The following is a 72,089-nucleotide window of genomic DNA, read 5'->3' as shown; positions in this document are numbered from 1 at the left end:
AACATAAACTGTTGCGTTCACACAAAATTCATTCTCTCAAGAAATAGTAATTTAGTTTGGCTGATTCTCTCAAAAAAAAAAAAAAATTAAAAATAGTTGAACTGTAAAGTAAATAATGGCTCATTTGTTTCAAGCAAATGAAATAAGCTTGATTTATTTGACATAGATGTCTTATATTGTTTGGTTAGATGTATTATATTACTTGTCTTATAAATAAATTATGATATGAGAGTGGAATTTTAGTAGTTTATATTAATTTATAATAGAAAACTAAATTAGTAATTTAATCTATTATTAAATAAATAATATAATTAATATTTTTATTATGTATCTCAATTAAAAGAGTCTCGTATTGTAAAACAAATATGATACTAGAATACCATAGGCATATTATACATCCCACTGTCAGACAAGCCTAAAAGTATTAACTTCATTATTAAACAATCTTCTATAACTTATATTTCATTTCCTTTTTGAGTAAAATATAACCAATTAAGCCAAGCATATTTGAACTTTATTTTGAGATTGAATCCATATTTAGTAAACTCATTTACTTCACTTATTTATAACTACAAAATTTATGATGACAAGTACAATACCAAACTCTTTTTAATGGAAATAATTGCATAAGTTATACATTACTTATATATTATTATAGTTTAAATGCATGAATTAAATCTATAATTTTCTATATATGGATGTGGGATCCTGGGATCCCTACAAGTATTTTACTATAGCTTTTTATGCTAAGATGTATAATCATATTTTTATATTTAATACTACTTCCAGAGTTTTTACAAATATAAAATCCATCTTAATGGAAATTAACATGACATATTGGACCAAATGTTTCGACGGAGAGTTTATTGTTCATTAATGCACACAATATATACTATTTTTTTAGAGGAAAATGAACAATATATTCAAGAAATGTCAAGTTTTACAATGTTCCTAAGCCAACGTTGATCAAGATTAAAAGCAAACTGAGCTAAAGCGTGCGCAGCCAAATTCGTCAATGTTAGAGCATGAGAAATCCCAATTAGCACATGTCATCTCGCCACTTGGATAATATCACGCACGTCGTCCGACAAGAATTAACAGTCATCCTTCGGACTGACTATGACTCGAGCAACCAACATGGAGTCTAAAACACTTTTCACCGGGGCGACACCATGTTCAATACACGTGACAATACCATGGACCATAACCATAACCTCTGGAAGCATAACGTTTGATGTCAGTCCTGTGGATTTTGCAATCGCCACCTTAATATCCCTCAGATGGTCCATGATAACAATACCCACTCCAAAGGCCAAAGCATTCACATGAGCCAAAAGCATCCACATCCATACTCCATCAGCCAGGTTTTGGTCTTTCCCAAGTCTTGTTTCCCACTCTAACACCCATCAACGTCTCCGGTAAGAAGGTAAGCTTAGCAGACTGGTAGGTCTCCCAGAGAATAGTCTTGTTCGCTTTATCTTCGTAACCCCATCATCATGTTGCAATTAACAATTAAAAATCAAACTTGCCACACCAACACAACCCAAAACTTATAATCCTTCAACTACATTTCAGCCATAATTGCTTCTGCAATATCAGTCAGCCCCAGCCCCTTGGCCTTTGTCAGCACGAGCCAAAATCAAGAATTTTTTCATATGTGTTTAATAGTTAGACAATAGATAAGGCGATGCTCCGTCGTTTCCATTTATCTTTACACCTGCGGCAAATACCATCAGTCGGGATATGGAGACTTTGAAGATTCACCTACGTCGGAATAAGATTAGAAAGAGCTCTCCATAAAAGACCATGGCTTTAAAAGGTATAGATAGATTCCAAACAAGTTTGCTCCATCTATTTCTATTTTTCGTGCTCTGTGCGGGTTAGCTTCGTAAAAAACTCATAGCTAATAGCCAACATAGCTCGTCCACATGCCCATGTTCTCCAATCGGAGTCCGGCGGACTGCTTCAATCTCATGAGACCAAAGAACCTTATGCACTATCTGCTCATTCCATCTACCAGCAGGGTAATGATCGATGCCACATTCATCGGGAATGAAGTTTCATTATTATTACCCACAACACAGTTGTGTGTTCTGTAGCCCTCGATTCTCCTGCCGTCACCCATTTTCCATCTCATCCCTCTCCGTAATAGTGGTCGACTCCAAAGTAAAGAACACCATTTGTACGATGTGTTAGATCTAACACTCGTCTGCATGAAGTCACCATTGCAGAAATTCCTGGTTTGGAGCAGCTTCGTGATAAGAGATTCAGGGTTTTTAACAATCCTTTAAGCTTCGTTGAACAACTTTAAATCTCCGAATTCCATACCACCCCAAGCATTTTGCTTGCACATCGCCTCCCATATCTGCAAATGCAATCTCCTCTTATCTTCTTTATCGCCCCACTAAAAGTCGATACAAAGCTTATGGAGGACGTTACAAATGGAACCTGGGAGCATTACATTGCATACGTAGGCATCGCTTGGATTTCCACTTTGATGAGGACCTCTTTACCACCAGATGAGCGTTTCACAATCTCCTCTGTGTCTATGGCTCATAGCAGTGATAAAAAAACTACACTCCTGGCATGGAGGAAGACACATTTTCGAGAAAAAGAACGTTGCTTTCCCAAAAATCATAGGTAGAGCGGCTAGGGCCTATGGAGAGAAAAAAATCATATGATATTGCACACAATATATTTTGATTATAGGATACATCGCATGAATTTAGGCTCATCACATTTCAATTATAAGATAATTAAATTTAACCAATCAAGGGTGTAGCTTAAGCATCCTTGTCTAATTTTTTCTATTTTATCTTATAACTTATTTTTAAAAAAAATTAATTCAATACCATAGTCGAAAACTAAATCTCTTGAACTATAGTTTTGCATTTGGTGCTAACATCTGCAATCAGATATCTTAGGGTGCGTTTGATTACTAAAATTATATTGATCGTATATTACTCAAGATTAAGTAGGTCCAAGATTATCAAAAATAAATTTTATTATAGGAGGAAGCCAAGACTCACATGGCTCCATAATTAATCCTATGTGCCATTGTTTCGAAATTTAGTCACGAACTGAGGCCATCCAAACACCATATCATAACATATTACTCCCTCGGTCTCACTTTAAATGTCTTAAAACTATAGGTTCAAAACTATTCTATAGTTTTGAGACATTTGAAGTGAGACGAAATGAGTATAAAATTTAAATTATCCTATAATTTTGAGACATTTAAAGTGAGACAGAGTGTCAACTTACCCCATGAATAAAGATGAAATTAAATAATTTTTTTTAAATCAATAATTTGACTAATCTTGCCATCGGAACACCCACCTAATTTATTGCCAAACATGCGAAGTTTCATTTCCAAAGTCCAAAGTCTAAACCGGCGTCAACATTTCTTTCAAATAAAAAAATTAAATAAAACAACAATTCGAATATACAAAATTGTAGTACTATTATACTACTACTACTAATTATTACTCCCTCCGTCCGCCAAAAGTATACCATTTTTACTAAATCGGGCGTCCGCAAAGAGTATACCACTTTCCTTTTATGGAAATGGTCCCACCATCCACTTTAATATTTTATCCTTACAAACACTCTTTATTTACAAAAAAACCACCTCAAATTCAATCTCAACCACACATCTCATAAAGTGGTGGGACCCTTTCTCCACTACATCAAAATTATCACCAATTTTATTAAATACCGTGCCCAGCCAAAGTGGTACACTTTTGGCGGACGGAGGGAGTATTATTATTATTATTATTATTATCTTGCGGTTTTATTCCCGAATTTCCATCGACATTCCTCCTCCATTTTTCTCCCAGCTCCATCGCCGCACGTCGTTCCGACAATCTCCAAGTTTATTTATCCCAGATTTCGGACAAAGAATTCAGCTCCAATTCTGGGTTCTCTCTCTTCTTCTTCTTCTTCTTCTTCTTCTTCTTCTTCGTGAATTTGCGTAGAAATCGAAGAAGGGGACGAGAAGAAGCGATGAAGAGTAAAAATGCGAAGGTTTCAGTGAAATGGATTCCCGTTTTCTCCATTTGTTTCTTCATGATTGGCATGGTTTTCACCAACAAGTACGTGTTTGTAGCGAGAATGATTGATTTTTCTCTTAAAACTTTGGGGGATTTAGCTGTAATTTATACCGTGTGTTTTGATCTTTGGTCTGGGTTTTAATTTGCAGATTTTGGGGTTCGTTGGAATCGAATAATCAGCTCATAACTCAGCAAAGAAGGGATCAAGAGCTGCAGATCGTCTCCGAGGATTGCAATACTAAGAAGAAGGTTGGATTTATATTCATGATTTATTTTTTTTTGGAATTTTATGTTTGGAGATTCCGTTTTTAGGGTTAGATGTAGCTAAAGTTTTCTTACTTTGCTCAATCTGATTGCTATTATCTCAGTTTTTTCAAGATTCTAAAGCACTTTTGAACAATTGATGAATTTGTGCATTCAATTATTTAGTATTTAATTAATTATATGTATAATCTGTAGAAGGCAGAAGATAAGGACAATGATGTAATGAAGGAGGTTTATAAAACACATGAAGCAATCCAGTGAGTTTTCTTTCCCTGATAATATGTAATTAGCAAAGCTAAATAAATGATGGTAAAATCTCATTTTTGAGGTTGTTTCAGGGGGTTAGATAAGTCGATTTCGATGCTCCAGATGGAGCTATCTGCATCTAGAAGTGCTCAAGAGAGGCGCAAAGGTGATGAGCCAACACCAACTGCTAATCAAGAGCCTGTCAGGAAGAAGGCATTCATGGTGATTGGTATAAACACGGCTTTCAGTAGTCGAAAGAGGCGTGATTCTGTCCGAGAGACTTGGATGCCTCAAGGTAACGCGTAGTTTTGGTTTGAATGGAAGTATATTCTTGTATTGCTTATGAGAAACTGGTCTGAGATTGTTTGTATTTTCAGGTGATCAGCTTCGCAGATTGGAGGAGGAGAAGGGGATCGTCGTGAGGTTTATGATTGGACATAGGTATGCTGCTGCCATTCGTAAAATTGGAAGTTTTGCCATTGAATTTCATTCTATATATGCTTGCTTAAAATCATTATATAATGTTTATAGAATTTCCTATTGATTTCATTGGCTCGAGCTATTTCCTCTTCATCTTAATTCTTACCTTAGTCCTTAACCTTATAGAGGGAATAAATTTTGGAGTTACTCATGCTAGGTTATAATCTGAGATCACGAGATTCAAAACATTAAGTACTCTTTAAGGGAATATGTTGATGTGAATTGGCGACTTCATTAAAAAAAAAGTCACAGATTTGGCATTATGTTGCGAGAGGTATTGTTGGTAGTTGCCAAATAGTTCTCACGATTAGATGGATGAAGTCAAATTTTTAATATTCGAGCATCTTGAATTTTGATTTTCTGAATAGGATGTTTTTTCAAATGTTGGAATTTCCAAAAGTTGGATTCTGTCTATGTTACTGCATGAAGTGAAATGAACTAACGGGGAAGCTCTGTGTTTTTTATCAATACAGTGCAACCTCTAACAGCATATTGGATAGAGCTCTCGACTCTGAAGAAGCTCAGCATAAGGACTTTCTGAGGCTGGTAAAAACATTTCTGCCAAATACCTTGGCTTTTCTTCTCCCTCATTGAACACCTTCTCAACACCATAAAGTATTGCAGGAGCACGTTGAAGGATATCATGAATTGTCGGCAAAAACAAAGATTTTCTTTGCCACTGCAGTTGCGAAGTGGGATGCTGATTTTTATGTGAAGGTGGACGATGATGTTCATGTTAATTTGGGTAATTGCTGCCTGCCGTTCCTCACCTTCATATAGTTTCGTCAAAATCTTTATCTCATAATTGAACTGTGCTCATTAAGCTTTTGATCCTACAGGTACATTCGCTGCAACTCTTGCTCGTCATCGATCAAAACCCAGAGTCTACATCGGTTGTATGAAATCCGGACCCGTTCTTTCTCAGAAGTAATCTTGAAGACTCAACGAACTGCTACCTTTTCATGTATCTTAATTTTGGATTTTAATAGCTAGATATGTTCTCTCTTCAGGTCCGTTAAGTACCACGAGCCAGAGTACTGGAAATTCGGAGAAGAAGGAAATAAATATTTCCGGCATGCAACGGGGCAGATTTATGCCATTTCAAAGGATTTGGCGACTTACATCTCGATTAACCAGTAAGAATCTCATGCTTTTGGTTTTACCCAACTCGTCTTTCTATCGTTTCATATGAGTTATCAACGAGTGTATGTTGCAAAATTGGAAAGACAACCTATATATTTTGAAACAAAACTGTTTTTGTGAGAACATGAAAGCTATTGATGAAGCTAAATAAACCTAAATATTTTGTTTGTCTTCTAAAGTTGAAGTTTTCATTTTTCCTATATTTGGTTTATAGGTGCCGCGATAAGTATATGAAGATGTGTAGTTGTAACTTGTATCATCAAATTTTAATTTTGCTTTCAATCTATGCAATATATATAACATGAGATAACGAAAATTGCAATTGGTAGGCCCATACTGCACAAGTATGCCAACGAAGATGTGTCGCTTGGTTCTTGGTTTATTGGTCTTGAAGTCGAGCACATTGATGAGCGTAACATGTGTTGTGGTACTCCGCCAGGTATAATTTTCTATACATGTCGTCTATGTCAGAGCTTAATTCAGTTCGGATCTTTTGTCCCAACATCTTGCAGTTCATTATTTTAATAGTATTATTTATTATAAAAATCTAAATTTTATAATATGATGGACCTAACTAATATTTATTACTCCCTCCGTCCCGGCTTTTGGTATCCAGTTGAGAACGGCACGAATTTTAATAAAGTGATTGATGTGTTGTGAGTGGAATAAGGGTCCCACATTTTATGTGAGAGTTAAAATAATTAAAGTGGAGTAAGGGTCCCACCTACTTTTACCAAAAATAGAAATGGATACTAAAATATGGGACGGCCAAAAAAGGAAAGTTGGATACTAAAAGCTGGGACGGAGGGAGTACAAAAAAATAAAGCTTCAAAAATTTACATACATTAATTGGATATAGTCAACCCTCATTGTAAAATTAAACAAAACTACAAGAAACGATAAAAACTAATATTGGGACGCCAAAAAGTGTGATAGAGGATCCCGTGTGTAATTGCAGATGCTAACCCTGAAAGATAGCTTCTCGACTAATAATGCCACAAGACTTATATTCTGTAGTTCAAACTTGAGTCTCAATCTTTCGTGTTGCCAATTTGCAGATTGTGAATGGAAGGCACAGGCAGGCAATGTGTGCATCGCCTCATTCGATTGGAGCTGCAGCGGAATCTGCAAATCAGTAGAAAAGATCAAGTTCGTACACGAACAATGTGGTGAAGGAGAAGAGGCCCTTTGGCATGCTTTATTGTAGGATCTCTCACACAAGAAAAAGAAAAGAAAAAAAGAAAAAGGACTTAAGCTGACTAAAGAAATACATGTAGAATGTAGCAAGGTGCGAAGCAATGCTGCTGAGGCGGGCGAAGAATCATCAACACCATCACCATGCTGCAAGACTTGTACGCGTATATAACAGGTTCTATTCTTACTGAAGATTTTTCTTTGAATACGAATAGACGAGGAGCTGAGTTGAGTAGACGACATTTCTCCTAGCCGGATTTTTCTTAGTAATGGGAGGTCGGATACATGTATACATTGTTTAGAGACTCGAGAGGAACGTGATCTTGTCGTTGATTTGGATGTAGAACGCGCGTTTTAGTAGGGGTAGTACCGGTCATTTTCACCATTCGAGATTGTTGAACTGGTGGTGATGGTGTCTTTGCTTTGTTTGTGGAAGCACCATTGTTGGAATTTCTTGCTTGTATGGCTATAGTTTTGTTCAATGCAGTTGTGGGTGCTCTATTCATGTCTTCCATCTGTCTCTTTCACTACTTCTTTTCCTTTTTTTCTTTTGAGAAATTTATCTTTGACCTATCAGAGTCTCCTCATTTGAATTCGGATATTTGACCCGGTCTGCTCATTTGTAGCAGAGGATCTCGTTGTCAAGTGGGCTGGGCCCCAATGGCCCACTAAGCACGAGACTCGACTCAACCCAGGCCCAAGAACTGAATGGGTGGGCTGGCCCATATCACACGAAATTGAGCCCAGTCCATCCCCATTTGGTAACTCGGTCATTGCTGGGCTGGGCTTCAACTGGGTCGAAATGGGCTTCGAGTGAATTGAACTACTTACATTGATTTTTGAGCAATTTACTTTACGTTTTGAATTTCTTTGAGCATTTTCAATCTTTTACTAAGAAGATTAAAATTGTGAATTTATTTTAGAAAAATGACATTATTTTTGCAATATATTTAGTCATATTTTATTAATATTTAAGTGTTATATATACATTAATTAAATATAGCTTTATTGAAAAAGAGAAAAAAGAAAAACCTAAAAAAATCCTAGAAAGCACAACAAGCAGACTAAGGGCCGAGCCTCGTTAAAACCTTAGTAGAGAAAACCCAAAAGGGAAAATTAAGTGTTATATATACATAAATTACATTTTCTCAACATAATTTAAATAACAAATAAGTAGATAATTATATGTGAGAATTGTGAACTCATATGTAGAGTTGTATACAAACCAAGTTGAGATTGAAAACCTACTGACTCGAGCCTGGCTCGATAGATTAATATTGAGCTCGAGTCCGATTTGATAATAATTTGATTAGAGCAAGCTCGAGCTTGAGATCGAGCTCGGCTTGTGTTTGGCTCGACATTTTTTATTGAACTCAAATTCGAGATTAGCTTGCTTATAATTATTTTTATGTCGCAGTTAATATAAGTTAATGTATCTTATTTCAAAATTATAATGATACATTGTTAACTTTTACAATATTCGTCCACGAAAAAGAATCTTACTTACCTTTTTTTTTATTATATTTTTTCCACGAAAGATAGTTCGATTTTACTTTTTAAACTATCAAATCATACTTTCTCTCCTATATTTGACTATAAATTGTATTTTTATTTCATTTTTTTTAACTAATAGTGTACCTTTATTCAACTTTTTTGTACTATCATTGCCCCTATAAATTGTACATTTATTCTACTTACTACTACTTTATTAAAACTCGTTTTCACCCTCAAACGTGACTCTTTTCGTGGACGAATGGAGTATATATTTTTATTTTAATATACATGAAAATATATATATTAATGATTGATTATAAGAAAAATACATAAATAGTTATAAAAATTTAGAGTATAAGTCTTGATAATTAAGAACTCCTCCGTCCCATTATTGTTGGCCTATTTTTTTGGGCACGAGTATTTAGAAAAATAAAATTATACTGTAAAAGAGTATAAATGTGTGTGGAGCCACATCATTAACAAAAACAAAAACAAACCAATATTAATGGGACACCCCAAAAAGGAAAACAACCAACAATAATGGAAAGGAGGGAGTATGATATAATACTATATAATATACAAAATACTAAATACTCTATTTGGGGAGTATTATTCAATTATAGTTTTACTCCATCAATTTATTTATGACATAATTAATTATTTACATTTTAAGGTTTCATTAGAAGAAAAAAATGTATATAGTACTTCGTATATTTACTTTTCTAAATTTATATATGAGTCATAAGTTATAATTATTTTTATCTCATAGATCATTTTTTTTTATAGAAGTTAGATGTAACTTACTCTCTCTGTTCCATTGATAATGACCCACTTTCCTTTTTTATCTTTCCTATTGATAATTGTCTGTTCCAAAAAAAAAAGAAACCACATTCTCTTACAAAAAATTATGGGTTACATCACTTTCAATTATTTGTATCGTTTAATCATTCTTTTTCTTAATAGTCGTGCCGAACAAAAATGATCCATTATCAATGAGACGTATAGAGTATAATAATAATAATAATAATAATAATAATAATAATAATAATAATAATAATAATAATAATAATAATAATAATAATAATAATAATAATAATAATAAGGGGTCCAAGATTTTAAATACAATAATTTAAAAGAGATATGTTTTGTAGCCCCAACTTAAAAACAACTCTTTTGTATACCAAAATGAGTTAAATGACTAAAACACCCTCATATTATATCATTAAAAAAAAAGGGAATCAAGATTTTCGTCCAAGTTAATCGCCCTCCCCCCACCCTCAAATTCAATTTTCGTCTCTCTCTCTCTCACGACACACTCACGATCGGAGAAATCTCACGACCGATCACCAACTCACGACGACATCGAGATGGGCGATCGCAACCGGAACGATGAGGAGTCGGCGTCGGTGTCGGCAAAAAGCTCCGATGAGGAGTGTGCGACGCATCCTATTCCTCCGGTGAACCCTAATTTTCGCCCCTTTCAAATTTTTAAAATATTGTAGCTTAAATTCATTGTTAAATGCATGTATGTGTGTTATAATACTTTGAGAATCATGTTTAGTTGGTAAATAACTTGAGTTTCTTGAGATTTATTGAAAATTTATTGAGAATGAAGTTTTTTTTTTTCGAAAATTTCGGCGGTTTCCGATGAGATTTGTTGTTTGGGGACGATGGGGGCAACGGGGGCGACCATCGTGGCCACGATCGTGGCCCACGATGGCTGCCATCGTGTCCACGATGGGAGCCCCCATCGTGATCACGACAGCCCTCTTCCCCCCCTCCCCTCCCCCACCTTTTTTTCAATTGTTGTATCATTTCTTTCAAATTCATGATTTTCTTTCTAATTGCTTTTAATACATTGATTTTGTAGGTTAATTGTGATTGAAAAAGACCTACATTGATCTATGTGACCCATGGGTTAATCTTTATTTGAGGGCCCAAATATTCAAGGATGTGAAGAAGATTTTACTTGATATTGAAGGTCCTATCAAGAAGTATAGGTGGCTTGTAGGATCTAGAATATTTTGTTTTACCCAACTTTGAAACATATTGAGACTTATTTTGAGACTTATTCCATGTTATTTATTTTTAGTTTGGTATGTTGTTCATTCTATTTGTTATGTTGATTTTTGTATATTATTGTCTTGAGAAACAAAAGAAAAACACAAAAAATGTTGGTGGTTGTCGTGATCACGATGGGGGCTTCCCATCGTGGACACAATGGCAGCCATCGTGGTCACGATAGCGCCATCGTGGGCCACGGTCGTGCCCTCGCCCCCGTCGTGCCCCGCCCTCGCCCACGCCCGCCATTCGCTCCGTCGTGTCCACCATCGTGTCCTACCATCGTGGACACGACGGTAGGACACGATCGTGCAAGATCGTGTCCTACGGTCGTGTCCACGATGGTAGGACACGATGGTGGACACAATGGCTCTCACGAGTCATCGTGTGGTTATTAATATCATTTAATTTTAAACTTAAATATGATTATTGACTTGTTTAATGTATTATATTATGTTTAAAATTATAATTTAGCAATCAAGCTTGATTTGTAATCAAAATTAAACGAGTTGGAGTTATATACATCGAGATCTATGAATATCTACTTGAAAAATACTTATAACATTTCATGGAATGTTATATAGTTGTCATGACTCATTTCACAAAAACACTTAAATTATGTGTTTTAAGACAAAATGGTTTGATTAACTATGTATTAAAATGTTGTTTAGAAGATATATAACATGTTCAAACTTAAATTAGTCGAATATAACATCAAAAATTTCAAACAATAATAACACACGATCGTGTACCCGATCGTGGACGCGATGGTGTGATTGTGGTCACGATCATGGCCATCGTGAACCACGATCGTGCCCTCCGTTTCTCCCGCCCAGGGCCGGCCCTGAGGGTGGGCGGGCATGGGCGACGGCCCAGGGCCCCAAAAAATTGAGGGCCCAATTTTTTAATATATCCCATTAATTATAATATTTATGTATACTAAAAAATATTTATTGTCAAAAATTCAAAGTTCAATTTAAAATCAATTTCAAATTAATTTGATGATAATTTTGTAACATAATTTTGAGGTCCCAAAATTTTAAATATATCTCATTAATTATAGACTTTATATATACTAAAAAATATTAGGCAATATAACTTATTGTTAAATTTATATTATATTAAAACTTCAAAGTTCAAATCGAAATATAAAATTATGCTGACAATGTCAGTCACTGACTTACTGTTCTAAAAGGAGCTTCTCAAATTTAAAATTGTTGAAAACGTATTTGAAATCGTCAATGTCCCTAGAGAGATTGAATGATTTGACAATATCTATATACATATATAAAAGCTCAATCACTTTAAAAAATAGTAAATTATGTTTTCCTGCCAAAAATCACCTTACTATTTTTGAAAATAATTTTTTCTTTCTAATTTTTTTTTATCAATTTCGTCTACTCTAGATAATAATAATAATAATAATAATAATAATAATAATAATAATAATAATAATAATAATAAAAATTCATACAAAAATGCACTAAAAATTTAATAAATGTAAATCATATTAGAAATTCTATTTTTAAGAGATATATATATATATATATATATATATATATATACAATTACTATCTACAAATTTATATTTTAAGCTAAAGAGTTCTAAAATGAAAAAAATATAAGTTTAATCTTTGTAACTGCATTAAATTGTTATAATAAAAAATATAAATATAAAAATAATACTATACAGAAAAAATATAAAAAATAAAATAAAATAAACAAATTTTAAAATGTTATGATTCTTGATCATGACAAATTTTAAATTTCATCTTTGCTAGGTTATATTTGTTAATTTTATCAAAATAAAAATTTTAAAATTAAACTATATATTCATTAAATATAAATATTAGTACTATGTATATTTCAGTAGAAATTTTGTATAATTTATTTTAATATAATGTGTATATATTATATCATCTTTAATTTTGTCATGTATGAACGAAATTAAAATTCAGGGCAAATTCCAGAATGAGCTAAAGTTTATGTATTTATATTGCAACTTTATATAGTTGAAAAAAATAGCAAAATTCACTAATAGTTTGTGGATTTACAGTCAATTAACGCCTCAAAAAAATATATTATGAAATGCAAATCAGTAAAAAGTAATTAAAAGTTCCAAAAACCCTTTCGAAACTAATAGAAAATTTGAAAGAAAAATATCTAGATATTTTGGTGGAAATTTTTTAAATAGATAATAATAATCGTTAGTTAAAAAGGTTTTGTCAAGATCTTGGTCATTCATTTTTACATCCTCCAATTATAAGATGATTTTATCTTCATTTTAATGCTATTATCTTTATTAGAGTATAATAATATGACTAACTTATAGAATTTCATTTTCTAAATATAATATTCTAAAAAATATAATTTTTTTTACCGTGCATCGCACGGGAGTAATACTAGATGAAGTCATTTTTTATAAGTAAGGGAAATTTTAATTTTTCAAGATATTGATGCGCTAATATATTGAGGGTCCATTTTTATAATTTCGCTCCGGGCCTCATTTTTCTGACCAAGTTAATCAAATTTAAAGCAGTAAACATAACAATTAATATGTTAAGATTTAATAAAAGAAAAAAATTAATTAATTAAGATGAGGGCCCATTTTTATAATTTCGCTCGGGGCCTCATTTTTCTCAGGACCGGCCCTGCTCCCGCCCGAACCCATCGCGGGCACGATGGGTGCCTCCCATCGTGATCATGATGGGAGGTTTCCATCGTGATCTCGGCAAATAACATGGAATAAATCTCAATAAGTTTCAAAGTTGGGTAACGACGGGGAAGACACGACGCGAGGGCACGATCGTGCCCACGGTTGTGCCCACGGTGAGCTCCATCGTGAGGTGTCATTGTGGGCACGATCGTGTCCACGATGGTAGACTCACGACCATAGGCACGATGGCTCTCACGAGTCATCGTGTGGTTATTAAAATCATTTAATTTTGAATTTAAATATGATTATTGACTTGTTTAATGTATTATATTATGTTTAAAATCATAATTTAGCAATCAAGCTTGATTTGTAATCAAAATTAAACGAGTTGAGTTATATACATCGAGATCTATGAATATCTACTTGGAAAATACTTATAACATTTCATGGAATGTTATATAGTTGTCATGACTCATTTCACAAAAACACTTAAATTATGTGTTTTAAGACTAAATGGTTTCATTAACTATGTATTAAAATGTTGTTTAGAAGATATATAACATGTTCAAACTTAAATTAGTCGAATATAACATCATAAATTTCAAAAATTTCAAACAATAATAACATACGATCGTGTACCCGGTGGACACGATGGTGTGATCGTGGTCACGATCGTGTCCATCGTGCCCTCCCATCGTTGTGTCCTCCGTCCCCTTCCCCCCATCGTGTCCTCCTGTCCCCCCGGCCCCGTCGTGTCCTCCATCCCCCGTTCCCCCCGTCATGTCCCCCGTCCTTCCCGGCCCGTCGTGCCTTCAGCCCATCGATAGCCGTGATCGTGCAACGACCGTGCCCATTGACGAAGCTGTCGTTTGAGCTTTGTGCAAATAAAATAATCCTGTGCCCACAACTAGACTAGCTAGCGGTAAGTCCAGAGTCGAATCCACAGGGAACTGAGCAGTAACTTCTCCTACAAGGGTGTCACTAAAAAGGTTTTGTTTTCTGCAGTGTTCTGACCAAAACGTGGTTATGGGCAGAACGGGTATCCAACCTAAACTGAAATAACAAAAGTAGATAAATCAAATAACAAAACAATTCTGACTTGGGTTCGAATCACTAAACATGAATTAACACTCGATCATTGGTGCAAAGATTAATCACTATATTCACATACCAGTGGTTATAGGCATAAGAATTGTTGTGCCCCTATTGTCACTTGTCACGCACACAACGAATCCCCTGCCCAATCTATCCTTTCAGTTTATGATTCCTTAGAAGGGTCAGCTAATGAAAATCAACTACCCCGGACAACATCCACGCTCTCTGCGATGGCCTATCGCTAGTTGTGCTTTGCCCAGAATGCTTTAAGAACTAAATAGACCCACTTGACTCTTACGCCGATATTTCACAGCAGTCACGGCTCCAACACTAGTTGTACTATTTTGGAGGTCGATGGCAACTCGCCTTTTACCCAAAGTATTACTTGTGACCAAAACTCCCTAATTAACTAGTGATCAATTAATTAACCAAGTTGTTAAAGTCTTATTGGAATCAAACCTAGTGTATCGGGAATATATTCATATAGTTGTTATGCTCAAATTAGACCTCTCGAGTTTATTCATTCATGCTTAGATCATCTTACCCCAAATCAGAATATAAACTTAGGCGAACATAAAGTAAATAACAAGCAAAAGATCTAAAAGAAAACATAACTGAAATTGAAATGACTTAAATGCAAAAGAAAGTACCTACGGCCGAAAGTGCCGTGCAAAACATAAAATGGTAAAGTACGAGGAAATTGCCCACAGCCTGGGTTAGCTCTAACTCTCAAACAATGCACAACAGAACGGTAATTCAGCACCCTTGGCTTGTGAAGCTCTTCGGGTATTTATAGGAGTCATTAGGGTTCGAAGGCCCAGCCCATGACTTGCGGCCGGATCCATGCAAGCATGGAGATGCGTATCCTTTTTCAAACCTAATCTTCGTGAAGATATGTTTCCTTTTGGATAAGGTTGTGGTTTGGCCTTATCGGTCTCTTTTGGATAGCTACCGCCTTCCGCCTTTCTCGGACTCCCACTTGCAATCCTTCCTCGCCCGTTTGTTGTGCCTCCGTCTTCTCTTGCCCTTCTTCCTTTTCTTGCCTGCCAGCTCTCGTGCGGTACTTATGGGCATAAGGGAAAATCTTACTTCCACAATCCCTTTGCTTCTGGCACATACCTCTTTCACGAGAGGTGACAGCGCTTTCAACCCCTGAAATGCTTCAGAGAATTCTTCTGGTCGGATGATCTCGCCGCTCGGATGATTTCTCTGGTCGGATGATCCCTCTGGTCGGAAGATTCCGTTGCTCGGATGATCCCTCTGGTCATGCTGACTTCTCCCCGCTGGCGTCAGAGGAATTGCTTCAGCTCTGGCTTCCAGAGGAATGACTTCCTCGCTGACGTCAGAGGAATCGCTTCCCCGCTGGCTTCCAGAGGAATGACCTCCGCTCCGGCTCTTTTCTTCTCTGGACCCCTTGAATTCTCTGGCCTTCTCTTCTCCGGCATTTTGGCTCCTCTGGCAGCCTGATTCCTCTGGCTTTTTGAATCCGCTGGCGGCTTTGATTTCTCTGGCCTTTGTGAATTCTCTGGTACTCCATTTCTCTGGCATTTTGACCTTTTCCCCTCAAGCTGGTCCTGCCTTTGAACTACGCCCTCCCAGGCGACCAAACGACACAAACACAAGGAAAAAGACTCGATCTAGACTTAAAACAAACACAAAAACAGAGCACAAACCTGGGCTCATCACCCACGATGGACATCGACGGTCGTGCCCCCTGCCCACAATGGACACGATGGTCGGGGGACGGTCTTATCGGCTGAGACATTGCCATCGTGGGCACGACCGAGGGCACGATCGTGCCCTCGCGTCGTGGCCTTCGCCCCCTTCCCCGTCGTCCCCTCGCTCCTCGCCCCCCATCATGGCCTTCGCCCCCTTCCCACCCCCATCGCCCCTCGCCGGTCGCACCCCCCTCGTTCGTGCCATCGCCCATCGCCCTCTTCTCCATCGTGCGATTGTGGGCACGACGTGGGCGACGATCGTGCCGTCGTCGTGCCTCGTTGCCGCAGCCCCCTTCACCTCGGTCGTGCCATCGTCGTCGCCCGTTGTGGACGCGATGGGGGCTCCCATCGTGGACACGATGGTGCCGTCGTGGCCACGACCGAGGTGAAGGGGGCTGCGGCAACGAGGCACGACGACGGCACAGAAAGAAGAAGACGCAGGAAGGCATAAGGAAGAACAAAGTTCAACGTCATCTTCATTTAGTTTATCTTGGGATTTGACGATATTTTGCTTTTTAAGATGCATAATTTAAATGGGAGTTATGAACACGAAAAAAGTCATATATTGGAGGTATGAATAAATTTTTTTTTCCCAATCAATTTAGTATATCATCATCAGAGACGTGATCATGATTTGATTTTCTACTTAATAAGATCAAAAATATAAAAATGGTGTGTGATTTGTGTTATAGCAGAGGAAGTTTTTTCCTTTAACTTTATGGTGCTTGTTAATGGTTTTCTTTACTTTTAATTTATGGAGGAGTTCTGGAAATTTTATTCTCACTATAAACATCCTTCGTATCCAAATAAAGTCTACAGGGCTAAGTTCTTCGTATCTAAATTCTTCACGTACAAGTTGTAATAATAGAGTCTCTTATGTATTTCAAAAGGCAAGATGCCAATTGGCAGATTAAATATTTTTTGCGTTTTTGGATGTTATATATTGAAGACACTAAAAAAGTTCAACTATTTGTTTTATGGTAATGCAAGGTTTGTTCTTAGCTCTCTTAGCCTCGAACTGATCAGACAACACGTTTATTCTTGAAAACTACACTTGAGCTTTTGAGTTTGTGTGAAAAAAAGCAGTAAAGAGAAATGAGCTTAGTCTGCTGCTGCTGCTTACCAGAATTTGGTATATTCTTCCTGCTCTGCTCTGCTGTCTTCAAAACTCTTTATAAATTTTTAGATTTTGCTTCTTTATAACATCTCAGCTCTTCCAAAAGCATTTCATCATTCAAATTGTTACCATGTTTTAGTCCAAACACTTGCATTTTCGGTAAATATATATCCATCCAATCAAAAGCAAGATTTCATCACATAAACGTGAGTAAGATTGCTTAATGGGTCGAGATTCATCATACAAGTTAGATTCCCTAAAAACACATTGTTTTTATTGTCTATAATCTATATATGTCCAATCATTTTATTTGTGAATTCACTGAATGAAATTGTACAAATATAAGTACAGATGTTACAACATAGCCTGTGTCAGCATCTATTACTACAATATGAATTGAAGCACCCTGCTCCCCTTCTACTTTTCCCCCGGTGAAAAGTGGAAGAGAAAGCCTAGACTTGAAGTGAAGCTGCAAATTTCTCCCATCTGGACCTTGAATTTGTTTAGGTGATGACCTAAAAGCTAGAAGTTTCAGATATACTAAACAAAAAACCAACTGAAAATAGATGCTGGAGACACTACTAATAGATAAACAAGAGCCTACTTATAAGATAAGGGCACCAAAGTGGGCTAAATTAATCATATGTTGTATGCTCAATGTTGTGAAAAGCTTAAGCTACATCTGCGATACGCATCTCCAATGAATCAGCTTCATCTCCGTCAGCAACAGGGGACTTATAACCTTAAAAAAATTCCTGCAACAACATAACAGTTTCTGTGAGAGATTGAACTAGCTATTTGTCGAGAGAAATTGGAGGGGAAGGAAGATGCTCGATATCATCGATGATATGCATAAGAGAAACTAAGGCTGCATAGGCCGCCATGATTGGAGGGAAAACAGTGTATATTTTTCTGAGAATTTCGGACAAGAATTTGATAGAATCTTAGTTCACTTCAGCAAAAACTATGTATAAGTTCCAGTGGCTATATCTCACATTATTGCCAACAGCTAAGATAAAATATATAAGTTGGCCCTACAGTTTACTAGTCGTTGACGTCGCCTAGTTACTCTTTTTGATAGAACAGTTAAATAATAACGGTGCTAAAGACTTTAATTTCATTCTTTTTAATGATTTCAAGTTTTGAATTTTCACAAGAACCGACTTTATGTTATCCAACTTGAGGCAGATTATGTGCACCAAACATGTATATTACTGGGCTAGCTGTGGTAAAATATTGGTTATACCAAGATAATCATAAGTGTTATAGACCTATACAGAATAAAAACTAATATCTGAATCTAAATATGTGGACTAGTGAATATGACCTATAACAATCAATGCATGTGAATACTATCATATATAATTTGATATTATGCTGCTTATTCTAAACAAGTTGCCAACGGTAAAAGTTCCTACAGACATTATAGAAGTCATGCACAAAAGATTGAGATGAAGAAATAACTTGATTCACCAAAACACACATTCAATGTATTAAAAACAAGATGGAAAACATCTTAAACGAATTTGTCACCGATGAAATGACAACTTCTCATACTTCACTATCCCATATGGTAAAGTTCACTACTAACGTGCGTATCAAATCATCTCATGTAACGATATCACTTATTAAGTCTAAATAATAACACCAAACTCACATTCTCTTGTAGCAGAATTCCATGAAACAATGAAAATAGGATATCTGTTACACATCAAGTACCTGGAAATCTGATAAATCCCGGCAGAATGCATGTCGAAAAGATCTTGTCGAAATCCAAGTCCCTGCAAATGGGAGTTAGGAACAAGTACAACTCAGTCACAACAAATTATACTATTTCCTTCAATTAAAAGTTAGAGAAAGAAATGTGAAATCACACACACATTGTGAGTGTCCAAAGGTAGTGCTGAGACTTGATCAAGCCATATTGTAGACCTTTTGGATGTTGTCCAGCTGCAATTTAGAATTAGCATCTGATCCATATGCTTCCAAGTTCCAACACCATCTCCACCTTCTTCCACTTTGCAACGTCGTCATCCCTGCACGAGCAGCTCAGAGCTCGAGATACTAATGCTGATGAATGTACTGAAAGAGAAATAGTACAATAGAAAGAGGAAGAAGACCGAGAGGGCAGCACGCCCAAAATAATGTCCAAAACCCAACACTCCACAAACCAAGAGCAATAGAAAGAACCGACCCATCACACCGCCAACCAGGAGCAAAAGCAAGAACCGGTAGCATCACGTCAAGACCGGGGCGCATGCTGAAAATGCCCCAAAGGCTGATCTCAACCGAAGAAGCAGCGGCTGCCAAACAAGCCCACCAGAAAGTGCACACCAACTGTTTGATAAAATAAAAGATGATTACTTTGGATACGAACACTTGGTTTCTTCATCTGTTCTTCTGCTTGTCATCTTCCAAAATCAGTCCAATTAGCCTAACAGACCATGAAGGTGGCTCAGAATTTCTCATCTCTGTACTTATATCTGTTTGGTTAGCAAAAGTATTGAAGACATATATCCAAAGAAACTTTCAACCCGGACAGGATTTTTCACTACCACATTGGCAGATTATAACTACACCACTAGCAAAAAAGATAAAACAGAACCAACTATCAAAGCCACATAGCAACAATCAACTAAAAATACAATCTTTACCCATATTTGCTCTTTGAGCGCCTGAATTTCCTCCTTAGTCAATGGCTCCCCACGAATCTCCTCTCTGGAGCTCACATGCTTGGGCCTAGAACCGGGAAGATATGGTCCGGCGCCTGGACCGGCTTCACGCCCTTTTATGAGTCGGCGACAGCTTAAGCGAATCGAACTCCGGCAGCTTCTTCTTGCTAAGCGGCAGCGGCCTCCGCCCCAGACACGGCTTCGCCATCGTTTCGGGCCCAAATAGGGACACCAACGGCTCCCGCAATTCACCGGATTCACCTTCGGCGTCTCTGTGTAACTATACTCACACAGAATTGGCAGTGAGTTACCACATCGGAGAAACAAGCATATTTGAGACTCGATATTATGTCTACACTTTTACATGTGATAACAAGCCATGAGATGAAGTGATTGGGTTGTTGTCCATGCCTAAAGTAGGCTTAACCCAGGAAAGTCCCCGGGCCTCAATCCGCAGAGATGCGGGCTTGGAAACAAGTAAAGCCCATGAGCCGGTGGGTCTGCTCCTTCGGGCGGAGGGGCTGAGACGCGTGTGGAGCCCTCGTGCCGCCGCCATGGGTGAAGTTTGGCCGATGCTACACAGTTATTCACTTGGTCCTCAATTCTAATTGGGCTAACTGAACGGGGCTTATACTCTCATGGCTTTCTTTTTTGAAGTTTTTCGATTGGCCGATGCTACACAGTTATTCACTTGGTCCTCTATTCTAATTGGGCTAACTGAACGGGGCTTATACTCTCATGGCTTTCTTTTTTGAAGTTTTTCGATTTTCCTGTCGGCTTGGAATTTTCCTGATAAATAACCTCTAAAATATCGAATTATATATATATATATATATTATTTATTTTTAGTCTTTTTTGAAGTTTTTCGATTTTCCTGTCGGCTTGGAATTTTCCTGATAAATAACCTCTACAATATCGAATTATATATATGTATATTATTTATTTTTAGTTATAACTTTTAACGATTATTTATAATAATAACTTTTAACGATTATTTATTGAATTTTTGGAAGATGTTGACTATTTATTTTTAAATACCATTGAGGATTTCATATATTGTGAAGATTGTAATATTTGTCTCTTATTGGTGATAAATTATTTGGTATTTTGTAATGTCTTTTCTGAATATTGCAAATTAGTTTCCCTCTGTCCCATAAATCATGACACACTTCTTTTCGGCACGAGAATTAAGAAATTAATATTTTGTGTGTTAAGTGTGGTAGGTGAAAATGTTAATAAAGAGTAATTTTTTTGACATTTTTAGAAACGTGTCATGCTTCGTGGGACAGATAAAAAAAAAACTTTGTCATGCTTCGTGGGACGGAGGGAGTATTTGTCGGCGATGACGCGTGTGGAGCCCTCGTGCCGCCGCCATGGGTGAAGTTTGGCCGATGCTACACAGTTATTCACTTGGTCCTCTATTCTAATTGGGCTAACTGAACGGGGCTTATACTCTCATGGCTTTCTTTTTTGAAGTTTTTCGATTTTCCTGTCGGCTTGGAATTTTCCTGATAAATAACCTCTACAATATCGAATTATATATATATATTATTTATTTTTAGTCTTTTTTGAAGTTTTTCGATTTTCCTGTCGGCTTGGAATTTTCCTGATAAATAACCTCTACAATATCGAATTATATATATGTATATTATTTATTTTTAGTTATAACTTTTAACGATTATTTATAATAATAACTTTTAACGATTATTTATTGAATTTTTGGAAGATGTTGACTATTTATTTTTAAATACCATTGAGGATTTCATATATTGTGAAGATTGTAATATTTGTCTCTTATTGGTGATAAATTATTTGGTATTTTGTAATGTCTTTTCTGAATATTGCAAATTAGTTTCCCTCTGTCCCATAAATCATGACACACTTCTTTTCGGCACGAGAATTAAGAAATTAATATTTTGTGTGTTAAGTGTGGTAGGTGAAAATGTTAATAAAGAGTAATTTTTTTGACATTTTTAGAAACGTGTCATGCTTCGTGGGACAGATAAAAAAAAAACTTTGTCATGCTTCGTGGGACGGAGGGAGTATTTGTCGGCGATGATTACAAATGATATATCCATATGCTTCCGGGCGTGCTTGCTTTGGATGAAGCCACACCAGTTGCTGTGTAAGCTTATGAAACAGCAGCAGCATTCTTCTAGATTCTTTTTAAACCTTTGTAAAATGAGAAGTGTAATAGAATGCGAGTTGGTGCTATAGATGTTTCTCTTTATCTCTGAACCAACAACCCTCTTCTTGCCATGTTCAGATCACAATAAGGAATCAGGAATCAATCTGTCTCGGAATATCCTCTGTGTTTTCTTGTTATAATTATTGCGATTGGCTTATTTGATGCTAGTTTTGGAACAGTTTCTACTATAATTTAATTATCTTCCCAAAATTTATACTTATTATCCCTTTCCTTATACCTCGCTTGAGGCAAACGTTCTTTGGATTGCTGAGCAATAATTTTAGTGTAGCTTTATTGCATTTGAATGTATGATATGTAATGCCATGATTGTTAATATGCTCAATTTATTTGGTCATAATTATTTAATTGGTTGTGAACATAACGAAATTGGAAGGGCTAGCTTGGAGTTATTATGATTTTATTTTATTTAATACTCTCTCCGTTTCATTAGTGATGTCTCGATATATTTTTGCATATAGATTAAGAAAGTATAATTAGGTATATAAATTGAGTTGGTGGAAAATATATAAAGATTATTTTAACGAGTTGTTTTAACTCGACTAGTATTATTCCCGTGCGATGCACGGTGATACCTATTTAATTAAAATAGTAAAAAAATTACTCCCTCCGTCCATGAAAGAACTTCCTAGGAGGGAGTGGCACGAGTTTTAAGAAAAAATATTGTTGAGTGTATTGAGAGTAGATAAAAGGTAGTTGAGTGTATTGGGAGTGGTGAAAATGTGTTATAATTAATATTGGTAGTTGTGAAAAATGAAAAGTAAGAGGATTATAAGTGGTGGAGTATAGTCCAAAAATAGGTAGGAAGTTCTTTCGTGGACGTCCCAAAAAGGAAAGATAGAAAGTTCTTTCGTGGACGGATGGAGTATATTTTTAGAATATTATATTTAGAAAATAAAATTCTATAAATTGAAATAACTTAAATTGAAATAAAGTACCTACGGCCGAAAGTGCCGTGCAAAACATAAAATGGTAAAGTACGAGGAAATTGCCCACAGCCTGGGTTAGCTCTAACTCTCAAACAATGCACAACAGAACGGTAATTCAGCACCCTTGGCTTGTGAAGCTCTTCGGGTATTTATAGGAGTCATTAGGGTTCGAAGGCCCAGCCCATGACTTGCGGCCGGATCCATGCAAGCATGGAGATGCGTATCCTTTTTCAAACCTAATCTTCGTGAAGATATGTTTCCTTTTGGATAAGGTTGTGGTTTGGCCTTATCGGTCTCTTTTGGATAGCTACCGCCTTCCGCCTTTCTCGGACTCCCACTTGCAATCCTTCCTCGCCCGTTTGTTGTGCCTCCGTCTTCTCTTGCCTTCTTCCTTTTCTTGCCTGCCAGCTCTCGTGCGGTACTTATGGGCATAAGGGAAAATCTTACTTCCACAATCCCTTTGCTTCTGGCACATACCTCTTTCACGAGAGGTGACATCGCTTTCAACCCCTGGAATGCTTCAGAGAATTCTTCTGCTCGGATGATCTCGCCGCTCGGATGATTTCTCTAGTCAGATGATCCCTCTGGTCGAAAGATTCCGCTGCTCGGATGATCCCTCTGGTCATGCTGACTTCTCCCCGCTGGCGTCAGAGGAATTGCTTCAGCTCTGGCTTCCAGAGGAATGACTTCCTCGCTGACGTCAGAGGAATCGCTTCCCCGCTGGCTTCCAGAGGAATGACCTCCGCTCGGGCTCTTTTCTTCCCTGGACCCCTTAAATTCTCTGGCCTTCTCTTCTCCGGCATTTTGGCTCCTCTGGCAGCCTAATTCCTCTGGCTTTTTGAATCCGCTGGCGGCTTTGATTTCTCTGGCCTTTGTGAATTCTCTGGTACTCCATTTCTCTGGCATTTTGACCTTTTCCCCTCAAGCTGGTCCTGCCTTTGAACTACGCCCTCCCAGGCGACCAAACGACACAAACACGAGGAAAAAGACTCGATCTAGACTTAAAACAAACACAAAAACAGAGCACAAACCTGGGCTCATCACCCACGATGGACATCGACGGTCGTGCCCCCTGCCCACAATGGACACGATGATCGGGGGACGGTCTTATCGGCTGAGACATTGCCATCGTGGGCACGACCGAGGGCACGATCGTGCCCTCGTGTCGTGGCCTTCGCCCCCTTCCCCGTCGTCCCCTCGCTCCTCGCCCCCCCATCATGGCCTTCGCCCCCTTCCCACCCCCATCGCCCCTCGCCGGTCGCACCCCTCTCGTTCGTGCCATCGCCCATTGCCCTCTTCTCCATCGTGCGATTGTGGGCACGACATGGGCGACGGTCGTGCCGTCGTCGTGCCTCGTTGCCGCAGCCCCCTTCACCTCGGTCGTGCCATCGTCGTCGCCCATTGTGGACACGATGGTGCCGTCGTGGCCATGACCGTGGCCCACGATGGCTGCCATCGTGTCCACGATGGGAGCCCCCATCGTGATCACGATGGTGCCGTCGTGTCCACGACCGTGACCCACGATGGCTGCCATCGTGTCCACGATGGGAGCCCCCATCGTGATCACGATGGTGCCGTCGTGTCCACGACCGTGGCCCACGATGGCTGCCATCGTGTCCACGATGGGAGCCCCCATCATGATCACGGCAGCCCCCATGGCCACGATCGTGGCCATCGTGTCCGCGATCGTGGATACGGGTTTGACTTTGTCTTCAAGTGGTGGGGACCGTAAGGGTTGTTTTAGTCTTTTCACAGATTTTGGTATACAAAAGAGTTAGTTTTAAAGAGGGGCTAAAAAATTTATCTTTTTTAAATTTTGGTATTTGTTTATTAGTTTCCTCTAATAATAATAGCCAAAAATTACACGATTTTTTCATTTTCTGGTTAACATTTTAAATTGACCACAAAATACATCAATTTATAATTTATAATTTATTCGTAATTGTCCCACAGCGAGGGTCTCCGGCGAAATCAAAACTGACGTGTCATTTACGTGGTTGTGCATGTATTATAGGGAATGTTGGATAGTATCTGTTTGCTTAGACATCCCCGAAAGGTGCGAAATGACATTTCATTTCATTTGTGTTACCCATATGTGCCATATATCTATGAACATACAAGATGAATGGTGATAACGGGTTTATTTGAAAAATATAGTTTATAAAAACTATGCAAAATGAGTTTTATCAGTAACACGACAGATCTTGGAATGGATGATACGAGTTTGTACCATTTCGTTCCATAGCTTCTTAAATTTGCATTTGAATGAACTCTGGTCCATTTGTGTTGCATTTCATAATTCTCGTAGATTTAGAACTCATGTAACTCATAGTTGACCGAATTTCGTAGAAGATGTAGTTGGATATAGAGAGAAGCTCGTAGGAATAAAGGAAAAAAGAAAAGAAAAAAAAGAGCAATTCAGCAGCGCAGCAGGAGGATTAGAGATTCAACCTCGAGAAGATGCTGACGGTTTCAGAGTGATGGCCGCGCGACAGGAGAATTAAAGTTTGAGAAATAAAGTAAGAACAAATAAAAGTGAGAGAGCTAGTATTTTTTATACATTCCAAAACAGTTAAAATTGATTATGATTTATTAAAATAATGTTGGATGAATAATTATTGATTTTCTCTATCCTAATGAATATTTCGCACCATCAACATATAAATGAATGTGTAATCAAAATACCTTTAGAATGTATTCTCTTTAGTTGATAAATTTATCATGTAAAAATAAAGGATAACAAAAAATTATCGTTTTAAATCATTTCTTTTCTTTTTTCCTTTATTTTTTACAAAAGAGAATTTTACTATTTCTCGTTCCTTATTTTCACTTTGATGTGGGATAATATTATCACACCAAAAATTGAGGGATAATATTATCCAATTTTGAAGTGAAAATAATGAATAAGAAATGGTGAAATGATCTTTTTTAGAAAATAAGAAAGAAGAAAATATATATTTAGAAAATAATTTTTTATTATTTTTTATTTTTTCATAATAAATTTATCAATCACATAAAATAACGTTAAAATATAAAAATGATAATCTTTTTATAAATGGTTAGTCAATCAATTCATTATTTTTCACAAATTTTGTTACCGGTGATATTTAACTTTAGGTTCATGTTACCATTATCTTTTATATTGATACTCCCTACTCGCACAGTATCATTTTTATTTTTGTCATTTTAATCTGTTTATAATATTAGTAGGGCTGTAAACAAACTAAGCCGCTCGCGAACTATTCGGAACTCGGCTCGAAAAAAGTTCGTTCAAGTTCGTTTAGAGAAGCTCGACAAATAAACAAACCAAACTTGAGCTCAGTAGTATTCGGCTCGTTAGCTCGTGAACATGTTCGTCAAGTGATTCAACTTGAAAAATATAAATTATTAGTAGATACAACTTATATTTATCCACTAAAATTAATAATAATTATATTAAATCTCTAATTAATTTTATTTGTTATAAGAAAATAATTAATATATTTATTATTTTGAATAAAATATTTTATTTTTGAAATAAAATAATCAATATTTTGAATATAAATATAAATTTAGAAAGTTCATATAGGCTCGATTAGGCTCGTGAGCCTCAAAGTATTCGGTATGTAGAGTTCGGGATTCGATTTGATACTAAACAAACCAAACTTGAGCACACCACTATTCGGTTCGGCTCGATTCGATTACACCTCTAAATATTAGGATCCATAAATTTCACTCACAATAATAATGGAATTCAAGTTTCATTTATAATAATACTCATTATTATTAATTATTATTTTTTTTAAATTCGTCTCATCCATCAAGTGAAAGTAATATCGTGGATCGAAAGAGTATTTTGATTTCATCTCATAAATTGTTTTTGGCGCAGGTGAGCACTAGTTTGCGATAATAAGAAACAATCACTGACTTGCACTCACTGATTGTTTCAAAAGAGAAAGAAGGAAAAAAAAAAGGGTTAATTGCCGCTAAATTCAAAAGCTTTCTAAAATTTCGCGATTTTCTCATCAACTTCAAAATCGGCGTATAAATACACGAATTGAGAATTCGTTCTTAATGTTCCCAAAATTAAAAAATCCGGCGAGTTGACATGGCAAACACATGTGACATGTCAATTAAATGCCAAATAGATATGACATGTCATTTTTTAATTTTTTTAATTAATCTTATTTTAATAAAATGTTAATAAATTAATTTATAAAAAAAAAAATAGAAAATACCTACCCCCAACCCCAAACACCCCCTTCCCCAACCCCCCCGACCACCACCTCCCAAATCCAAACCCTCGGCGCCACCCCGTCCACCACCTCCCAAACCCCCGGCGCCACCCCGACCAACACCGCGAGAAGAAGAAGGCCGCCCAAATCAGTACACATATTTTCTCACCCTTCGACTCCTCCATCTACCCCATCCCCAAACACCCAGAGCTGCGATTTGCAGAGGGATTTGGGGTGACGATTTGAAGGAGGGAGGCCGCGATTTGGTGAGGCGATTTGCAGAGCGGCGGTGAAAGGCGAGAGAGAGATTGACCGGCGGCAGTTGTAGGTGAGTGTGTGTGTTGTTGTTGACAGTTGAGAGCAGGCGAAGATGAGCGGTGGTGGTGGTCTGGTGGAAGTCCAGAACTCTGGCAGAGATGAGTAAGGGAGACGGTGGGAGTCCAGAGATCGGCGGCGGTGGTGGTCTGGTGGTTGGAAGTTCAGATCTCGGCGATGGTGGTGGCTGGAAGTCCAGAACTCGGCGGCGACGATGGCTGGAAGTTCAGATCTCGGCGGCGGTGGTGGTGTTCGAAATAGAGAGAGAGAATTCTGCATTTTTTTTTCTTTTTTTTTTAATGTTGTTGGAAATCAAAACGACGTCGTTTTGATTTTTAAAAACGACGTCGTTTCCTTACGCTGCCGACTATGCCACGCTGTAACTACGATCATCCATGTCAGCTTCAAATTTTGGGGATTTTTTAATTTTGGGAACATTAAGAACGGATTCTCAATTCGTGTATTCATACGCCGATTTTGAAGTTGGTGAGAATATCGAGAAATTTTAGAAAGCTTTTGAATTTAGCGGCAATTAACCCAAAAAAAAACACTCACTGACTTACACAAATGGGTTTCAGATTTGAGTTTTATTAAAGAGAAAAGAGTTGGGCCCTGTTAGTTAATGGGCTTATAACTGTTTTTCGTATAAATGGCAGATTTTTTTAGGCGATTTTGCAGAATTGTTTCGTGCATTTGTTTATTGTTTTCTATAAATATTATTTTACCACATTATTTTATTGATAATAATAACGTCTCGCTAACCATTTTAATTTTGGTTTTTGGGGATTAAAATTTATCCCTAAAATTAATACTATGGGTGTATGGGTGCGCTCTCTTTGATTGTAAATTTATCACGAGAAAATGAAGGATAAACAAAATTTCAATATTTAAATCCTTCATTTCTTTTTCCACATTTCCTACTTACCTTACTCATTCCTCATTTACACTACAAAGAAGGGATAATATTATCACGCTATTTTTGAAGGGATAATATTATCCCTCCTTTGTAGTATAAATGAGTAATGAGTAAGCAGGACCGTTTCTGATCGAAAATGGGTTTAGGGCGAAACGATAAATTTGAGCTTCTATCCACCATCATAAAGACACACAATAACGCGTCCGAATTCACATCTTTTTCAACATTATTTACATTTGCTTTTAACAAAAAAATTATCTATATCACATTTTTGCGATTTAATGAGTTCTTCTAGTCTTTTTCTTTTTTTCAATTTCTCACTTCCATGCATGTGATTCTTAGGAATCATGCTTAGTACTCAAACCGCAATAATAATAATAATAATAATAATAATAATAATAATAATAATAATAATAATAATAATAATAATAATAATAATAATAATAATAATAATAATTGATATAGCTCAAATCAAACAATCAATAAGACAATAATAGAATAATAAAAGAAATCTTACAATTTAGGACCAATGAATTTCAGAATTTGGGCAAGGAATTAAAGATTGAAATTTCAAGAACAAGATACAACTGTAGGATAATAAAATCTGTAATTTCTCATATTTATTTTTGTGATTCTAATGGTTGAAAAATTATTAGAAAAAGATTTTTTTGAAACAACACTACAAAAAAAAGGAAATTAGTGGCGGCAATTCCCGCCGGTAAAAACGAGGAGGCCGTCGGGGGTGACATTACCGGCGGCCCGTTGCCGCTGGCAATTATCTCGTCGAAGATGTAATTGCCGGCAGCGAAATGAAGCCGGCTGAGATTACCGGCGGCAGTGCCGCCGATAGCTGTTGTCGGCCATGTCAGGTGGTTGGCCGGACATTTACCGGCGGCGGCGACACTTAACGCCGCCGGCGACCATCGCCGATGCCGGACCTTGTCCAGACATTTACCGGCGGGCGTGCCGCCGATAATTATATAATTATTTTAATTATTTATTTTATTTATTTATCTCCACCAGTATTTTCGTATTTATACAATATTTCAAACCTTAGACGATCTTCCCAGTGGGTCACCCATCTTAGTTGTGCTCTAAAGTCAAGCACGCTTAACTTTGAAGTTCCTTTTGAATTGTCCCCGGTAGAGAACACTCATATAATTGATATATCTATTACCTATTAAATCATTTAAAGACTATTTCAATATACTCCCTCCGTCCCGGCTTTTGGTATCCAGTTGAGAACGGCACGAGTTTTAATAAAGTGATTGATGTGTTGTGAGTGGAATAAGGGTCCCACATTTTATGTGAGAGTTAAAATAATTAAAGTGGAGTAAGGGTCCCACTTACTTTTACCAAAAATAGAAATGGATATTAAAATGTGGGACGACCAAAAAAGGAAAGTTGGATAATAAAAGCTGGGACGGAGGGAGTACAATATATATCATATATTCATAACATTAGAATATGACGAGATGATATCTAAGTGATGTTGTTATTATGGACCAGTCTCGTTTCCTCCCTTATTTTTATGGCGAATAAATATTTATTTTTTAATTTATTTTTAATTTTTAACTTTTTTTTAATTTTTTTAATCAGTATAGTTTATAAATCATAAGTATTTTAATTTGATAATTTTCATGTATTTTTGAATTCATTTGCATATATATGATATATCCTTATTTTTATGTCGAAATAATATATCTATTTATTAATTAATTAATATGTTATTAATTTTTTTTATCAATCTACGTTATAGAGCATAAGTATTTTCATTTTGTAATTATAATGTATTTTGAATTCATTTGCATACCTTGAATTCACTCACAATAAATAGGGGATGGAGAACGATTTGAAAACATAAAATAATTAAATTGTTCAACAAAACACAAATGTTAAACAAAGTGCAAGTGTAATTTTGTTTGTTAAAAAACATAACATAAATAAAATAGTTCAACATGATATAGATACATAGAAGTGTTGCTCAAGGTAGTTGACCCGAACGCTTCAATATCTCCTCGAACTGACTCATCCGCTGCTCAAGGGCCTCACGTGCTGCTTTTGGGGCCACCCTATCCTCCTCAGCCCTTTGGAGGCGCTCCTCCAGTGTGGAGATCCGAGTCTCATACATCCGCTGAGACATCTGGGAAGAGCCTGTATTGCTAGTAGACCCCCTACTAAACTGGCTCACACTGGCACTTCCAGTGCCGTAGAGTCGTGACCTACCGGGATGTACGAGCTCCAAGTAGACCTCATCGAGTCGGTCCTCTCGTCCTGTCTTAGCAGCAAGTAGATCTCATCGACCCGGCGGCCTTAATATTTGCCGGCGCCGTGGCCACTGGTGATCGCCGGCGGCGATGTTAAATACCGTAAATTTAAAATTAATGGGTCGGCTGCTCCGCCGTCGGAAAGCTGCCGGTAATCTCCGGCGGCGAAGCTGCCGCCAGTAAATCTCGCCAGTAAACCGGAGCTTTTTTGTAGTGCAATGAATTGAGAAGTGAGAAGTGAGAAGTGAGAACGGTTCTTTGGAGAAGGAGATGAAGAGTCGGCTGCTCGAGAGGTGAAGAGTCGCAGCAAAAAAAGAATTAATGATTTTTACGCAGTCACGCTATGTCGCTAGTATCCAAAAATATTTAGTTATGCAATTTTCTTTGGGCTCCAAAATTCTTTTGGAGATATAATTTTTTGGGTCCCAATTTTTTTTAATGCTACTAAAATATATAAAAAAAATGGGCCAATAATAATAATAGTATATATAAAAGGATATACTATAATTTTTTGGGTCCTCGAAAATGATGGGCCTGTGCGATCGCCCATGCTCGCCCGCCCTCAAAGACAGGCCCTGTGAGTAAGAATCAAGTAGAAAATATGAGAAAAAAAAATAATTTAAAGAATGAAATTTTGTTTATCTTTCATTTTTTTTATGATAAATTTGCAATTAAAGAGAACGCACCAATTAACAAAAAAATTTGTATAAAGAAGGAGTATTTTGTTTTGCTGCCTGCACAATTTTGACTGTTTCACGTTCACTTGTCTGCTAATTAATTGGATCACAGACTCACGGTACCATAATTTTTTTTCTTTATTGAAAAAATAAAGAAAAGTGACAAAATAATTCATGTTCCTACGATTTGATTAATCCATTGGGATCTGCAAGCAGAATTGAAAATATTACTAGACAACACTATGACAACCTGCAAACACAAGAAACTATTGCTTAATTTTCGTGTCAGTTTTGGCCTCTCCAAAACCAGGCATCACATATTTTTCTTTTATTTTTTCTTACCTAAGGAATGGAACTTTTTTTAAGTTTTTCTATATACTCCGGTGCTAATAGAGGGTAAATTCGATCTATGTTATTTACCGCGAACAACCTCTCCCAAATTTATTTATTTATTTAGGGTTATTAGCATGTAAATACACAATTTTTTTATATTTTTTGAAATTTAACATGACTTTTACTTTTAGCCCACAGATACATAAACTTAGCATTTTTTCTGATTTTTGACATCAGACATGAAAAAACTTTATTTATTGTTGAGGTGGAGGCTGGAATACATGACGTGGACTACGAAATATGCACTTGAATAGAGTAATTTGATTCATTATTTTGATTAGAGAGTGAATGACATGGTAATATATATCGGCCTTCACGTTAGTAAATTAGAACTTTTTTTTTTGTCGATGTCAAAAATCAGAAAAAATGCTAAGTTTGTGTATTTGTGGGCTAAAAATAAAAGTCATGTTAAATTTTAGAAAATATAAAAAGTTCGTGTATTTACAGGCTAATAACCCATTTATTTATTATGTAGATATGTGTATATAAATAAGAAATACACGAAAAAATATAATACATTAGTTTATATGTGTATATTTTATCCTATTTTTCTTTCTTATTAATTTTTAATGTTGAATTTGAGTCAATTCTTAAATTAAAAGTAAAGTTAAAAATTATTAATAATGAAAATTAGTTTATTTGTTTAGAAGATGAAATATTTTTTTAAAAAAAGATGCATGAAAATGAAGTGTACGTAATGCTAAAAAAAATTTGCTTCGAGAACACCCATGTAAAATATTTTCAGACGCCGTACTTCAACAAATTCAACCCCCCTAACATTAAATCCCGGATCCGCCCCTGTCTATATATAACTTTAATTTAAACCATTCAAATATATTCAAAATCTATTAAAATTAAATACTTAAATTGAACGATCATGAATTTTGTTTCAAATTTTAAAAGTCATGATAAAAACTCGATTTTGGTTAAAAGACGTTAATTTTATGATGATTAACCCTACCCTTCAAATAGTTATAATATAAATATACTCATTGATTATTAATTCAGATTGGCCTATAAGTATCGTTTAATAAATCAAGTTCCGTTAGGCATAATCTTTGTGGGAAGTTCAATTATTTAAGTTATTCGTAACCTTTCCTCAAAAAACAAAATGTTCATGACCTAGGCTTTGCTTCAAGTGTTAATAGATAAAAATGCTCACATTTGTTAAGTGCATATGAAAAATAGTAGTATCAATTTTTATAAACACAAATATTTTATGCCTAAATTAAATAAACATACTTAAATACTCTTAGATATTGATGACTTTATTTACTTTTTTGTGAAAAATCTTATATAAATACGATTATGTCAAAATTGTGTAAAAAATATGTAAAAAGGAGAACGGTTTAATAGCTATTGGTAAGAAATTCATCTAATTGCTGTTTAAACCATCTAATTGCTCGATGGTCAAATCATTTGGCCGGATGATTAAATAATCTAGTTATCGTTTTCATTTTAGAATATATCAGAAATATGTAAAGTATTATCTTTTAAATATAATAATAATAATTAACATATTATAAATACTTTAGTTAAATTTAAACATAAAATATACTATATATTTATAAAAGTGAATATTTTTCATATAAGCTCAATGGATCTGAGCCTTTTAAAATTTCACACCTATTTCAAACTAAGCAATGATATTTTAAATAATTTTAGAAAAACAATGGAAAGGTTAAAACTTGGTGACGTGTAGTTAATCATGCACGTGTTGTCCACATGCAAAAACAATGATGTCGGCTGTTAAGACGCGTGTCCACCGCCACCATGTGCCCGACTCACACACACCCTATAAATATGTAACTTCAATTCCAACTAGGGATGACAATCGGGTACGACGGGTACGGATAATGACTATTCATACTCATACTCACGAACTAAATGGATAGTGGTTGCTATCCACGAAACTATCCATAAATATCAAATGGTATCCAAACCCGCTACCCGCGAATACCCGCTACCCGTCGGGTATTCGCGAAACCCGCTATCCGACGGGTATCCGTCACCCACTATCCGACGGATACCTGCTATCCGCCGGATACCCACTATCCGCTGGATACCCACAAAATAGAATTTAAATATAAATTTACAACAAATTTAATAGAAAAAAAAAAATCAACACAAATAACATAGTTCAAATCCACAAAGAACAATGTTTAAATTCAAATTCACAAAGAACAATGTTTAAATTCATCACTAAAATATAAAATCCAACAAAGAACAGTGTCTATAATTATTCGACAGTAGAAATAGAACCCTCTTCATTAAACTCTTCTTCTTCATCTTCAAGACAAGTCCAAAAGCTTCCATTCTTTCCTTGACCTATGAAATAAGCAATTATTTACATTAGATATATGAAATAAAAGATTAATTATAATTATAAATTTACATACCTTCGAGTTGATTTCGTAGCCAATTTTGAGTACACATTAATGCTTCTAATAGCTTTGGTTTGAGACGACTGCGGTGCTCAATATTAGACTTTGGGCCTTATTGTTTGGGCCTATTTTAAAATATAAAATACTAGCCCATAATCTCAAAATATGTATTTAAAGCCCATATTTTATAGAATTTTTTATGGATATTTGACGGGTAATTGGCGGGTATTTTTCGCGGGTAAACGAGTTTCGCGGGTATGGATAATAATTATCCAAACCCATACCCACGAACTAAATGGATAGTGAATTGTACCCACGAAACTATCCGTAGATATCAAATGATATCCAAACCACCCTAATGGGTTCGGGTTTTCACGGATATCCACTACCCGCGGGTAGATTGCCATCCCTAATTCCAACGCTATATACAAGTCTAATTTCTAACTTGGCCTAAATTACAGGTTTCTATTAAATTCTGCTCTTGTATATAAATTAAAAATTTCTGATTTTAAATACCCAAATTTTTAATTACTAGTATGATTTTTAACATGATTATCTAACTTTCAATTCTGATTTATTTAAAATTAAATCAATTTATTCGGTTGAATTAAATTTTCAATTATGTAATCATTAAGGGGACATTAAATTACTAAGATTGAATTGTTATGAGATTATTCAAAATTGAATTGATATGAGATTATCTAAAATTATTTTTGTCATAAAGGTAACCACAACTCATAACTAATTGTTCTCAGATTATCCAAAATTGAATTGATATGAAATTATCCAAAATTACTTTTGTCACAAAGGTAAATCACGACTTATAGCTATAACTCCTATGTGATATTATCTGGTGTATCAGGCCCTATTTACCCGATCGAACAAAATATTTCATTACTAATCCTATCCAAATTTAGGAACTGAACACCCCAAAGTCGAAATCCCGAATAAGGGGAAGATTGGCCTCTCGAAAGGGGTGATTAAATTAGGGATGAGCATCGGGTCCAACCCGGACCGACCCGGTGGAACCGAAGAATTGATTTTTTTAAAAAAATAGGACCGATCCGGACCGAACAAATGCTTAAAACCGAACCTGGATCGGCCCGAAACCGAACAACGAGTTTGGTTCGATTCGGGTCCGACCCGAAAACTAGGTACAAACTTTATTTTGCCATGTTTTACACCTTAATTTTAGCCCTAGGTTACTGATTTCCTCAACAAATATGCAAAACCAAAGAATCGACATCTCCCGCAGGGAATTGCACAGGCCCCTCGGCCCCCAGGTCAAGATTCAAATATGTCTTCAACAATGGATCAGCCAGTGAATCCTTTAATCCCATTCCTTGAAAATGAGGGAGAGAGGGGAGATCTTATCCATGAACTGATTGCCACTCAACTAGTCAACTACACCGTTTTTGTGAGTGGGATCTTGGAGAGAGGGGACCTTAATCGTGAACTAGTGGCTGGAGTCGTGGAGGTCCTGGAGGAGGCTGGCGAGGGGAGGATGCGGTGTTGCGGCGTCGCAACGATAAGAGGCGGTGACGACGCGATGAGAGGCTGATGGCGCCGATCTACTAACGCGTGAGGATGCGGCTGCGGCTGCGGCTAGCACCAGCGGGAAGTTTAGAGGTCGGAGGGAGGCTGCTGGTGACAGTGAGAAGTGAGGAGGCCAAAGGAAGGGCCGAGTGGAAAATTGGTGGGCGGCGGAGTGGAAAAGTGGAATTGAGAAGAAAATGAAATAAGTATTAACTATATTATTTTAATTCTTATTATAAAAATAAAAAATAAATATATATTTTATAGGTCCGAACTGAACCCGGGTTCAACGCATTCGAGCGGGTTTGGATCTGGACCGATCCAAAATAATTTCGGTCCCTAAAATGTGGACCGACCCGATCGAATGCTTCTTACGGCATGGGTCGGTCCGAACTGAACCCGTCGGTCTGTGTCGGTTTAACGGGTTTGGTTTGAGTTTGCTCACCCCTAAATTAAATCTCACTAACTTTGGAGCTTTTTTTCTTTCTCCTTTGCTTGTATTGTCTATATATAATAAAGGGATAACAACGTTTAAGGGGGGTGTATTAGTTCAAGATTTATGTAGATTTTAAAAGTCCGTAGATTTTAAAAGTCTATAGAATTCTCACGGATTCATGATTTTGAATGAATTTTTGGTTGGATTTTTAATGAATTAACAAGAATTTGGCGTGATATTTTCGGACTTGAAAACCACAAACCCAACGAGCGCGGGAATTGAACGAGCACTAGACCTACTTCCAACGGCCGCTAGGGGCCCATGAGCGCTGGATACCCAGCGACCGCTGGAGACCCAGCGGCCGCTGGCTTTGTGGTATATATATATATATATTCGACCGCTGGCTTTTTCGAGCGGCCGCGGCGCCCCAGCACTCGCTGGAATCATTGGCAACGGGCGTTAGGGTCCAGCGGCCGCAGGCGCTGGAACCCAGCAAGCGCGGGGATTTTGTAGGATTTGTGAATTCTCGTGGTCTGTGTTCGAATTTTTTCATGCCTATATTTTCAACGAAATCAGTGAAAGTCATTCCAACTTTAAAGTCCATAGATTAACGAACTACACCCAGATTTTCATAGACTTTTAAAAGTCTTGAACGAATACACCCAGATTTTTATAGACTTTTAAAAGTCTTGAACGAATACACCCAGATTTTCATAGACTTTTAAAAGTCTTGAACTAATACACCCAGACTTTAAAGTCTGCATAAATCTATTAAAGTCTTGAACTAATACACCCCCTAAATATATAAATTTTCATATATTTTTTGGTTTTACAATAAATTCAAAATTTAATCTCTAGATAGATTATTTGTTAAAAAAATTTGTATACAATGAATATTTTCCAAATATTAATAAATATTAAGGTGAAAGTCGAAAGTTTGAAACTATCTACATGATTTAACGGAAGTTCTCTTAAACAATATAGTTGGACATTCTAGATAAATTACACTACGAAAACACAAATATATATATATATATATATATATATATATATATTAACAAATCAACAAATGAGACATACAACCATAAAAAGTGCTACATATCTCATTTCTTGTTGATTCGTTAATATATTTTAAAATTCCTATAATGTAATTTACCTAATGCAAAGATACATTATCTAGGAAAATTACTTCCATATCATCCATGTAGAAAGTTCCAAATTCCACCTCAGCATTCATTATTAAAAATGTTCGTTGTATGCAAAATAAAAAAATAAGAAAAAAATTAGTGAATTTAAATGCAGGATTGCAAGTTCATCTCATCATGTGTAAACTAGAGATGTGTAAAGTGCTACTATCCTTATTATAAATATATAAAAAGCGGCCAATGAAGCCTTGCTCTAGTGACAAAGATGAGGCACCCAAAAACTCTCCTTTGTGAGAGGTCTTGGGTTCAATTCTGCCTGCGTGCGGTGTAGTTTTCCCACCGTTGTGTATTGTTGAGGTCTTGTCTGCGTGCGGGTTGTATAATTGATTGTATTCAGATACCTATTGTAATTTTAATTCATATAGGAAAGAGTTTAATGGAGACCACTCAATATTCAAATAACACAGACCAAATCTCAACCATTGATCTTATCTAATCAAACGGTCATCATTTATTCACGCCATGTTCAACGATTTTTTTTTGTTGAACATATACATGGTCGAATCCCACAATCCCCAAAAAATCAGTATTTATTCACGCCATGTTCAACGAAATTAATTGATATGTTCAACGAGCCGTTGAACATGACGTGAATAAATGCTGATTTTTTGGGAGTTGTGGGATTCGACCCTGTATATGTAGAACACATATGAATTCATCCAACAAGGTTACGATTTGTGAAAAACAAAGTTTTGCTACCTTTGGGATTCGAACTCAGGACCACGAATTCATTCAACACGGTTACGAATCAACCGTAGATCTTGATGATCTAAGGGCTGAAAATTATTTATATTTTATATTTTAAGAAGTGTTTTTATTTTAGTCCTCCCCTATATATATATATACATATATATATATATATATATATATATTAAAATTAAAATTTACCCACTTTTTAAAAATTGTTTATGAGAGTAGCCACTTTTTTTAGCCACTTTTTTAAAATTTGATTTTTTTTCACCGTTGACGCACTCCATCCCATTCCCCCAAGCCAATTTTTTTTTCTTTCTATTTTTCAATATTTTTTAAAAAATTCACCGCGGGATGGGGGGGGGGAAGGGGGTGCGCCAGCGATGAAAATTTTTTTTTGGCTTGGGGGGGTGGGGTGGGGTGGCGAAAATACCAGAATTTGTAAAGATGCAATGTATTTTTGTATGAAACTTTATGCATTTTTGTGTAAAAAGTCATGCATTTTCGTTAAAAAAAATAATAAAAAAATTGGCTTGAGGGGTAGGGGGTGGAGAGTGAGGTAGTTAAAATACCAGATTTGTAAAAAGAAAATGCATACGCCATTCCAACATCACAGACGCCACGCCATTGAGAGACGAAGCTAATCTACTCCGGTGGGATTGATAAAATCGACAGAAAGATAAGTTTTCATGATCGTTTTTCTGAAGTTTGGGATGTCGACAGTAGCAATAAGTATTGCATGCAAGGGTTATTACAAACAAGTTTCTTATGTCGATTTTTCTAGAAGTATGATATATACATATTATTGATTGTGAATTTTTTTGTGTTTTCTTGTTGTCTGTGATGCAACATGTTGACATTCGTTTTTAATTTATAGGGTTTAGGGGTGAAAAATGATGATTCCGGGAAACTAATGTACGATGGCTACAATTCTGTAGAAATTGAAGAATCCTATGAGAAAATGACTTATGAGCGCATTGTTGATGAATTTGCTAATTGCTATGGTAGTAAACCTAAGAAAGTCTATGCCTTAGATGATGATTACACTTTTGAGAAGGGCTTAGTTCTCCTTAGGGACTCACAACATTGTAAAAAAGTTTTTGACTACTTTGATATAGTTGGACAAGCAGAGGTCTTATTGTTTGCTGACCATGAAACAGATCCCATGCCCCAAATTATACCTTTATGTATGTTTGAGGAAGAAGATGGTAGTGGTGATTTAGAGGATGTGCATGATTTGAGGATTGCCAATGATGGTGAGGTTACTGATAAGGTAGAGACTGTGGAGGGGGTAGGGACAATAGACAGTGGGGTAGAGACTAATGCCGAGGAGGGAGTGCCAGTAGACAGTGGGGTAGAGACTGAGATTGTCATTGGGATAGAGGACATTATGGTAAATGAAAGGAGTGAGGATGAAGAACAGGAAGATAATGCTATAGGAGTTAATGAAGTGGGAAGTGAGGATGGAGATGATTACCAAAGAGATGACCTAAGTTTTGGTATTGCCTCAGAGACGGACTCCATCATATATAGTGATGAGCAATCTGATAGTGATGATGAATTGGTTAATGATGAAGATGTTTGTGATGCATTAGAAGTTGGGGAGCAGTGTAAGTTTGAAATTGGTATGACCTTTGCTGGAGCAAAGGATTGTAGAGATGCTATCAATACCTATGCTGTCAAATTTGGGTACAAACTTAAGTTTATCAAGAATGAACCAAAGAGAATTAGAGTTATTTGCACTAGTGAGAGTTCTTATCCATTTGTGATGCTGGCTTCAAATGATAGGGAGGCAGAAGGGCTAGTCATCAAACATTGGTAGCCCAACATACTTGTACTAGGCAGAGGGAGGTGTCTAGTTGCTCTCAATCATACCTTGCCAACTATTTTAAGGAGGCATTGTATAGAAATCCTAAGTTTTCATCAAAGGATATGCAAGGGCATTTGAAAGAACATTTAAAAATTCATGTTAGCTTGATGAAGTGCAAGAGAGCTAAGAGAATAATTCAGACAAAGATGAAAGGCAGCTACATGCATGAGTTTAATATGCTTTGTGGTTATATTGAGAAGGTAAAGGAGACTAACCCAGGTTCAAAAATGGAGATGCAACTGTCTAGAGATGAACTAGCAAATGGCAGAAGAGTTTTCAAACGGATTTTTGTCATACTTGATGCATGTAGGAAGAACTGGCTTGGGGGATGTAGGCCATTGATATCTTTAGATGGTTGTCATCTAAAGGGGGTTACATTTGGGGTGCTTCTTACAGTTGTTGGGAAGGATGCCAATGATGGAGTCTGCCCCATTGCATGGACAGTGGTGAATAAGGAGAACAAACACAACTGGAATTAGTTTTTAAGTTGGTTGAAGAGTGAATTACAGCTTGGTGATGGATCAAGGGTGACTATTATGTCTGATATGCAGAAGGTTAGTATTTCTTCATGTTATGTCTTAGTGTTTTATTGAAAACTATAACTCATGAAAACTAATTTCACACTTCTAACAGGGCTTGATGGAGGCAGTAAATGACCAAATACCAGATGCTGAGCATAGATGGTGTGCAAGACACATCTATGGTAACTGGAGTAAGAAGTGGAGAGGTGAGGAATTGAAGAAGAGGTTCTGGTTGGCAGCTTGGTCTTCATTCCAAGAAGAGTACAAGCTGAACATGGCCAAGCTTAGTTCTATAAAGAAGCAGGCTGCAGTGGATCTCCTTCATTATCCACCCCAGAACTAGTGTAGGGCATATCAAAGTGACAGATGCTGCATTCACATGGTAGATAACAACATTTCTAAGTCTTTCAATTCAAGCATTCTAGAAGCTAGGCACAAACCAATTATCTGTATGCTAGACGACATTAGGGTGATTGTGATGACTAGAATAAGGGATAGAAGAAATAGTGTGCATCAGTGGAAGTCTGATTGGTCTCCTGCATGCATGAAATTGTTTGAGGCAGCTAAATCTGAAGCATTGACATGCAATGTGATCTGGAATGGGGAAGATGGGTATGAAATTGGGGAGTTTGAGGACAAACACACTGTGTCATTGGATAGGAAAAGTTGTACATGTAGGATGTGGGAATTGACAGGGGTTCCATGTTGCCATGCACTAGCTGCATTATTTTACTCTTCATTGGACCCTCTAAGAGTCATTTCCAGCTGGTACCATAAGTCAACCTACATGAAAAGCTATGAACACTCCATCCAGCCGGTTCCAGGCATGAAATTCTGGAATGTTAAAGAATGTGATGGAGTAGAACCTCCTCCAGTGGAAAAAAAGATTGACAAGCCCAAGAAGATGAGGGTGAGAGCTCCAAACGAGCCTAGGAAGGGAACCAAACTGTCAAGGGTTGGTCAGCTACAACGTTGTAGCATCTGTAAGAGTTCAAGTCATAAAAAAAGACATTGCCCTCAAAGGCCAAGTGAGGTATTCATATGTCTCCCAATATATAAATGAAAATGTTAATGATTTTATTACTTATTGATTGACTTACATACTACTCAGGTGGCACAAGATACTCAAGCTTCAACTTCAGCTTTGCCTACAAAGGTGAAGAGAAAGAGGAGTTCTCAAGGCATGGGCTTGTACATCAATACTGAAACTGGAAGGAGTGTTCTAAATGTGAGATTTCAATTATGATAACTGTCAGTCTTTATTCTTCATTAGCTTAGATCTACATTTATACTAAGACTATGTTGTTCTATGCCATAAAACAGCCCGGGATGTCTGCATCACTAGTCATAAATGAGGGCAGGTCCATGGAGCCTGAACCAAACACACGGTTTGCAATACCAAATGAAAGTGAATTGAGGAAAGGCAAGAGAAAACAAACTCATACAGTGACTGATCCATCAAAGCTTAGGAAGGTGGCCTCAAAGCCATTTAAGGCTCCACGAGGAAAAAAAGAAGAAGTGGTCCTAAGAAGATCCCCAAGAGGGAAAAATATTGTTTCAACTGTGGATTCTACAACTACTAGTTGAAGCATGATATTTCTTCCTCAGTTTACAACAAGCCCAAGAAAGTTTTGATATTTTTCTTTTGTTTACAACTATGGTTTTGAATGATGGATGTTTAGACTGTGATTGAATATGTATGGTTTTGAATGATGGATATTTGGATGGTGTTGAATGATGGATATTTGGATAAGAACAATGGAATATTTATAGACTGAAATATGTATGGTATTATTCGAATTTTTGAATGATGGAATGATATGGTTTTGTTCATCTTTTGTTTGAATCCTACTATGTCCCACTATGATGTTATAGACTGCATCCTTTCTTCATCTTTGTATCCTCTCTTTTGTTCATTTAAGTTATTCAGCTTTCATTTTATGTTTGAATGATGGATCATTTGTTTACAACATTAATCATATGAGATTTTTGACAGCAATAAAACACCAATATATAATCCAAAATGTGCTTCAATTTCATAACCAAAACAAAGGGATACATGATCTACAATAGAGTTCATAGAACTTTACAAAGACATGTTAAACTAGTGCAAAATATGCAAATAACACCCAAGAAGCAAGCAACATTGCAGTAACTAGTCTAACTTTCTTCTTAATTTCGTTTGAATCTGATTTCAAAGTTTGAACAAAATCCCAAAGCTTGACAATTTCCGGCTCCATATCAGTGGGTACCGAGCTTGAGCTCTCCTTAATCTTCATGAGCTTCAACTCATTGATAAACTTCCTTGGCTCTTTCACTAATTGGTTCGTCAAGCCAATAAAAAAATCCACAGTTCTTCGTCTAAAACACGAAATTGCAGACATTTAAAGCAAGAAAGTTCAAAAAATACAAACTAGTGCAAAATCACAAAGATACCTTCCAATTTCGACATCCATAAAACCTCCTACCAGGATTTTCGTCAGTTCACGATGTCATTATCACAACCCTCAACCTTCTACCTTCAATTTCGCACGTACAAAGCCTGTGATTTTGATTGTCTTGAAACTGACGTCCACCGCGCGATGTGCTCGATCCATAACCACCGGAGACGGAATTGAAACTCATGGGTGAAGAAATCCAACAACACGAAGAAACCCTATTCTAATTTCAGAAAAACCCGAAAGATGATCGGGAATTTGCATGAAATCATCGCCGGCTAGGGTTCTTCGAACTCAAACATATTCCCCAAATAAAAAAGGGGATTTCGGGTAGTTACAAGTGGGACCCACCAAAAAAAGAAAAATAATAATAAGTAAACGGCTGTTAAGTGGACGTTAGGTCTAAGGGTGTAATTGTTCAAAATCAATTACGATAGAGGTTTATTTGATACCCCCTTTGCCATAGGGTCGTCAACGTAATAAAGGTTTCCACGTTAAGGGTTTATTTGATACTTAACCCTATTAAATAAGAACTATACGGTAAAAACTATGAAAATGTGACAAATTGTATCAATAGAAAAAAATATAACAAAAAATTTATCTGTATAATTTAGAGTAGACGAAATGAATAAAAAAAATTATAAATAAAAAAATATTTTCAAAAATAATAAGATGATTTTTGACGGAAAAATATAATTTGCTATTTTTGAAAATGGCTCCTCTTTTATATATATAGAGATAGATTTTCAATCTGTATAAGTTGATACTTTATTAATTAGAAGGTTAAAAACATACGTTAAAAGTTTTGACCTACTCCTTCTGTCCCACGAATCTTGACACGTATTTTTTTTGTCGTTCCACGAATCTTGACACGTTTTTAAATATAGTAACAATTAGTTAAACAATAAGGGTTGTTAATTACCTTTCTCTCTCTACTTTATCACTTTATTATCTTCTTTCTGCTACTTTATCACATTCTCTTTCCTACTTTATCACTTTTATACTTTAGTACCTATACACTTAAAAGACTAATTTATAACTCATTAATTCTTGTACCGAAATTAAACGTGTCAAGATTCGTGCAACGAAGAGAGTATTAATTAGAGAATGAAATTTAAGATGTGTATATAGCGACGATGTTTTTATCCATTCACACGACGTCCAGTCAAGAATTTATAAATGTAAATCCAAGTCTCCATTAACAATTAACATTACAATTTTTGTAGTTTATTGTTTGGAAGGGAATGATGTATTCCTACTTTTCATGCCCCAAAAAGACTAAGATAACTTCACTTCGAGACACGAGTCGGACTCATCATATTTAAATAATCGACACACAAAATAGTACTCCTATATTCACTCTCTCTCTGTAGATCTCTTTGTCTCGACCGAGCCCTCCCTTTGAATTGACCTTCTCTCCATTTCACTTCACTTCTCAGAAACACGCATTTCACACTCACAAACGAGACAATCACACACACACATGCATATCTGAAATTAGAGAGAGAGAGAGAGTAAAAGTAAAAGTAAAAGAAAGATGGGAAGCGTATACGAGCGGCGGCGGCGGCAGCAGCAGCAGCTCCTCCATCACAAAACCATCTTCATACCTCTCTTCTGCCGCTTATCTCTGAAAGACATAAAGCGGCATTCGGCTCCCTCCGACGAGCCGTCCTCCCCTAAGGTGAGCTGCATGGGCCAAGTCAAGAAGAGAAGCAACCGCGTCGCCCCAACCCCAAACCACACCTACTCCAAGCTCAAGAAGCTCTTCTCTTCCAAAGCCCTCCTGCCCGCCAAGACCAACGATTTCAAGAAAGATTGCGACGCCAAAGTGGTGGACGTCGCCGAGCTTGATCCGCCGCTGCCGGTGCTGAAGAAGGAGGCGGCGGCGCCGAATCTGTGGAAGAGGAGGTTTAATGGGGCGGCGCTCAAGACGTTGCACATCGAAATTGTTTCTGTAGCGCCAACTGTATCAACAGATCAATTTTTTTAAAAATTCGAGGTAATAATAGTCATAGATCTAATGCTCTATTAATCAGAATGTAAATGGATTCAAGCATGTTAGGTTCTTTTTCTTCTTCTTTTTTTTTGAGCAGTGATTGAAAGATTATGCTAAAATCTAATGGATGTTATTTTTTAATTTTTTTGATAAAATTATTGTCCAATTTTAATCACTCCATCTTAGTGTTTCATTACTCATTTCGTGTCCAAATAAGTGTTTATATATAGTCAAGACTCGTGGACAATTTTACCTTCTTCTTTTTTAATATCTAATTATTGCAAAAGAAACAAAAACAGTAAACAATTTGCATTGGGGAATAGGATAAAATGGGAAGCTTTGCATCGTTTGATCTTAAAATTCTGAAATGAGATAGTTATTCAGATTTATACTCAAAAGGGACATTCGATAACTCAAGATTAATTAAATTGTACGATATTACGTGATACTGAATTAGTTTTAAGATTAAATTTGTTATAGGAAAGGGCAAAATTTATAAGGCAATACTAGTACTACGTGGCAATATTTTAAGATTGATTATCGAGTCGTATCCATATTATGAAACAAAATATTATAAAATTAATATACCAATAGGACACTTAATCACGAAACTATCACACTTCTACTTCTTTCGTCTCACTTATCTTGACACACTTTTCTTATCAATTTATGTACATGGTCCCTATCGTAATTTCCTATCTTAATCTCCGTGCTCAAAATTAAGATAAGTGATGAGATGGATGAAGTATTAGTTATTATTGATTTGTCTATATATAGCCCGTTGTTTATTTTGTTTTCAAAAAAAAAAAGAAAAAAACTTATAATAGGATTAAAAGTGAAGTTGAAGTAAATAAGTGAAGATGCAGAGGTGAGTTGAATGTAGCTAAGAAGTTGTGTTTTTGAATTTAATACATTGGTACTGTTTTACTGTACAAATATAAGCAAGGACAGGACAGCATGCAAGAACTTTGCCAACTTCAAACTGTATTATTGTGATTGCTTTATGATAAATAAATATCGGTATAACTTCAATTATTCTGCGTATATGTATAATTACTTTGTCTTATATATAACAAATTATTTTTAAATCCAACTAAACGATAAATAATTGGTCTGGCCACGATCAACTTTAGTTCAACAAAGTCGAATATAAGTCATCTTCCAAAAAAAAGACAGTCCAATATAAGTCTAAATATACATTCTTAATTTGTAGCACATATATCATAGAAAATAAATCGGAGATTAAGATAGCTATAAAATATTCGAAATTAGACCCGATTCTTATTGTTTTAGAAAGCCTATATTTATCACTATATCACTCAATATATATAATATACTAGATTATATATTTATAGTACAAGATTAATACACAAAATTGAGTTTTATATCAAACTACCTAAAAGATTAAGATCTAACATATGGATCAAAATTCAAATCCAAATACTTCCAAGTACTAGTTAGTAGTAATACTTAAAATATATCACTGACACAGAACATGAATTTAGATTCGAATCTCAACAGCATATAATGAATTTACTACCTTTCACGAAAACTTATATTATTACACAGATTTTTGTGCGAATACACATTTGATAATCATAGTTATGTGAAGAAGCACTTTTAGAGCACCCAAATTACCATTATTATACAATGTCACGCGTCCATTCACACCCCACAATTAAGCCATGCGAAACTCAATATATAAATACACGATTTTCAAATTACTTGTCTGGATTTCACCTGAAACTGTGTTACACAAGAATTTGCATTTCAATATCAAATGTGCCACACAAGCAAGGATTTCACATGAAGCGGTGGTTCATGGCGTAGGGGTCGGACCGGCGTGTTTGGTGAAGAAGAAGGTGTGGGTCCCAGGGCCGGCCCTGAGGGTGGGCGGGCATGGGCGACGGCCCAGGGCCCCAAAAAATTGAGGGCCCAATTTTTTAATATATCCCATTAATTATAATATTTATGTATACTAAAAAATATTTATTGTCAAAAATTCAAAGTTCAATTTAAAATCAATTTCAAATTAATTTGATGATAATTTTGTAACATAATTTTGAGGTCCCAAAATTTTAAATATATCTCATTAATTATAGACTTTATATATACTAAGAAATATTAGGCAATATAACTTATTGTTAAATTTATATTGTATTAAAACTTCAAAGTTCAAATCGAAATATAAAATTATGCTGACAATGTCAGTCACTGACTTACTGTTCTAAAAGGAGCTTCTCAAATTTAAAATTGTTGAAAACGTATTTGAAATCGTCAATGTCCCTAGAGAGATTGAATGATTTGACAATATCTATATACATATATAAAAGCTCAATCACTTTAAAAAATAGTAAATTATGTTTTCCTGTCAAAAATCACCTTACTATTTTTGAAAATAATTTTTTCTTTCTAATTTTTTTTTATCAATTTCGTCTACTCTAGATAATAATAATAATAATAATAATAATAATAATAATAATAATAATAATAATAATAATAATAAAAATTCATACAAAAATGCACTAAAAATTTAATAAATGTAAATCATATTAGAAATTCTATTTTTAAGAGATATATATATATATATATATATATATATATATATATACAATTACTCCCTCCGTCCACCAATTCAAGGCCTACTTGCCATTTTGGTTCGTCCACAAAAACAAGGCCTACCTATTTTTGGTAAGTTTTTATTAATTATTTAATCAAAAAAGTCAAAGATTCTTTACAAAAAAGTGGGCCCCTTTCTCCACTCAACTAATAAAAATACACTTTTTCTTAAAACCCGTGTTTTTTCATATAGGCCTTTAATTGGTGGACGGAGGGAGTATTTATCTACAAATTTATATTTTAAGCTAAAGAGTTCTAAAATGAAAAAAATATAAGTTTAATCTTTGTAACTGCATTAAATTGTTATAATAAAAAATATAAATATAAAAATAATACTATACAGAAAAAATATAAAAAATAAAATAAAATAAACAAATTTTAAAATGTTATGATTCTTGATCATGACAAATTTTAAATTTCATCTTTGCTAGGTTATATTTGTTAATTTTATCAAAATAAAAATTTTAAAATTAAACTATATATTCATTAAATATAAATATTAGTACTATGTATATTTCAGTAGAAATTTTGTATAAGTTATTTTAATATAATGTGTATATATTATATCATCTTTAATTTTGTCATGTATGAACGAAATTAAAATTCAGGGCAAATTCCAGAATGAGCTAAAGTTTATGTATTTATATTGCAACTTTATATAGTTGAAAAAAATAGCAAAATTCACTAATAGTTTGTGGATTTACAGTCAATTAACGCCTCAAAAAAATATATTATGAAATGCAAATCAGTAAAAAGTAATTAAAAGTTCCAAAAACCCTTTCGAAACTAATAGAAAATTTGAAAGAAAAATATCTAGATATTTTGGTGGAAATTTTTTAAATAGATAATAATAATCGTTAGTTAAAAAGGTTTTGTCAAGATCTTGGTCATTCATTTTTACATCCTCCAATTATAAGATGATTTTATCTTCATTTTAATGCTATTATCTTTATTAGAGTATAATAATATGACTAACTTATAGAATTTCATTTTCTAAATATAATATTCTAAAAAATATAATTTTTTTTACCGTGCATCGCACGGGAGTAATACTAGATGAAGTCATTTTTTATAAGTAAGGGAAATTTTAATTTTTCAAGATATTGATGCGCTAATATATTGAGGGCCCATTTTTATAATTTCGCTCCGGGCCTCATTTTTCTGACCAAGTTAATCAAATTTAAAGCAGTAAACATAACAATTAATATGTTAAGATTTAATAAAAGAAAAAAATTAATTAATTAAGATGAGGGCCCATTTTTATAATTTCGCTCGGGGGCTCATTTTTCTCAGGACCGGCCCTGGTGGGTCCCATCACCAACAAAATAAAAAAATAAAAATAATAAAAATAGTTAACGGTATTAATTCTCTGTTAAGTCGGAGGACTTAATTGGAAGAAAATAGTTACTTTAAGGGCTTAGTTGACGCACCCCTGCCCATAGAGTGCTAAACGTAATAAGGGCCTCCACGTTGTGAAATTGATAATTAACCCAAGAAAGTATACAATCCTTTTGAATTTGCTGGCTAAACTAATAGCATGTGGATGCTTCATATTGCATAGAAAATTTATTAGACAAATAGTTCCATCTGCTAGATTGTAGGACATGAATAAATTAGTTTCGTTTAAATATCCTCTCTTCTTATTGTCATGTTTACCTCTTCTTCTTTTCTGCTATTAATTTCTATTTACTTTTTTTTATGTTTTTTATATTAAAGGGAAAATAACTATATATATATATAAGGTTTTGTATTTTTTTTTAGTTATAATAGTTTAGAATGAAACAAGGGTGAAGGAAAATATACTGATTCATTTTATAGCTCTTTTTAAAAAATAAACTTTTTGTATTAATTTTAATGTAACTTTGTAGATGAATAATTAGTTATATATAATAAAAATAGAATTTCACATATGATTTTTATTTATATCTGTAATAATAATATCATGTAATGATAATTTTTATATATTTAAATAATTTAATAACTATATTATCATTAAACTTTATACAAAGTTGAAAATTTAAGCGTTTTCATATTTTAGTTCTTTATTGAATAATTGATGTGGATTGTTTTATTTTTTTTAAAGAAATATTTTAAATTTGCTTATAGTATGATTCTATTTTATATTTATATTTATATTTATTTATTTATATATATTGTTCAATTTCGATGATCACCGTGCATCGCACGAGAGTACGTACTAGTTCAATATTAAGAATGAGTTTTAATAATAATATACATATAATAATTACGTGGATCTATAAATTAATTATCTAATTCTTTGTGACAAAGAAAATTTGAAACGAATAGGTTATGATCGTTTAAAATGTCATAATTAATTTTTGTTCTATTATATAGATTTATTTAGTTATGTGTAAGAATATTGTTTATTTGTTTATATTATTTGTATTTTTTCTGATGTTTAATTAATTTTGGGCTATTTAAATACAAACTTTTAATAATAATATAGTTTGGAATTAAGAACCCAAAATTGGTATATTAAATGACAACTATTAATTTTGTTATATTGATGATTTACTGTTATTTTTCTCAAAATGAGATTTAATTTAATTATTTGCTTTACAATCTATAAATTTAATCATTATTATACACTACTCATTAAATTTAATACTAGGATTTGTATCTCTTGCAATGCACGGGATATGATTTTATATTTATATAAAATTGATACCAATTCAATTATTATATTTATAAATATAATATAAAATAATTTTAATTGAATATATTTGAGCTTAATATTGAAAAAAAATAAAGAATTCACAATAATAAAATTTGATATTATGAAAAGGCAAAAAAAGAGTAAAAATAAAAATAAAAATAAAAATAAAAATAAAAATAAAAAAGAATTGAAAAATAGATTCATTCAGAAAAATGAGAGATGAAATATAATTTTTCTACTTTTAATCTTTAAATAAATATAATATTTACATTTTAAATCAAATATTTATGTAAAATATATTAAATTAAAGCTCTTATCTTGATCTTTACTTCGATATGCAAATTAAATATTTTATAAATAGTTGAATTCAGAAATTTAGAAAGAAATAAAAAATGAGAAGATAAAAAAAGAAAATAAAAAGATATACACATGACTGTATCAGCCGAATAATAAAGAAATTTATAAGTTATTTTAAATAGCTTATAAGCCGAGCCAAACACCCCTCTTAACGTCAAAATAAAATATACTTCAGATAACATAATAGATTATGGAAATGTAACCAAATGAGATTTATGGACTTTATTCTGGTGTATTTCAATAGCTCCATAATAGTAGTTTTGCCTGTATAAAACATTTAAGACGATCACAAGCAGTAAAATATGCACGAAAGGGCCATTGCTCAAATTTCAACAGTACAATGAACACTTGGTTTTCAAGAGTACAAATACATAAAAAGCTACGGTAAAGAAGCGACATTACTCGAAAGATGCAAGGCAAATGTACATCAAGCTCACTACGAGTCTGCAGAAGGTTGCGTTAATCCCGATTTCACCAACATCTTGTCGACCTTATCAGAAGGGTACATCTGGAACTTCACCTTCCCAGCAGACAGGAATATCTCGGCCAATTCAAGCTTCTCCGAGTTGAGGCTCGTGCTGTCCATGGTCTTGCTGAGCACCTTTATAGCAAGGTGAACGGCCTCTTCTCTGGTGATGTCGTCTTTGTAATCCTGCTTGAGTATAGACTGTGCAGCTTGGTTGTTTGCCCCGATTGCTGCAGCCTTCCAGCCACTAAAGTTCCCACTAGGGTCGCTCATGTAAAGCTGAAACCCGTAATTCTTGTCCCACCCTGCAAACAGAAACGAAACACCAAAGGGGCGGAGGCCACCATACTGTGTGTAGCCCTGCTTGGTGTCACATAGAGACTGAACAAGTTGCTCGAGTGGCATTGGCTCTTGGTAGGCAAACGTGTAGCGCTGCGCCTGGAGCCTCGCTGAGTTGATCAGGATATTGGCATCAGACATGATCCCAGCCACAGCACACGCCACATGGTCATCAATCTTGTACATCTTCTCGACTGATGTGGAGGTCTCAAGTAGTTTGGATATGACCTTCTTTTCACCGACTAACACAACTCCATCTTTAGCCAGAATCCCAATAGCACTCCCAGCATTTCCAATAGCTTCCATCGCGTACTCAACTTGGTAGAGGCGCCCTTCCGGGGAAAAGATTGTTGTACGGCTATCATATCTTCGAGACATCTACAAGTTAGAAGTCGAGTATGAGTATTCATCATTATGAGACGAGAATTGATAATTTAAGGTGAAAGATATGGCTACATAATAAAGAAATATGTACTACTATCAGATTTTCTCAGATGACATCAAAGTACTAAATTTCTGCAGAAGAATTTGCCAAAGAGATGGAAAATCAAAGTTCAAGCTCACTTAATTTTGAGCATGATTCTTCAGTGAAAATGAAAAGCAACACTGATATAATATGCAACCACAAAATTAAATATGATTCACTCTCACTCAAAAAGTTATTCAGCATCCTAAGCAAAAACTTTCAGAATCATAGCAACACAAATTGTAAATGGAAACGAAGCGCAACAATCGAAACCAAAACCCCTAATCAATTTAAGCAAATTCGAACAAATAGGCGAATCGATAACTAATATCATTAATCTCAATTAAATTAACACATTTAAGAAAAATCGATCAATAAATAGGCGAATCAAATTAATACACTACCTACATTCCCAGAGTAGAAAATTTCTATCATTGCAGAACAATTTATAATGAATTCATCAAAACACAAAATTTAGCATGTCTGAAACCTCATTCTCAGCTCAAAAACATCAATTGTAAAATCTAAATCGACAATCAAGAAGCTGAGTAATTTACGTAAATATGTACGCACTTACATTCACCAGTCAAAGCGCAATCGACAACGAGAGAGCTTGGTTTTCAAGAAACTGGGTAAAACAAATACAAACAAAACATAGAAAAAAAACGAATTTTATTTCATTACAGTCCATTCTGGGCTGGAAAACAAAATTATGAAATGCAAACAAAATATATACGCACTTACTCGTTTTATTCTTCAAAGATTTGGAATTCAACTACAAGAAAATGAATTTCATTTTTAGCTGTCTAAAATTCCTTGAGTTACTAGACTACATATATTCGAGATGAAAGGTTCAAAAAATATTAATTCAGTTAGGTTTTAAATAAGAGTAGGTAGCAAATTTTTATACTTATCAAACCAACTCAAACTATGCAATTGAGAGCCCCCAAACGAAATACTAGACCAAAAATAATGCTAGTCTCAAAAGTAATACTATTTAAAATCTTAATCTAAGCACGTCAATTTAAAACTCATTTCAGTCTTTCATTTTTCTCAAGTCACTATTGCTTTCCTTAGCCGTTTGCGAGTCCTCTTTTCAAACAAAAGAAAGAAAGAAATTATCAGAACTACATACAAAGTGATTAACATATTCAGACATCAAAAGGTGACAATTCGAGTTTGAATGGTTTGACTGCATAGGAAACGAGAAAATGACGAGTCACATATCATTACACCACCTGCAATTGTTTTGACAGCAAACAACTTAAACAAAAAAATCGAATTGAACTCTGCGAAAGTTATTCGGCGCTTGAAATTGAATTTACTAATACGCATCAGAGCAATACAGAAATCCTTTTCAGAATACATATCTCGCGAGGTAATCAAATCTCTTAAGAAAAACAGATAATCATAATTCACAACAGGACAACCCATCAACTGAGAAAAAGAAATTAATTGGAGAAAATAAAAAACGGAGTTCAAATGTTCAAATCAATCGGCGTCCGATGACAGTCAAACTAACCTTGAGGCGGCGTCCGGTGAGTGATTGAGAGTGAAACTTGGAGAAGGAGGATGTTCGTTGGTTGATCGGCGCGGCGCCCCGACGGGTGTAGATGCCGCGAGTGGAGGAGCTGACGCGGACCGGTGGCTGGAGGTGGTGCCGGGTCGGTGGCAAACGGCGGCAGATGCAGAGTGACCCTAAAATCTCAAGGAAGAATGGAAAAGAGGCGCGCTGAACGCTGAAGCAACCCCTAAAATCTGATTTCAATTTCGATTTTTTTTTTCAATTTCAGTAACCCGCCGGGCTGGCCCACTTTAACCCACCAGTCCAAACGGACTAGCCTGATCAGCCCGATTTACAATCGAATTGCGATTTAAATTACGAGACAACGCATATAATATTAAAGACCCGTCGAAATTCGACGGAACATACTTTACGTTTGTAATTTATTACTTTATGTTATTAACTTGTTTTTATGATGATAGCATATTAAATATTTTTATATAAAATTATTTTTGTGATTAATTTAATTTGATCAAATTAAATTAGTGGTATATTTTGAATTTTATCAATTAAATGTTGTTTTTTCTTATTGAGATAATAAAATTATTCTTTATACTCTTTCTGTCCCATCGAAAGTTAGATTCGAATATCAACAGCATATAATGAATTACTACCTTTCACGAAAACTTATATTATTACACAGATTTTTGTGCGAATACACATTTGATAATCATAGTTATGTGAAGAAGCACTTTTAGAGCACCCAAATTACCATTATTATACAATGTCACGCGTCCATTCACACGCCACAATTAAGCCATGCGAAACTCAATATATAAATACACGATTTTCAAATTACTTGTCTGGATTTCACCTGAAACTGTGTAACACAAGAATCTGCATTTCAATATCAAATGTGCCACACAAGTAAGGACCTAATATATATATTTATAAATCAAGGGATAATTTAAATCCAATCCACAGAGGTTAGAAGCAGTCAGACTTATTATGTCTACATACATACATTTGCTATGTTACAGCAGTTAGAAGTAGTCAGACTTATGTCTACATACCACCAGAAACATAAGGTTTCTGTGCAATTTCTTCTTCTATATACGGGTCGATAAAATCCAACGTCCTAGGTTAAGGGAGACGGAGGAGGTAGAGAGAAGAGGACTATCGTTAACTATATGATCAGCCCTGCTCTTTGTACGGAGTCCAAATCAATTTACTTGCATCGACTTCAAGACCACCACGGCCTGCAGCTTTGAGATGACGATCCAGGACCTTAGGATCAGCACATATAACATGCTGCCCCTTCCGATATTGGATTAGCTCTAAACTTTGAAGCGTGGACAGAATATCCTCGGCTTTGATGGCTGTCATGTCACTGAGCTCCTGGAGAAGGCAATCATACAAAGAAAAGTAACTATGAAATGAGTCGAGAAGCATTGAGAATCAACGGGGAGAGAGTCAAAATAAAACAAGAGGTACAGGGGAAGAGAAAGTTAATGACTTATGGGAGCTAAGACAAGAAGTCTCAATACGAGCAGCTATATTATCAGAAAACGAAAAGAGGTCTTCTATCTTAAGTTATGATGATACAGCCCAACCCATTTGAAAGCTTCAAGACTTAGGCACTCCGTTGCCAGCTGCAACGTGGAATATCATACTTCAATCTTTTATTGTCAGAATTTTTTGAAAATATCTTGCCACTACTAATTGTTCCATCCACCTTTGTTTACAATATCTCAGAGCCAATATAAGTTATAGTGGAGATTACTAGATTATGAATTCATAAAGCAAATACAAATATTATGAGTATCATCATGTATGAGCTCTACCAGCGACCATAGTTTTAAATTTGATAGAACTAGTTTAAATGTGAACCTTGATAGAGATGTTGCCCTTGTGTTTTTTCAGTATATCTAGAAGTACACGTGTCCAGTATCCTCGGTAGCTTAAGAGTCCTAGGTCTGATAGTGGCCGTTCGGGTGTCCCCACTTTACCTTCCTTCTTTGAAAGCTCGTATGCTGTACAGATGGTCAGAGTTATCACATGCAATTTTTATAGAAAAATAAATCCAAATGGCAATAAATATTTCCCATTCCTACAGTTCATCATGCTAGTATAAAAGATCATGCCAAACGGTAGTATACACAGTGATTATAATACGTGTCCAACGCCAATGTATTTACTGCAATCAGAATAATGGCATGCAACGAACTGGACTGAGGATGATAAACGAGAAGCTTACAGAAGGCAATCAGGAATTTTCCGTAGCCCTTTCTCTGATAAGGAGGAAGAGTGAGAATGCAAGCTAAATTGTAAGACTCCTCCGAGTGCTTTTCCTGCATATCATGTGAATCCAAGAGAAGTTAGGGGAATAATGAGAACTTTTCTTGGGCTACTATTAAGAGTATGGCATCCTCGAGTTTAGAAATGTCAAGCTAGCACATCCCCAACAACCGATCATGCATCATGTGTTAAAAAGTTTCATTGCACCTATGTCAAAAGTAGGAAGAGACAACAGCTCTTCTTCTCAATGATAAATTTAAACAACAGCACAGGAAGAAAAGTGATGGGAAATGTCAAATGAGTATCAAGCTTGTATCCAAAAATATTAAGTAGTTCAAAAGGCTTATTTGTAAAAGTGGACTTGCAATATGCTAATAATTAACTAGAAAAATGCCAGTAGTAATATATAGCTAAAGATCAGGCAAACCCTGAACACTAAAAAGAATACCTTTGAAAAGTGATGGGAAATGTCAAATGAGTATCAAGCTTGTATCCAAAAATATTAAGTAGTTCAAAAGGCTTACTTGTAAAAGTGGACTTGCAATATGTTAATAATTAACTAGAAAAATGCCAGTAGTAATATATAGCTAAAGATCAGGCAAACCCTGAACACTAAAAAGAATACCTTTGAGAAGTAGCCCACCATATGGCATCCTCTATCATCACATTCACACAGCACATAGAACAGAAACAGATCGACATCGTAGTATAGGGTCTTGTGATCAAGAAACAATTTAGCCAGATAGCAAAGATTTTGCCCGTACACCTTGTTCTTTTTTCCATCAACCTGTTTCCATGCATTTCAAAGTTAGACAACACCTTTTCCTAATAAGATCCCAGAGAAATGTCAGGCCAACGGTTACAGCCCACCCAACAAACCAGACAAAGTCATGAAGATTTGAGTAAATGCAAGGACAATAATACATATGAAGAACTAAAAGATGCTGGATTTTTCTTATTGGCCTCATTCCAAAAATACAAAGGTGAGGGAAATCCAAATCAAATACGACCAAAAATTGTACAAAATGACTCACCCCCTTGTGGGTAGCAAGTTCCAAAAAGAAATATGTGGGTAAACTTCAAGTACATAAAAATATTTAGACGCCATCATCATGCATAAAGTTGTTTCAGAATCCAAGGCATTGCATTTTAAGAAACATGGTTGTTTTCCAACATTACAGGCTGAAAAGACAATGGAATAACATTTCACCTCGAACATTGACAAGGTTCCATTTCGATATATCTCATCACCGGGCGGATGCTTGAGATCACATTTCCTCTGCAGGTAAGAAGTAATTACTTTAAAAGAACACAACTGAAGCTGCGTTCAATTGAGAAATACAAGAAAGCACATATAATTACACAATTTAAGAGACATTAATCAGCTGAGCCAAAAGTGAATCTTTTAACTAGGCTGAAAAACAAACTAATGTTCTTGTAAGGAAAACTAGAGTTTCATCATAACTCAAAAGATTATGTAATGAAAGGGATCGGAGAGAGGAAGAGGGAGAGATGTAGAGCTTACCATATGCCTCTGAAGTTGTTCTTTGCGCTTCATGAAATTCAGGCAGAATTCACAAAAGAACAGCTTTGTACAGTCATTATACTCTGGGGGAAAGGGGGAGAAGTACCAAGTCTCTATCTCGTATCTTCCAAGTTCTATTGTGGCAATATTTTTTACTTTCGTAAATTCTTCATGTTCACGCAAGCTAGCAGCATCAAGTTCCTCATGACCCTGTATAATTCGACAACACCTTGTAATAATCCAGATGAAAATTTGACAATCCTCATGAAGAAGAGGTACAAACAAAGACAGTAGGATCAACATTATTTTGATTGATTACATCACAAAAATCAATCTAGGATTACCTCCACATGTGTCTCGTCGATCTTACGCTTTTGATGCCGTGTCATTTTCAAACTAGTCACCTGAAATGCTCAAACAACAAAGATGAACATGGAAAACCAAAGCAATGCATTGATGTTCAAATATGAATCAGACATATCTTATCATGTATAGCAATGGCAAACAACAAATTAGTTTCCATCTACACAAAGACACAAAAACCTTCCAAGATATGTAAATAAAAGCGCAATAGGAACTAAGGGGGAAAGCCAGAAATTAAATATATATACAGCAGTTTACCTTGTCCTCAACCTTCTCATCCACATCATTTTCCACAGAATTGAGATCAAGTTGGTCAAGTTTTACCCATTCATCAAGTCTGCGGTTAACTGTACAACAAAATAAACACAAGTAGCATTATAAGGACACAATCAAATTTTACATACAGCACCGCAGTATTCATCCAAACTCCTGCAGAAAGCAAAACATTCCAGCTCTTATCATTCAAAATCTCGTTAAGCAATCCGCCAACATCAGCATAGAGGCTATCACAAACTGACAAAAGCACTTGAAACTTTAGAACTGAAAGAAGCATTTTGATCATAATTCTATTTATAGAGTCAAAATTGCGGGAGTTCAATATAACTGAACTTGAACAAAAATTCAATAAAAAATTCGAGAAGCTAATAAACAAAAAAACCATAAAAATAAGGCAGTGGCACGATTATAAGGAAAAGGCAATTCAGCCCCATTCCTAACCCTAACGATTGTCAGCAAATGAAAAACATAATCAAACACAATTCTCACATTCGGTGTAGTGAACGTAGTACTCGTAGTCGTTAACCCCATCACATGAAAGCTTGCGGCGCTCGATGACCTTCACCGGATGGTACTTTCCGTCGCGCCACCGGCAATTGACGCGAGTCCCGACCTCCAGCGGCAGAACCAACATCTTCCTCTTCCGAGAAGCGTCGCTCTCCGGCTGAGCGCCGTTGGACTGTGAAGCCGGAGCAAATGCACCGCCACCCGCAGCGGCGATCGCATGGCCGTTAGCGGCGGCGACGGTGGCTACGCCGTTATCGATCGAAACCATTTTCGCGGCACCTGAGTTTCTGCGTAAAATTGGTGTAAAGAATAGAGTTTATTTTTTTTTGGACCCTTTACTTTTTGTATTTCCAGAAAGGCCCCTCCCTTGCCTTGATTGTTGATAAGTACCCCTCATATTTTCAAATTTTCAAATATACATAAAACAAAACCCCTAAATCCTTAAACCCCTCTTCCCACACCGCTGCTGCCGCCACCGCCGCTCTCCCGCTAAGGTTAGTTTCTTAATCACCGCCGGAATCCTAACGCTTTCTCAATTCAATGCGGGACAAAGCTTAATACGTTGTTTTCTTAATAATGTTAATCAAAGTCCTTTAATCGCCTGATGGTGTGGAAATCTGTTTCAACTTTAACTTAGGCTGTATCACAAACCAAGAATTTTAGGGTATCTGAAAAATTTCCCAGTTCCGATACTTTTCATACGATGATTAACACAGACTATTCAATATTTGTGGTTATGAACAACGGGTCTGCTCAACACACTGCTAGATTTCTCAAAGGAATAAGACATGCCTACGCTACTTGCTGTTTGTTTAGTTCTTGCCCGTGTTTTGTGGAAACTATCGAACTACGACTCTTCGGCTAATATGTGAAAATTGCAGTGCAAAAATGGTGATGTCCGAGGAGGAGATCACTCGGTTGTTCAGAACCATGAAAACGCTGCTGCACATGTTGAGGGACAGGGGTTATGTGGTGACTGATGATGAGATTGGAATGACCAAGGCTGAATTTATTGATAAGTATGGTCACAATATGAAGAGAGAGGACCTTATGCTTATCAAAGTCATGCGTAATAACAGCGCACATCAGGTATTTTTTGTGATCTGTTTTTTTATTTTTATTTTTTGAGTTCTTGAGAGTACATATCCATGTATGCTGATTTGATTGAGGCATTGGATGTCTATTAAATGTAATAAGCTGGCTGTTTTGTAGAAAAATTCCGAACTCTTGAGATATATCATTGGTTTGGTTAATCCTCTTAAAATTGTGAGTTTGGCCATGATCTGGCAGGCTGGGAAGAATTTTTTTCTCCTGAGGATACATATTTCTAATGAGCCCTCCTTTTGAGTTGGTCACATTCAGCAATGCATCGGGCCAATAATCTCCGCTTGTGGGTATTGTTTGTCGTGTTCTTGTGGTCCTGTAAATAGTGGATATTACATAAGGTGCAATGCCAGTGGATATTTGACCCATAAAATCAGATTTTCACATCTTATTCTTAACTCTGCTCAACCTCTCAAATTGGGTGAAATTGCGAGATGTCAAAAAGCTTTGGTGTCTTTTGGATTTTGGCTTTTAGGCTTTTAATCTGTAGTCTCTACTTGTGTTCCAGACTTCCAGTACACTTTCAAACCTTGCACACACAATGGTTTTCAGGAGATATTTTGGCTCTAAATGGGTCGGTATTGTTTGGTGTGTTTGAGCACATCAATCTGTAATTTCTCTTCTTGTTTATTTTTTTGAGGATTGCTGGGTAATTCTTGCCCCACCTATTTATAGGTTATTCTACTTATTTCCAGATATATGTGTTCTTTCCTGATGAGGCCAAGGTTGGAGCTGCGACAGTAAGGACTTTAGTCAATCGAATGGTTCAGGACAATGTTACTAGGGCAATCCTAGTTGCACAGCAGAAATTAACTTCTTTTGCCCAAAACGCCATACATGAAGTATTCTCAAAACTTCACTTAGAAGTTTTCCAGGTAAATGTCTCTCTGCTTCCATTGTTCTTTAATACACATATGTGCCATGTTTTGGATAAATATATGTGGTTTAGTTTTTATTGGTAGATTGCCTTTCACAGCTTCTTTGGGGGATCCATAATGAATTGATTTTCATATCATTACAACTCTACAGCATGATATTTTGTGCCCCCCCCCCCCCCCCCCATGAGCTGATGAGGTTCTGAGGGTTATGTATGCCTATATCAGGTTTCTAATGCAGTTGCTAAGTAGGTTTTGTGTTCACACATGTTTTATATATTCTTATTGGAAATTGTGTACCGGGAACCAAATACTCACAACTATACGTTTCTTATGCTTTGCTAGATTTTATCTGCTACTGCTATGCTTCTTTTCTTCTTTCCTTGATTTTATTCTTTTTGCTTAAATGCAAAATTGAAAATGAAAGTTAAAAAAGGCAAGACCAGAAGAAATGGAAGTATAATGATAATTTTTTCTTAAGAAGTTTGAATAGGACTCCTCTGTATGGCAAATTGTACGATATTTGAGAACAAAGTCCCAGATCAAGATAAGTAATCACTCTGAACAACTGGATAAGTTCTAGTAATTCACCTTATCCACCAAAGTAAATGAGTTATTAGCTCTTTAGTTGTGACTGTTGTAAGCAATTTCAATCTTCCATAAAAGTACTTATGGAGATGTCAGTTTGTACACCTTCCACACATGCTTGTTTAGATATTATGTGTTTTACTGGTGCAGCTAGCATTTTTGGACGTTGGTGATACTAATGTCTGCATATTGCAATGTGCAGGAGGCTGAGTTGCTAGTCAACATAAACCAACACGTACTTGTCCCCACGCATCAAGTCCTCACGCCTGAAGAAAAGAAAACTCTGCTTGAAAGATACACAGTCAAAGATACTCAGGTTAGTGGATGGTAATCGTAGCATGCATATAAGCATCTGGAATAATCATTTTTGAACACTACTATAGTTACTGTAAATGTCATAAACAATCATAATCATCAAACTTGTGTTAAATTCACAAGTTTGATCTTGACATATGAGATCTTGACCTAATGACACTATTTTGACATTCTGTGTTGCACCAGCTGCCTCGTATTCAGATGTCCGACCCGATTGCCAGATATCACGGGCTGAAACGTGGGGATGTTGTGAAGATCATCCGCCCAAGTGAGACTGCCGGAAGATACGTCACTTACAGATTTGTCGTTTGAACTTTCTAGAACCTGCCGTAGCGTAGCTTGTGAAAACTTAGGAGTAGTAGAGAGAAAAAGTGGGGACTTGTTGCTTGGTTTCATTCTCAGTAGTGCTTATATAGTTGGAAAAACTTATCAATTTAGATTTGAGAATGCTAACTTGAGACGCATTGAGTCTATCATTGATCGATCATATAACATAGTATATAATTAATTATCTCATCGTCCCTTATAAATTATTAATTCATCATTAAATTAAGGCGAGCAATCCTTTCCTTGATATTATCTTGTACTATAACAAAGTGATTAATTTCACAAGAAATTCATGATTCGACTAAGTTCAACTATCGCGAACCAATTTCACACTAGCACCGGCAAGAATAGGCAAAGCCGCAAAGGCAGCATAACATAGCACATGTAAGTAGTGAAAAAGTATTATTGTGATCATGTTCATTAATCCATATGAGACGTGGGAAAAGAATAAATTTGAGTTGGAATTCCATCATGATGTCTAAGTGATAGGGAAAAAGTGGTTGTAATATCATACCAATTTTGCTCCACTACTTATGCAACTAAGTGCCCTAAATTGTAGTACTTTTCTAAGAAGATTATATAACCATAATAAATTATAATTACACGTAATTTTATTGGTTCGTACTATATTTGAGTTGAACTCCAAACATACCTGCACCAAAATAGATGTTATAGTTGTTGATGAAGTGTAGTTCCAACTAAAGCAGATGGATCATCTGTCCCAAAATATAGTGTGTACCATCCATGTGTACCACTCTTCACACTACAAGAAACTGCGCTTTTAACGACCGTATTTAATGACCAGAATTTTCGGTCTTAAAAAAGGTGGGCGTAACGACCGAAAATTAAAATATAACGACCGATTTTTCTAATTTTTTCAATTTTATTTAAATTTAAATTTTACGACCGAAAAAAACGGTCGTTAATAATTAACGACCGTCTTAACAACCGAATTTCAGTCGTTAGCTTTTTTTTTCATTTCGATATAATTTTAATGTAACGACCGTTATCCGGTCATTAAAATAATTTCATAAATGAATTTTTATTTTTTCGCAAAACTGTAACGACCGTTTTTAAAATGGTCGTTGAATTTTAATTAATTTAATATTTTTTTATATTAGCGACCGAAATTCGGTCTTAAAATTATATTTATAAAAATTAAGTAATAATTATTTTTAACGACCGAGTATTCGATCGTTGGATTTCGGAAATTTAAATAATAAATTAAATTTTGTAACGACCAAAAATCGGTCGTTAATTTGAAACTCGGTCGTTGGGTTTACGAGTTTAACTTAGGTTTTCTAATTTTTCCCCCCATTTTCTTCTCCACCTTTCCTCATCCGATTCTGCGCCTCCCGCCGCCGATTTCACCATTGTCGTCGAGATAGCCGCCGTCCCTCCGTCCCCGACGCCGCCGCCGCCTCCTTGGCTGACGAACGCCCACTTCCATCGACGTCGCTGCCTCTCCGCCCGACGCTGCTGCTCTCCATCCGACGCTCGACGCCGCTGCTCGCCGTCCGACGCCAGTTAGTTAATTATTAACCCTAACCCTAATTAATTTTTATACATTTCACCAATTATTAACCCTAACCCTAATTCGCAGCCTCTGCCCTCACCGGACCGCCCCTGCCCTCGCCGGACCGCTCCTGCCCTCGCCGGAATTAGCAATTGTAGGTTAGTTCGTCTAACTTATATAATCTAGGCTATTAATTTGAATTTAGGTTAATATTAGTATGTTAGTATATGAATTTAGGTTAATTATATGTGAATTAATGTTGGGATTCAAATTAATTAGTATGCATGAGGTTAATTATATGTGAATTAATGAGAAATTTAGTTTGAAATTTATAAGTTATTATATGTTTGAAATTTAGGTTGATTATATTAGTATGAATTAATGTGAAATTTAGTTTGAAATTTATATGGTATATGTGAATTAAGTTTGAATAAAATGTGAAATTATATGCTAATTATATATGTTAATTTCTATTAGATTTGTTTATTTAAAGAATTTAGTTAGGTATGATTCTATTAGATTTATTTAAAGAACCTAGTTAGGTTTATTTCTAAATATTAGATTTATTTAAAGAACTTAGTTAGGTTGATTTCTATATATTAGATTTAGTTAAAGAACTTAGTTAGGTTAATATCTATTTAAAGAACTTAGTTAGGTTCATTTCTATTTAAAGAACTTAGTTAGGTTAATCTCTATTAGGCCTTAGACTGTTTAAATTTATTTTATTCGCTTTATCGCCGGTGGGGGAGAGGCGAAATATATGATTTAGCATGATTAATTACGTTGAGCATGTTTTAATTATAATTAAGCATGATAGTTTCGTCGGTGGGGAAGAGGCGATTAAGTATGATTGTGATTTATTGGAGTTTGGGCCGCCGGTGGAGAAGAGGCGGAGGCGGTAGCTAGCAATGACTACCACCCTGGTTTTGTTGTTGTGTTGAAATTTCAATCTTCAATCTTCAATCATCCTTCTTCAAATCCTAATCGTCATCATTTTCAAATCATAATCTTCATATTTCTTTAAGTCAAATGTTCAGTCATCCTTCTTTAATCATAATCTTCATCCTTATTTGAATCTTAATTTCCACTCTTATTCATAACCTTAATCTTAATTTTAATCTTAATTCCTAGTCCTAATCTTAATCCTAATCTTAATCTTAATCTTAATTCCTAATCCTAATTCTTAATCCTAATCTTAATCTTAATCTTGATTTCTAATCTAAATCTCTACTCTTATTCATAATCTTAATTTTAAATCAAATGTGTGAACTAATTAAAACATTAATAATATATGAATGCAGGAAATATAAACATGAGTTTAGATAGAGGGTGGATGTATAAGCGATATGCTCAAGGTAGTCTAACAGAAGAGTTCATGGATGGATTGGAAGTATTTATCCATTATGAACACTAAAGGCAAAACAAAGGATACAGGCAAATCTCGCGAAGAATTGAATAGGTTTTGTCGCAGACCCGAGTTACAAGCCAATGAACAAACAGGAAAGTACCCCAAAGCATGTTATATGCTTGATAATGATGAAAAAAGAATCTTACTTAAGTGGATTGAAGGGCTTAGATTTCCTGATGGCTATGTATCCTCGTTGGGTAGATGTGTCAACTTGAGTACACTTCAAATGTTTGGTATGAAGAGTCATGACTGTCACGTGATGATGCAACGAGTGTTGCCGATCGCATTAAAAGAACTTCTACCATTCAATGTGTGGAAAGCAATTACAGATCTTTGTCTCTTTTTCAAAGATTTGACATCACCAAAGTAACAACAGAAGAAATTGGTTTGCTGCTTGTAAAGTGAAAGCAAGGCCAGTTGTTGAAGTTTCCACAACTGAACTTCCAACAATGTCTTTGTCTTTTCAAGAGGAAGTCGTAGGCAGAATATCTCTTACGAATATAGATGACATTCCAACAATGGTTCATCCACATGGAGGCGAGGTGGACATAGATGATGATGAAGATGAAGATGAAGATGATGATGAAGACCTTATCTTACAATCCCCCGAGTCTTCTAACACTGAATCTAATTAAGTAATTAATTACTTCAAATAAAACATATTTGTCAATTTTATATATTTAGTGTAGTCAACAATAAAACAAACTAACTAATATATTAATTACTTCAAATTTGGATATAGATGTCTACTTCTACTCCATCCGATTCTGGTCCTTCAACCACTGATACGCCGCCCGAGGATGAAAACCCTAATGTGGAGGAGGAACGTGTTGCTAGAGATGGCCGAACATGGGTGTATTTCACTCGTAGGTACGTTTCACAATGTATCAGTTAACTTCAAAATGTAATGTACATTAATTCTAAATTTAATTTCAAAACTTTAAGTGTTCTGAGGCCGACTGGAGCTATTCGGGCTAGAGCGACTGATAGCTGACTGAGGAGATGAAGGATTTTTATTTCAATGAGTTTGATGTACGATCATCTCATATATAATAATGTGATATTCTAAATTAACAATCACAATACTAATTTTACTCTTATTTGCAATATCTTTAAACAGAAAACATTTTGTTGGGATAAAACGCAACATACCAGGCAGGCTATTAAGAAAGCGTGGGTTAAGGCGGCTCGAGTGGCGTATAAGGATTACATCTCCAATTGCAAGAAGGTCCTTTTGATACAGAGGAAGAAGATTGATTATCATCAGCCTAACATTGAGGCTGCTTGGAGGGCTTATTGGGCTTTGCCTGAGACTCAGGCAAGGTCTGCTCAAGTGTCCAGGAATCGTCGCTCAGAGCCATGAGGTCCGGGTACGGGGATGGCTACCCATCATGGAGGGTCGCGTAGTGCTATAGATCATGCTGAGCATCTGGTAACTTGTAGATATTTTTATTTAAAGTTTTTATGCCTACATTTTTTTTTTAATTTTATCTTTAATGTGTTTTGGAAGGCTCGTAAGAGCAATATTCCTTTTGACGAGGCTTCTTGGGCTACTTTTCGACGGATCCATTATAAGAATGGACAGTATACTGCTGGACGACCTGCGCAGCACGGGGTATGACGTTAATTTACTGTCTTTAAATTCTTTTGTTCGAATAATTTATTTTACAACTATTCTAACTTTTTTTGTATTATAGTTGGAGGTCGAGAGGCGATTGGCAGAGCTTCGTCAAACGCAAGAAGATGTTACGCCCTCAGATTTAGATCGCATCTTCCGAGAGGTTGTCACTCCTGATCTAAGGGGGTGCATCATGGGATTAGGCATGATGATGTCCAAGGCGATTACTGAGAGCGGCGAGTCGTCGAGCACGCACTCCACTAGCACCTCCCAGTTTCCTTTCCCTGTTGCCTCGAGAGATGAGCTGATTACATTGAGGGAGGAGCTGAGCTCCACACAAAGGGAGCTAGAGGCTAGGAGAGCGAACGATGAGGCTCAGAGCAAGGCTATACAGGAGATGCAAGCCCAGATCGCGCTCCTCATGCGAGGATATCGAGCACAATCCCCCTCCGACGCCTCTGATGGGACCCACCCTGACCTGTGATTATATTTACTCACGTTTGTTGTAGATGCTACTTTGAATACTGAATTTCTAAACTTGTAGACATATTTTATGATTTGCTACTTTGTTATTTGATGTCTTTCTACTTTATTTGATCATTTTCATTATTTAGAATAATTTATATATTGCTACATAACTGAAAATAGGAAATATAAATTCTGAAAATAATAATAATAATAATTAAATTAACGACCGAAATTACGGTCGTTATAATTCGACGGAAAATTAAAGAAAAAACAGTAATTAACGACCGAAAACCTATACCCAACGACCGGAAAATAAACGGTCGTTAAATGTCGCTGGAAATCAACGACCGTTCCATTTCGGTCGTTGATTAACGACCGAATTTCGGTCGTTGCATATCCTCATCTGTCGTCCTCGGATTGCTTTGCTACGATTTTAACGACCTAACAAACGGTCGTTAATAATAAATTTCGATCATTGAATTTTAACGACCGAAAAAAACCAGTCGATGAAGGCTGCACGACGAACAAAATGGCGACCACATTTTTCGATCGTTATTTCGGTCGTTACAACATTAACGACCGAATTTTCGAGTTTAACGACCGAATTTTCGATCGTTAGAGTCGCGTTTTCTTGTAGTGTCATTTCTTCATTTTATAAATTATTTTTTATAAAAATAAAAATTATTATTATATTATAAACTCTAATTAGTATTTATCATTGAAAAATTAAAATTTAAAAAATCATATACCCTAACTTTGAATTAATGAACCCAAATAATCTATTATTAATTCAAATAAATATAAAAAAAATAATTATAAACCCTAAATGGATGAGTGAACCCTTGTTAATTATCTTTATATTATATAAAAGCATAATAAATTAAAATTGAATAAAAAATAATTAAAAACTATAACATAATAAGAGTGATACACGTTGGTACACACTATATTTTGAGACAGGGGATACCATTTGCAACTAAAGAGGGTGTTCGGTTCGGGTAATATTTTTTCTTATAAAATATTTTCGAGCTTACAATTTTTTTTCTTTATAGGGCTGCGTGAGCAGATGGGATCCTCTGTCCCTGGATATAGTGTGTACCACGTGTACCACTCTTCATTTCTTTATTTTATAAATTATTTTTTATAAAAATAAAAATTATTATTATAGTATAAACTCTAATTAGTATTTATCATTGAAAAATTAAAATTTAAAAAATCATATACCCTAACTTTGAATTAATGAACCCAAATAATCTATTATTAATTCAAATAAATTTAAAAAAATAATTATAAACCCTAAATGGATGAGTGAACCCTTGTTAATTATCTTTATATTATATAAAAGCATAATAAATTAAAATTGAATAAAAAATAATTAAAAATTATAACATAATAAGAGTGGTACACGTTGGTACACACTATATTTTGAGACAGGGGATACCATTTGCAACTAAAGAGGGTGTTCGGTTCGGGTAATATTTTTTCTTATAAAATATTTTCGAGCTTACAATTTTTTTTCTTTATAGGGCTGCGTGAGCAGATGGGATCCTCTGTCCCTGGATATAGTGTGTACCACGTGTACCACTCTTCATTTCTTCATTTTATAAATTATTTTTTATAAAAATAAAAATTATTATTATATTATAAACTCTAATTAGTATTTATAATTGAAAAATTAAAATTTAAAAAATCAAATACCCTAACTTTGAATTAATGAACTCAAATAATCTATTATTAATTCAAATAAATATAAAAAAATAATTATAAACCCTAAATGGATGAGTGAACCCTTATTAATTATCTTTATATTATATAAAAGCATAATAAATTAAAATTGAATAAAAATAATTAAAAATTAACATAATAAGAGTGGTACACGGGACAGAGGATCCCGTTTGCTTGGTGAGGGGATAAGATCCAATGTTCCACAATCTTATGTGTACTACTATATCTCATACTTATATCTATTATTTTAAAAACATTTTTATAAAAATAAAATTTATTATAATACTATGAATTATATTTAATTTTTATTTCAAAAAATTAAATTTTTTAAAAAGTATATACCATGACTTTGAATTTATCAACCTATTATTAGTTAATAAAAGTGAAATTAAATGATAAAAAAATAATTATATACTCTAGATTGATGGAATAAACCTTCGAAAGAGATACGAGTAAAAAATAATTATGAAAGTGTTTGAATAATTAAATTTTTTAAAAGCTTATAAAATTTTAAAGTGGGCTAAGATAAATCACAACTTAATTCTTTCAGTGCTTAAATTAGGTCAAGACACATTAACAAAAAGAGTTTGTTATCCATATAAACATTGTTGTACCTATTATATGTATAAACTAATCTTTTGGTGCATAAATTAGATAAAGTTAAGGCCTAATTAACAAAAAGACATTTATCCTATATTATGGTAGTGTCTTGTCTTCTAGAAACACATTGTACCTATTATGCATAAACTTATAATTCATGGGAAAATTCGCGTGAATCGAAAAAGATTTTGTGTTTAGTTCCCGCGATCGTTTTCATTTTTTCATGACAAAAACTTTGACGCCTTCGATTTTAATTTTCATAAAATTTTAAGTAACAAAATCCACCATCCCTCGACAGTGAGAATGCCATTAATATAGTAGATCTACTAGTTATTACTAACATTGAATAATGAAAATTTGTCATTGAGTTCAAACTCAAGAAAATATAAGGTTGACACATGAATGAAGTTATGTGACAATGGTACATTATATTAAGAGATGTAATCGAAAATGGCTTGTTTAAGTATATAAATATAGTTTGATAAACAGATGTGGGAGACAGCAAAAGCTCACTAGCTAGTAAGAGCAATCGGTTAATGGAGCACTTTAATTTTTTGAGCAAACCTCTCTGTCTCTCTCTCCCTCTCATATTGCCTATAAATAGTTGATCATGCATGCAACGAATATCAAGTTCACAGCTGTGGGATTCATTTGATCAATTCAAGAATCATGGCTGCGAACAAATTTATTTCTCTTGTTTTCTTTTTAATTTTGTTTGCGGCGATGTGTTCCGCAGCGAGGCTCGGTTTGGGTGTGGATGTTGGTGCCTACGTCGCCGGTGGAGGCGGAGGCGGAGGCGGAGGTGAAGGCGGCGGCGGTGGTGGAGCCGTGGCTGATCATGGCTACGCTGGCGGTGCCGGAAGTGGTGGCGGTAGCGGTGCCGGCGGTGGTGCTGGGGAGCATGGTGCCGGAGGTGGTGGTGGCGGGGGCAATGGCGGCGGCGGCGCTTATGCTGGAGGGGGGCATGCTGGTGGCAGTGGGGAAGGGCATGGTGCGGGTGGGGGATATGGCGGCGGCGGCGGTGGGGCGCATGGTGGCGGCGGCGGTGGAGGTTCGGGTGGAGGAGGAGGAGGTGGTAGCGCGGCTGCCGGTGGGGGACATGCCGGTGGATACGGCGGAGGTGAAGGAGGCGGCAGTGGAGGAGGCGCTGCCGGTGCCGGAGGATACAGTGGTGGTGGTGGCGGCGGCGGCGGCCATGGTGGCGGTGGTGGAGGTGCAACTGCCGGAGGTGGAGGAAGCGCGTCAGGCGGTGGATATGGAAGCGGTGGAGGTGCCGGTGGTGGAGCGGGAGGTGCCCATGGTGGAGGATATGGTGGAGGCGAAGGAGGCGGTGGTGGTGGCGGCAGTGCATCCGCCGAAGGGGGACACGCCGGCGCATATGGCGGTGGTGCAGGCGGCGGCGAAGGTGGCGGTCATGGTGGCTATGCCCCTTGAGTTAATTGGACTTTGCTGCCTTAATATGCATTATCCAAAAACGGATAATCAATTATATGGTTCTTATTAATATTAATATGAGAAAGAATAAATCATTTGTACTAATGGTTTTGATGTGCGTAAGGTCGTGCATGTAAATTTGGTATTGTGTGAGTGAAGTCATGTAATTGGTGGAGATGTAAAATTTCGTGATTGACAGTTTAAACTTCACCAATATTTTTATAAGTTTGTTGCATAAATACTTAATCCTTCTAATTTCTTACCATATCAAGCTCTACTATATTAATGAACCTTACAACATTCCCTTTCGAAAAGAAAATAAACCTTGCAACTCGGGTTCATGTCATCGAAGAGTGTTGTTTATTTGCTATTTTGCTGCTGCCAAAAGTTTCAGCTACCATTCATATTATCTCGCCAGAACAAAGCAGCCCTTTGAACTCATTCTGCTCTTTTTTTTCTTTTTTCTTTTTTTATTTATAAATTACATAAGTAAATAAGAAATTTAAAGACCGCAACGCTTGACCAATACACACGCAACTCATTCTGCTCATTGTGTTTGAGAGAGAGAGAGATCTAATCTGACATATTCATGTAAGCATGCCAAATTTAATAGGTAAATAATAATTTTATGGACATTAAAGATCGAATTATCTATGTTTATGGATTCTTGAGAAGGGAGTAGCCTTATCTTTGTCACATCTATCATCTTAAGGGGTGTTTACTTCGGAGGATTAGATTTAGGGTGTGTTTGCTTTGAGGTATAAGGAATGGATAAGCTACATTTATCACCTTATACTTCGTTTTCTTTGATGTATAAAAAAATTTGGGCAGGTTGTATAATTTTTCGGGCAGCCCCTTATAAGAAGTGGATAAATATATTATCCTTCAAACCAAATAAGATACTCTCTCCGTCCACGAAATGACTACCCATTTGTGAACGGCACAGGTTTTAAGAAAGGTATTGAATGTGGTGTTAGTGGAATAAAGGTCCCACTTTTAATGTTATTGTTGGGAACCTTGTGGAATATCCTAACCCTTGTTTTGATGATACCAAAATTCATAGGACTTAAATGTAATAGACTAGAATCGTTTTGAACTCAAGTGTTAGAGTTCGTTTCTAGTTTAGTTGCGGTGTCAAAGACTGAAGACTGAAGACTGAAGAACGAAGACTGAAGACTGAAGACTGGAGTTACCAACTGAAGTATCAGTTGAAGACTGATTATTTAATGCACGCCATAGACTGATACTAAAGTCAAGTATCAGTTGAACATTCCTCCTAGGACTGATCTTCCAACGTTCAGAGGAAGCCACGTACGCTCAAGTACAGCCGCATTAAATGCAGAGATATCTCAATATCTTATCTCTGCAGAGGTCATTCCTATCTGGTGGCTACTTTTCAGAGATGTCACATCTTCTGTCCTTCAAAGAGAGCCGTTTCCACACAGACAAGGAACCTCGAAGATTGAAGCCTCAGCCCAAATTCGAATTGCTCTCCAACGGAAGAAATCTTGAGGACGATTTACGCCAAC

At 35.7% G+C, this 72,089-nt stretch overlaps 5 protein-coding genes across 7 annotated transcripts; 3 read left to right on the top strand and 2 right to left on the bottom strand.

Moving 5' to 3' along the window:
- Positions 1 to 3,773: 3,773 nt before the first annotated feature.
- On the top strand, positions 3,774 to 7,891 carry LOC131014638 (beta-1,3-galactosyltransferase 7-like). 3 transcript variants are annotated; one of them, XM_057942683.1, is made up of 12 exons: positions 3,786 to 3,927; positions 3,959 to 4,094; positions 4,202 to 4,301; positions 4,512 to 4,573; positions 4,655 to 4,857; positions 4,940 to 5,003; positions 5,516 to 5,588; positions 5,667 to 5,787; positions 5,882 to 5,969; positions 6,053 to 6,178; positions 6,515 to 6,624; positions 7,244 to 7,891. In XM_057942683.1, the coding sequence occupies exons 2-12, from the start codon at positions 4,006 to 4,008 to the stop codon at positions 7,390 to 7,392; spliced, it is 1,185 nt and encodes a 394-aa protein (XP_057798666.1). In that variant the 5' UTR covers positions 3,786 to 3,927; positions 3,959 to 4,005; the 3' UTR covers positions 7,393 to 7,891. The 3 variants fall into 3 exon arrangements, with proteins under 3 accessions (XP_057798659.1, XP_057798674.1, XP_057798666.1); XM_057942676.1 differs by having other exon boundaries at positions 3,774 to 4,094; XM_057942691.1 differs by having other exon boundaries at positions 3,781 to 4,094; positions 4,515 to 4,573.
- A 36,835-nt stretch (positions 7,892 to 44,726) lies between these two features.
- LOC131007933 (uncharacterized) lies at positions 44,727 to 45,179 on the top strand. Its single transcript, XM_057934848.1, has one exon. It carries the CDS (start codon positions 44,727 to 44,729, stop codon positions 45,177 to 45,179), a length of 453 nt encoding a protein of 150 aa, XP_057790831.1.
- A 5,962-nt stretch (positions 45,180 to 51,141) lies between these two features.
- LOC131014558 (proteasome subunit alpha type-4-like) lies at positions 51,142 to 54,016 on the bottom strand. The gene is made up of 2 exons (XM_057942571.1): positions 53,632 to 54,016; positions 51,142 to 52,021 (listed from the first exon to the last, which is right to left on the bottom strand). Exon 2 carries the CDS (start codon positions 52,019 to 52,021, stop codon positions 51,275 to 51,277), a length of 747 nt encoding a protein of 248 aa, XP_057798554.1. The 5' UTR covers positions 53,632 to 54,016; the 3' UTR covers positions 51,142 to 51,274.
- Positions 54,017 to 54,541: 525 nt separating this feature from the next.
- On the bottom strand, positions 54,542 to 58,850 carry LOC131014517 (histone acetyltransferase of the MYST family 1). Its single transcript, XM_057942511.1, has 9 exons — positions 58,565 to 58,850; positions 58,058 to 58,146; positions 57,781 to 57,840; positions 57,437 to 57,646; positions 57,122 to 57,190; positions 56,537 to 56,698; positions 55,871 to 55,964; positions 55,504 to 55,646; positions 54,542 to 55,011 (listed from the first exon to the last, which is right to left on the bottom strand). The coding sequence occupies exons 1-9, from the start codon at positions 58,848 to 58,850 to the stop codon at positions 54,808 to 54,810; spliced, it is 1,317 nt and encodes a 438-aa protein (XP_057798494.1). The 3' UTR covers positions 54,542 to 54,807.
- Positions 58,851 to 58,946: 96 nt separating this feature from the next.
- Positions 58,947 to 61,975, top strand: LOC131014542 (DNA-directed RNA polymerases II and IV subunit 5A-like). The gene is made up of 5 exons (XM_057942548.1): positions 58,947 to 59,076; positions 59,464 to 59,671; positions 60,382 to 60,561; positions 61,352 to 61,465; positions 61,651 to 61,975. Exons 2-5 carry the CDS (start codon positions 59,471 to 59,473, stop codon positions 61,774 to 61,776), a joined length of 621 nt encoding a protein of 206 aa, XP_057798531.1. The 5' UTR covers positions 58,947 to 59,076; positions 59,464 to 59,470; the 3' UTR covers positions 61,777 to 61,975.
- The last annotated feature ends 10,114 nt before the right edge of the window (positions 61,976 to 72,089 follow it).

Source organism: Salvia miltiorrhiza, chromosome 1 (genome assembly GCF_028751815.1).
Source record: "Salvia miltiorrhiza cultivar Shanhuang (shh) chromosome 1, IMPLAD_Smil_shh, whole genome shotgun sequence".
Lineage (NCBI taxonomy): Eukaryota > Viridiplantae > Streptophyta > Magnoliopsida > Lamiales > Lamiaceae > Salvia > Salvia miltiorrhiza.
The sequence above is the reverse complement of the archived record's forward strand: the minus strand, read 5'-3'. Positions and strand labels throughout refer to the sequence as shown.

Bases quoted from the DNA above. Each gene is read 5' to 3' on its own strand.
- LOC131014517 (XM_057942511.1), bottom strand. From the start codon at position 58,850: ATGGTTTCGATCGATAACGGCGTAGCCACCGTCGCCGCCGCTAACGGC. The intron at 58,147-58,564 runs GTGAGAATTGTG...TTTGTTGTACAG, and splicing joins CTACGTTCACTACACCGAAT to TTAACCGCAGACTTGATGAA. The intron at 57,191-57,436 runs GTAAGCTCTACA...TCTTACCTGCAG, and splicing joins AACAACTTCAGAGGCATATG to AGGAAATGTGATCTCAAGCA.
- LOC131014558 (XM_057942571.1), bottom strand. From the start codon at position 52,021: ATGTCTCGAAGATATGATAGCCGTACAACAATCTTTTCCCCGGAAGGG.
- LOC131014542 (XM_057942548.1), top strand. From the start codon at position 59,471: ATGGTGATGTCCGAGGAGGAGATCACTCGGTTGTTCAGAACCATGAAA. The intron at 59,672-60,381 runs GTATTTTTTGTG...ACTTATTTCCAG, and splicing joins GTAATAACAGCGCACATCAG to ATATATGTGTTCTTTCCTGA. The intron at 61,466-61,650 runs GTTAGTGGATGG...GTGTTGCACCAG, and splicing joins ACACAGTCAAAGATACTCAG to CTGCCTCGTATTCAGATGTC.
- LOC131007933 (XM_057934848.1), top strand. From the start codon at position 44,727: ATGGGAAGCGTATACGAGCGGCGGCGGCGGCAGCAGCAGCAGCTCCTC.
- LOC131014638 (XM_057942676.1), top strand. From the start codon at position 4,006: ATGAAGAGTAAAAATGCGAAGGTTTCAGTGAAATGGATTCCCGTTTTC. The intron at 4,858-4,939 runs GTAACGCGTAGT...TTGTATTTTCAG, and splicing joins AGAGACTTGGATGCCTCAAG to GTGATCAGCTTCGCAGATTG. The intron at 5,589-5,666 runs GTAAAAACATTT...AAAGTATTGCAG, and splicing joins ATAAGGACTTTCTGAGGCTG to GAGCACGTTGAAGGATATCA.